We start from the raw sequence: 72089 nt of genomic DNA on the forward strand, positions 1-72089 counted from the left end.
AATGATTTTTCATTTTGAGGCTGAAATTGCTTAGGACCCTTGTTTGGTTTAGGACCATTCTTTTTAGGATACAAATTCTTAGGATTCTTTGGATTTGGTTGCTGCTGTGCGGCTAACGCTTTCTTAGAAGAGTTTCCAAGATGAAGAAGACCAAGGTGTAAGAGTTTTTCTTGTTCTCTTATTAAAGAATCACAAAAGGAATCAAAGGAAGGGGACTTGTAGGTTTGTCCTTGAGAAATGAAGGCTTCTCTTGTAGAATGGAAGGTGGAAAAAAACATAGAATAGGCTGGTCCAAACTTAGTAAGAATGGAGTAGATAAGGCTACTATCTTCTTTCTTAACCTTAACACCTTCCAAGAGAAGTCTAAGGGTCTTGAACTTGGAAAAAAAATCTTCAATGCAAGAAAAATTATTGGGGTCCAATGTAAGCAATTCATTTTCAAGTTGATGGGCTTTAAGTTCATTTTTAATTCCAAAGACTTTAGTAATCTGTTTCATTGCTTCATAAGGAGTATCAAGTTCTGCAATATGGAATCTAAGATCTAGAGAAATAGACATCCCTATCAACCCACGTGCTTGGTCTTGCCTATTTTCCCATTTAGCTACCTTGTCTTCATCTTTCGGTTTGGTCTCTTGGCCTGTGGCTATTCTGTAAAGACCTTTACTTCTAAGCAAATCCACAATGTAGGACCACCATTGAAAGTAGTTGGTGCTGTCAAGAATAACTTGTCATGTACTTTACATTTTAAAAAAAAATTGAAGCTATAGATGCTGAAACTAAGTGTTTCAATGGAAAGATCTCGAAAAATTAGGCTGTTTAAAAAAAACGGTTCTGGAAACGGCTTCCGGATGAAGAAGTTATGGCTTTTTGAAGAAAATTTGATGAAGTTGCCGACGAAGTGTGGGAATGTCTAGAAATGAAAAATCCGACCCCACAAAATGGAGACTTGAACCCAAGACCTATACTCTCATAAAAAAGCTTTGCACCAAGTGAGCTATACAAAAAGTTTGAGAGAGAGAGGGGGGGGGGGGGGGGGGGGGGGGGGGGGGATGCTTTGGGTTGCATGCTTGCTTTGAGAAAGCTCTTTTTCCCTACAAAACAAAAAACACAAAACCCAACACGGACATACAAAAAAAGCGAACCTTGCGGCTCGAAGTTAGCTTTATTCAGAAACTAAATATTTTCAAAAATAAACCTTGCGGATCGAAGTTAGCTTTAGCCAGAAACTAAATATTTTCCTCAATATTTCTGATTTTCAGAGATCACACTAAGGCGCAGCAGAAAAGAGCATACACATGAGAAAAATCCTTCCTTTCTGTTTCTGATTTCCCCAGATCTCACAGAGTTGCAGGGCAAGGAGCATACGCAAAAATGAAAGGTATAGATCTGGTAATAAAAGGAAACTAAGTAAACCAAAAACCGAAATAAACAGAGAGAAAATAACTGTAAACTGCAAAAAACATTGTATACCTCCAGATCTTAAAAATGACGCAGCTAGGGCTACTGGAAACCTTTTCGCATGAAACGAAAGGGGTTCCTCATTGGAACAGATGCTCCCAACACAACAGAGCATTCCTCTCGGCTCAAAAGCAGTCAGAAATAGTAGATCTAGGAAACAGTAGTCGGATGCAGTTCTACTGGCTTCAGATTTGGATCACCAACGGACGTGGCCCTCAAATAGCTCTGATACCATGTAGGAATTTACATGGTAAGTTCCTCAGATAGAACACCAAAGGACACCACTCACAAATAGATCACAGATCAATACACCAGTATTTTGACGTGGTTAAAACCCTCAAAGAGGGAAACAGTCCACGGCCTGAGCCAACGCAGCCACTTCAGGCAATTTATTAATAAAAGAATGAAAATTTACATATGCTTCTGTCATAGACGAATTACCCTACAAATGACCCTCCATGCTCTTTAAATAGAGGTCATGGACCAATTAGGTGTTAAGCCACGGATCAAGTGTCGGTAATACCGAGGAGAGAATGAACCGTCAGATCACTACATATCGTGACCGTCAGATTGTAAGTTACAAAATGTACATAGTAAAAAAACAAACTTTACCTAACTCCATACCTAACTCTATACTAGACCAAGTTGTACTTAACTATTTCCTATGTGTCAGAATATCCTAACAATAATTACAACCACTGATGCCATATCCTATTCTTTAATACCTATTTTTCGCATACAGGAAGTGGATCATTAATCCAGATAATTAAACCCTGCCTGAGGCACTTTACTACACGATATCATATTTATATTGGCCAGACTTCGTTAGCTTCCAACTTCTGACTATGGGACATCTTATTGTACCACATTCAAACATTACTTGTTTGTCCAAATTACAATAATATATACCCATGATCTGTATCTCTATACTGTAAAATCTAGATAGGCGTGTGGATCAAGATATATCGTGGTGATTGGAGCTCTGTGAGACTCTAGAACACTTGGGGCCTTGCTCTATTTTGGTTGTTATCTCAGAAGTCTTGTTTCTGACATATCGACAAATAGAATCAGACAGAGGATGATAGAAAGCATTGATGACTAGAGCATGCTCTTCATTTGAATGTATGGATAACTAGTTGTTACAGGGAAAAGTGTCTATACAGAACTGCTAGTCCCACTAAGGCTGGTAGCTACCTTAGAAACAAACAAAGTAAAACTACTTTCATTTTCCTTTATGAAAGATAGATGAGAGAAGAATAAAGGAGACCAACCTCTGTCTTGCGCTTGGTTCCTTGCTTGATTCCTCTCTCTTCTGATAGTCCTTTGCTACTTGCTTTCTCATATACCCAGCTTCAGAGAGTACCTGTAGAATCAAAGTAGCATAACACTATACAAGAACATGGATCTATTATCATAAACAATCTAGGATCATATGTAAATTGACCATACAAATGCATGAAACATAAATTACACAAGGGTATGGAGGAAAAATTGAATAGCTTTATTGATAATCAAGAAAGAGCTAAGAGAGTTACAACCAGTTGTTCTGACCCAGCATCATCCTCTTGGCAAGTAAGCCCTTCTTCACCTCATAGAAAGCTTAGATCACCCAACATTATGATGTTGCCTCAAGAAACCAACAACAATTCCCGCCTCTGGATCTCTGGGATGAGGGATCCATATATAGATGCCTGTAAGGGAGATGAGTCAGCTTGTGATTTGATTAGTGTCTTCCCTCTGATAGTTCTTGCTTCCACTTGGAGATTAATGATCTATTACTCATCCTTGGTCGAATTCAGAGAGGCAAGTGTCACAGGAGAAGTTTCTGGAAGATTCCATAATTCTCCACCTCGCGGATTGACACTGCCATTTGTCTCTTCTCGCCCATCGCACCCCATAGAAGGGCTTTTTGAAATGCAACGCACCCACTGTGTGTACTTAGGTGAGATTCAACGCACTTTGCCTATGAAGCAGGTGAAATGATCCAGTTTTGACCAGTTCTGAGTAGTTTTTCATGGAGAACTTCTGGGAGAAGCTGCAATCAGTTGACCTTGTTCATTTAGAGGTTGGAAGAACACTTTTAGGGACTTAGGAGCCCCTAGTTTATGGACATTTTATGCTTGGGGTTGTAGTGCCCAAAAATGTCTATAACACTAGTACCTATATTCTTGTAGATGTTGCCTTAGATAATATTTTAGTTGGTTGCCCTCCTTTGCAACCTGGCGAGTTACTTGTGATTCAACTGCTGTAGTGCCTAGTGAAGGCTACCTAATTAACCAAAGGAAATACCAATATCAGAGTCATCCATATGAGAAGAAAATTTTAGGAAACAAAAAGGAACTTCAGTAATCATTGAAGGACTAAAAAATCTCTACCATCAATAAAATACAGGCCAAGTTTTTCCAATTTAATGAAATTACGAGATGGCCACAAATTGTCAATTTCAGGACCATTATTCTCAAACGGAAGGCCTGTTTAGGGACCATGTATAGTGAAGCCTGAGTAATAGTTTATGGGATAGTTATATGAGTACCTTTCATCTCCCTTGATGATATTTGACTCTTCTATGAATGAATCTGATCTTTGAGATCTTCTATCACAAAGTGCAGTAGGAAAATACATTTGTATAGGTCCATTTATATTTCAGAGTAGCCGCCAAATTATATTCGAATAGGTAGTAAAATATTATAAAGCAATATCTATGGTCGCTTAGGTTTTCATTAATTTTTATTTTTATTTGAGCAAAAGGAGGTCATATCACATAGAAGTTATATCTAATGATGTTGAAGATAAGTAATAATGTTAGTCTAATTAGAGTATCAATAAAAACTATATGAGTTCTCTCTAGTATAAGTATGTTGATATGAGGAGGGAAAATGGACATGAGCTTTACACATAATGGAAATATCTATTAATTTTTAAGGAGGTGAAAAATGTGAAAAATATGTTTAAATCTGTAAATAATGTTATCAATCAACTTAAATAGTTATAGGTAGCCCATTATTTTTTAGGAAGTTCATTTAGAGCTTAAAAATACCCTATTAGAAGCTATCCATAGCTTAGAAGGCCTTCACATGTGTTGTTAAGAGAGACATGGGATAAATTTTGACTAAAGGAAATAAGGGGTACAATAAAATCAATGTATAGCACCTACTCAAATCACCAAGAATATACCCAAACCATCAAGATGACACACTTCTCTGAGAAAAATTATGAAACACCATGGAACAACTCAGATTAAAACTTATAGCCAAAGCATCAAGAGTTAGAACAAAGTGTTTATGTTAGGTCCCTGTAATACTAGTGATTCCCCCATTACTATTCTCATTGTAGCCCTTATTGTTATTGTTGTGCCCTTATTGTCCCCATATTGTTATTATTGTGCCCCATAGAAGCCCACTATTGTTATTGCAATTGTGCCCTTATATTATTATTATTATGTCGGCTTTGATTATATTGTGACCCCTTAGACTCCTATATATAGAAAGGAAGTTTTGTCATTTGTATCATCCAAGAATTGTTCATTTGTGTAATGTAAAGGAGGTTGCCCCCTCGAAGACGCTGATTTTGAAGGCATTCATCTATCTTTTCTTCTATTTTGTGAGTTGGTTGCATAACAATTTAAGTCAACACAATAAAAATTGTACACATTGGACATAATATCATATACACCTGGATCATACATATCCAGCTAAATGTGGTAGCTAGAGGAACCTCTTTCTACACCTAGTGTCCTAAATGGCTAAGGCAATGTGTGATCAAACTAGTGATACATCCATGAATTACATATAGATTCGTAAACCATAGATGGAAAATGATCAATGTGATAGGAATCGTAGGGGTTGAGATGACAATCTGTTAATTTTAGTTAATAATGGTATGTTATGTGCTTAGCATAATTGCTTCAATGTTCCTTAAGCAACCCAATAGTAATTTCAATTTAGATTTATAGTAGTTGTTAGCACCTAAATCTACCTGAGGTTGAAGGAAGGCAAAAATTGGGGTAACCACAAACCACGCTCAGTCTGGTACCTAGCCCTACCAGAGCAGGAGAGGGCTCTCTCCAATTCACGCTCAGTGAATAGATAATCGAAAATGGTCTGAGATGACTTACAATGCAATATTTACCTTAGGCTAGTAAGTGAAAAGGGATTCTGGAAACAATTTTCATGAATGATCGAGCTTCTGGGATGTTATGGGACCGATGCTCAGCAAAGAACAAAGAATTTAATACAAAAGCACAGATTATTCTGTGAGGCAAGGTAGGCAGAAGATGTAACAATTTAGTTTGAGGTACCGCGACATGAATAGATTGCTAAAGAAAGTGAAAAGGGCATAGTGACATGAACCCTTTTCAACAGAATAATAACAGTGAACGTGAAATTTTCCCACAGGCAGAGCAATAAAATTGAATTCTACCTAATCTCACTCAGAAAATTTCACTGGAAATGAACATGAATTGAATTATGAAACATAACAAAATACATATGAAAATGTAAGAGACACATTTGCTACACTCACAACCACAAGAATCTCATGAAACAAAGCCGCTGTCTTTCACTAATTCTCTGTCAAAAATACACAGTGAAGAAACAAAGTTTCTTTCCCACAGTCTCCCAGAAGTTACAAGCCAACCAACCCATTGCAAATGAAATACATACAATATATAGAAAGTGTAGAGAAGAGATGGAATGCCCAGGGGTTGGGTAGTTACTCAAATCATTTCGAAATGGAGATGGAGAGCCAACCATCAGCTATAGGTGCAGCACTCTCAAGCATGACATTTGGTTGTGGTGACCCTTTGCATTCTTCGCCACTTGGATAGATGCCCACCTGGAGAGAAAACTCTTTAAAAGCTGCCTTTGGTGCCAAAAAACCAAAGAGTGGATGACTGGGCCCACTTGGAGAAGTCGCGACCCGAAATTTCGCAAAACGGGAGCAAACTGGGCACAATTTCCTCTGTGCACCGCGTGCTTTTCTCTGTGCGTTGCGCTAATTTGGGGCCTATTTTGGGGCACTTTCAGGTGTCCAAAATTTTCCCAAGTGGTCTTGTTGGAAAGCTTGTCCTATAGAATTTCTAACCCCACTGAAATTTCTCAATTTGGTGCTCATTTGCCCCTTCAAATCTTCATTCTCCCAAGACTTCTTTCTGTGTGTCCAAAAAGTGGCAGAGAGGTCATTTTTGAGTGTTTTTTGACCTTTAGGAGACCCAAAACTTGTCAAAATTTCTTGTCCAGACACCAATAGACGTATTTTCTAATGTTGAATCCAAATATGCAAACATTTTCTCGATTGGAGTGCTAGAATTTTATCGCGGTGCATAAGGCGAAAATCCTTGTTTTTCGCCCAAAATATTTCCCTGTGACCAAAATTTTCCCAAACTTTTTGAGATTTGGGCTGGGAGTTCTCTATGGGGTGCTTTGCCAAGCCAAGGAAGCCTCAGCCAAGATTTTGAGCCTATCTTGCTCTTTTTCCCTTTTGTCCCTTTTTGTGGCTTTCCTCAGTTTTTCTTTCAAACTCCTTATTCGGGCTCTCAAACTCAAGTTCTGTGCCCTGTAATGACGAGCCATGTGTCTCAGCAGTGCGTTGTCTTCGTCGGCCTTGTTCAACATGTTGTCCAGGTGCATGTTGACTCTCTTGAGAACAGAATCACGATCATCAATAACCTATCGCTCTAATGAAGTGAATTCAATCCTCCTCTGTTAGGCAGTTAGGTGATCCTCACGGATGTTCTGCAGCTCCGTGATCACATGCTGGTCTTCCAGTTGTTTGTTCCTCTGCTCCAAATACCTGATGTTCCATTTGGCCATCTCCAACTTGAGTTTCAAGGAGTGAATCTCTGTCTCTTGCTCCTGGAACATCTCTTTCAGCTGTGCATTTTGTGGACGTGTATCTGTATCATCATCATCATGAAGGAGAATGAGTCTGGTCTTTCGTTCACCTGGTGGCACACCTGAAGGCCCCTCCTCATGGTTGGGCTTCTTGCCCTTGTCCTGTACCTATGTTGCTGATGTAGGAAGTGAGGCCCCTTCCACCCCGGTTGGAGATAACACTCGCTTTACTGCTGCAAACAAAGGCCTGGTACCTTTCGGATAGCCTCTCTGATATGTGATGGAAAATGGCACCACAATGGTCTCATGGCGCTCATGCTAATGAGAAGGACCGCCTACCTCATGCTTTGCCTCTGATACTACCTGTGGAGCACTGAAGAAGTCAGGGAGATGAATTCCTCCCAAGCAATGCCCTGCAATCCCAACTGATGGTCCACCAAAATCTGGATAAGAGCAAAGTGATAAACACTATTGAGCCGCTGCCGAGGGCTCTTGTGCTGTATGAACTTTCTCATCCTCTCTGTTTTCCCATAAATGAAAAATGGGAGGTTCATCATACGCACCCTGGTAAAGTGCATGAGCAACCTGATGTGATATGCATAAAGGCGATAAAACCTTCCTTCACAACTGAAGTATTTCATGATCAATTTCATGAGCGAATCATACTCATCTCTCAGAAACCTGAATGGGAAAACCCTAGTAAGATGACTCAAACAACTGGCCTTAATGTAAGGCTCATAAAGTTCCCTCTCCACATTCATCTTCTTGTGCCACTGTTCTCCAACATTCGGTATGCCTTTTGCCACTGATATGGTTTCGGGTGTCAATGTGAAAGTGACCCCTGCCAAGATAGACTGTCCTCCATGTAGATGAAGTGCAAAAAGATGGGCCAACTCATGATGAATTTTGACATTTGCCACCCTCTGACAAAATTCGAAATGTGCCAAGTGCTAGAAACAAAACATAGCGAGAGGGCATGCCTGCAACTCAGTGAGGGTGTTTGGTTCATCCCTGACATGTCTACCACTCCTAGGTCTCTAGGGAGCCTGTTCTCCTGAAGCTGTATCATTGTGATTTTCCCCCTCACAATCTGATGAAATTTCCGATGCCATTACTGCTGTTTATACCCTAAATTTCTTCGCTGCCCTCTGAACCCACTGAACTGATAGATGCCCTGCAAATCTGTCACCAAGGGGACAATAAAATAGGGAGTATCAGGAGGGGAATGATGAAATAGGGATAGGGTTTTAGAGGGAAAATTTATCAGGGATTTGGGAGTGTTTGGGGCGTGGTTTTGATGAGGTAGGATTAAGAACATTTTGAGCTATAGGAGTAAAGGGGACAAAGGGATATGTTTACAATGCAGCTAGGGTGACTATTAGAAAAACTTGCCCCAGGAAAATTTAGCAGATAGAGATAGGATAGGAGCATATCAAGCCATCATGTTACTGTAGCAAAACCCTAGTTCTTTGTCCCTCTTTGTGTCATTTTTTGTTTGCTTAATAAAAAATTCCTTTTGATTTCATGGCCATCAAAACATGTTTTTTCTTTGGGTTTAGGATCAATGGTGAAAATATTTATGGGCATTTTGCTATGATGAGATCAAATTTAAAAAAAATTGGGAGATTCGGTGCTTTTTTAGGCTCACAGGCCTGTGCGCCACGTGCTTTACCCAATGCGCTGCACCAGTGTATTGTTAACACTGTGGCCATGCTCCCAGTGCGTCGCGCACCCTGAGTGCACCGTACCAGTTTGTGTGTGTGCCGCGTGCGATAAAATGACACCATTTTTGGTTGAAAAATAGGGGAGGGGGTTTTAAGGAGATTTTAGGGTGTTTTCTTTAGGAATCATGATGGAATGGAGGTGAAAATGATGCAGAGTGAGGGGACAAGGGGAGGGAGAAAAACCTTGGTGATATCAATGCAAACTTGCAACCCCGTCCATTGTTTTACTTGGTGAATTTTTATGGTTGGCCATTGTGCTTTGGATATCATTCAACCTCTTCACAAATAGCATATTCTTGACAAAAATTTGATGGGCGGGGATGTCACAAGGCCTACCTATCGATTTGATCGCTTTTCCCAACTATTGAAGTGTTTTGGCACCGTTTTTAGGCCGCTGGACTGTGTGCGCCGCATGCTCTTCCCAATGTGTCATGCGCCTTATATGTACCATGCATGTGTATTCATTCAACGGCGGGCTGGCTGTATATGCATCGCGCACGATGAGTGCGTCATGCTCCTGCTTGTGTGCGTCGCGCTTCCCAAATCACCTCCCAACTCACTCAAACGCTCACCATTCTCGCTCTCCCACCTTCTGCAATGTCTTTCCAAGTCTTCAATGGCACAATGTCTTTGCTTTGGGCCACAATATGTATTTATAGGATTGAGACAAACTGGTTTGATTTTTTCCTCTTTAAAAAACCCACTTTCTGATGTTGAGTTTTGCACCTTTTTATTGACTTCTAAAGCACTCTGTTTTTTCATTTTTTTTCTTTGAAATTTTGGCTCTCTTGATGGAATTTTCGACACATCTTTGTAGGGACTGTATGACGGAGCTTCTGGCCATGAAATCCATGACTGCATCTGAAAATGTCAACTGGCGATTTCTGGAAAATTTTGTCATAGTTGACCTTACTTGACTTTTCTTCAAAACAGAGTTTTGAAGAAGAGTCGATGTCTCTTGCGGTGATGATGAAGCTTTTTGCACTGTAGGTGTGTAAGGTCTCCCTCTGGCCTGCATGGCTTGTTTCTAGACATGTTTTCAGAGACCAAACTGATGAATTTCTAGACCCAAACCATAAAAAATGACTTTGTCCTGTAACAGGACCAGACCTTCACTATCATGAATTTGATTGATTTTGTGCCAAGACCTAAACCAGCAGAGGCTAGACATGAGGGAAAATGAGTAGCATGACTTTCTTCGTCAGATCATGACATGTCCCTAAGGGAATGCAGCTGAGTGGATGAAGCGGGACACCTAAAATTGAAATGCACAAAGAGCTTTGATCTCTGACGGAGGGCTGACCAGACCGACTCTAACATTGGCTACAATGGGGGATGGTAGCTCGTTGGAGGTGCTAAGAATAGCAGATCTCTGGAGGAGCTAGAAAGTGCCTCTTTGTCCATTGGGCTATGGAGTCATCATTTTGATAAACAGCACAAGAATCTAACTTATTTACAAAATTGGAGTAACCAATAAATTGACTCAAACTTGACAAATTGGAATAACTCAAAAACTAACTGTACATACTGAAACCAAACTGAAATAAAAATGGTATTTACAATGATAGTGGAAGCAGCATTAATAGATTAACAATGATACTGCTTGAGCAACTGACCATTGATCGGCCCTCCAGGACAGTCTTCCCCATTCATTTCCTTCAGAAGAAACGCATTTTGACCTCTATATGCTGTGACTTTGAAAGGACCCTTCCACAGATTTTCAAACTTTTTGTGCTTGCATTTCTCTTCATTCCTTGCATCCCACTTCAGCACCACATCATCCAACTGAAATTTGTCTGCTTTAGCTTTTCTGTCATAGATTTTCTTTATCTTCTCCTGCAACTTGGATGTGTTTTGGAAAACTTCTTCTCTTGTTTGCTACAAGTGGATCATTTGATTCAGCCTTCTCTGCACGGGATCTTCCTATCTGCCTTCCTCCTGAAGAAGTCTGACCACCGGGGCAGCAAGGGTGGCTGGGAATACTATGTCTACTCCATAAACCAGCTCAAACGGTGACATACCTATAGAATTTTTCTGACTAATTCATTCTGCCCAAAGTGCATGAACCAGCCTCTTGTTCCAGCTCTTCTTATTAATTTCCAGCAGCTTCTTGATGATTTTGACCAAAGATTTATTCGAAGATTCAACTAATCCATTTCCTTGCAGATGATAGGCAGTTTAATGACCCAAGATGATGTGATATTTGTGACAAAATTCTACCATCCTTTTTGATTTGAAAGCTGTTGCATTATCGGTGATTATTTTGTTTGGACAACCAAAGCAAGACAAGATGTTATTTTCAAGAAATGAGATGATTACCGTGTCCGTCACTTGTCTGGTAGGTGCTGCCTCAATCCATTTTGTGAAGTAGTTTGTGGCTGTAAGGATCCATCTATGTTGTCTGGAAGATGCGAGATGAATTTCCCCAATGAAATCCAACCCCCACTGCTGAAAAGGAGCGCTCACTTTGATAGGCTTGAGTGGCAAAGGCTGTAATTTCTGTTTCCCTTCGAAAATTTGACACTTATGACAACGTTTTACCATCTTATGCACATCAGCAAACAAAGTAGGCCAGTAGTACCTTGCTCTCAAAATTTTGTTAGCTGTTGATTTCCAAAAAAGATGGCCACCACACTCTCCTCCGTGGAAATATTCCATGGATTTCTTGGCCTCCTCTTCCACTAGACAGTTTAAAAAAATTCCACTAGGATCTTTCCAATACAATGTAGAATTCAAAATACAAAACTTGGGAGCTTTCAATTTAAGTGTTCTTGCTTTGTTTCTAGCCATGCCGGGTAGTGGCGATAGATTTTTCAGCACATATATTATATCAGAATACCATGGGGACAAAACAAACATTTCAGATACCTGAACTGAAGTTCCTTCCTCATTCTCATCGGACATGGCAGTGATCAGATTTATGTCTAATGCATGCAAGTTTGATTTAGCCATTAGTTTCTCCAACCCTTGTACTTTGACCAGCTTTGTAGGCTTTATCTCCACATCATATTCTAGCAAGGCTGCGATCCATTTGCCTCTTCTCCCTTCTGGATCAGTCTGCACCAAAACATATTTTACAGCAGTATTAGGAACATAGGCCAGAATATGAGAGTGTAGAATGTATACCTGGAAATCCTTCAATGCTTTCACCAATGCTAGAGCTTTCTTCTCAATGATGTTGTACTTTAACGCTACATCTCTTATAGCTTTGCTGAAGAATGCAATGGGTCTTTCATGATCATCTGTCTTCTGCAATATTACCGCTACCATAGTGTTCAGAAGCGAATGAGAACAATATGAAATCTTGAGTATAACCCAGGCTGACTAGAACTAGAGCTGAAGAGAGGGCCAATTTGACCAAGTTGAAATATTTTACAGCCTCATCCATCCATTTCACCTGGCTGTCCTTCTTAAGCATGTTGGTCATTTCTTTCAAGTGTTCCACAAGATTGGGCACAAAGTGACGCAGAAAATTCATCTTACTATTAAATGACTGTATCTCCTTTTTGTTCCTAGGCAGATCAATTTTCTGAATTGCTTGGACACGTGCTGGGTCTATGCGGATGCCATCTTTTGAAATGATATGGCCAAGTAATTTTCCTTCCTCCATGGCGAACAAGCTGTTCTTAGGATTCAACGATAAACCATATTTCCTGCATTTTTGAAAGACAATTTTTAGGTGATGCATGTGCTCTTCATCTGATTTTGAAAACACTGTCAAGTCATCCAAGTACACCACCAAAAACACATCCTTCTCATTTGCAAACACCAAGTCCATTGCACGCTGAAATGTGACACTTGCATTCTTCAAACCGAATAGCATTTTGGCATAGTGAAATGTTCCCCATGGAGTGGTGAACGCTATTTTGTCTCTATCATCTTCATGGATAGAAATTTGGTTATATCCGGAATAACCATCAAGCAGTGACATACGAGATGCTCCCACTACTCGCTAAATTATATGGTCCATCTTGGGCAGCGGATAGTTGTCCTTCAATGAGACCTTGTTTAGATTTCTGAAATCGATGCATAGGCGGATCTCACCGGTCTTCTTTCTTACGGGTACCAAATTAGAAATCCAATCTGAAAATCTGATGGGCACAATGATACCTGACTTGTACAACCTATTTACCTATTTTTCAATGGATGGCAGCAACTTTGGATTGATTCTTCTCAACTTTTGTCTAAATGGTTTTTGATTGGGCTTGATAGGTATGGTGTGCTGAATGATATTTGTATCATAGGTCTTCAAATCAGAATAATCCCAAGCAAATACATCTACAAATGAAGCCATCAAACTGATATATTTATCCTTGATTTTTGGCAGTAATTATTTGGACAATTTCACCAATTTTGGATTTGAAGCTGTACCGATGTTGACTTCTTCTACACCTTTCTCTGTGGGCTACAAAGTTGGCTTGCGGGCTACATCATCCTGATCGAAAATTTCTTCTAGGGGTATCAAGACTTTAGGAATGATGTTGTTCTTTAACTGCAATACGTCCATTTGATTGATTTGAACCTCTTCTATACCATTCCCTTTGCTTTCATCATTTTCCACATCAATTAAGGTTTCTTTGAACTTGCCTTGGTTGAGCAGAAAATCCTTAATCTCTTCATCATCTTGGAACACTTCCCAATGTCACTGATTGTCAGGAATGGTTTGGCGGTGCTTGACATGGATTTCAAATTTGTTGTTGGAGTTCATGGGGATCTTCAAGCTGCTCGCTGCCTTGGCAAGAGCATCAGCAATAATATTTTGGATTCTTGGCACACATGTCAAGGTGTATTCGGAAAATAGTTTCAAGATGTCCAAAACTGCATTTCGATAGGCCCACATCCTAGGATGTTTTGCTTCATATTTCCCTCTGACCTGTTTTATTACTAACTCAGAGTCGCCATATATTGAAATCCTCTTTTCATTCAGCTTTCTAAGAATTTTCAAGCCAGCAATCAGAGCTTCATATTCAGCCTCATTATTGGAACATTCGAAGGCTAGCTTGTAGGAGCAAACTCTCATGCTGCTAGGTACTTTGTTTGGGGCGGAGAAGGGACTGTGTACCCAAATGCCAATACCAGCTCCATCATTCCCTACTGCTCCATCAAAATCCATGGTCCATAAGCCCTCTTCTACTTCTTGCAAGTGCTAGAAATCCTTTTGTTGTCCATTGTTTGTTTGTTGTCCATTGTTTTCAACTGATTGCCCAATCTTTTGTTGCTTTTCTTGTATTTCTTTTTTCAAAATCTCTCTAAAATTTTCTATTATCTCTGGAATTTCATCTACTTCTACTATCTGACTATCTATTTCATTTAAACTATCTAAAAACAAAACAAAAGACTCTAAATCGGTATGTACATAGTTTACAGGATGATTGATTGGTTTCTCCTTGCTTGTGATCATGTACTTCATATTTTGTTCCCGATATAGTTTCCTCATTTGTCCAAACACCGAGATTGTTGCATAGGAGAAATCCAGTTGTAGTGTCTCCTTCGATTTCGCCACCCAAGACCTGGAATGAAGCATGCCAAACCTTAGAGGAATCTTTGCTACCACTACGTCCATCAGCAGATTTTTCATAGGAAGCTGATCCAAACTCACAACTAAGTCTTTGATAAGCCCTATGGACCTTACTCTGCTAGAATCGAATGAATAAAGATTGTGATATTGTTGGGTGATGTCTAGACCAAGCGTATCCATGATAGACTTGGGCATGAGATTGTGAGAGGCTCCCTAATCGAACATGGCATTGTGTAGCACAAAGTCATGCAAGCGTAAACTGATATAGAAGGGTGGAACTTCGCTCTCGGGAGACTCACCATTTGTCGTTGGCCCAAAAATCATTTCAGGCTGATCATCTTCCACATTTACCATGTCAGACGTTGGATCCAAGTTCAACATTTTGGAAATCTGTCCTCTATAGCTGCTATTTTTCATGATTTCAGTCAAAGGGATGGATACCTTTAGCTTAGAAATCTCATTCTCTAGGCTGAAAGCGAGATTTTTTTCTACCTCTTTGACCAAGATCTCTTTTATTTCCTTCTCTTTTGATGTGGCTAATGGCTGTGATTGTTCTGCTGATTTTGATTTGCTGCTCTCCGGGACCACTGCCTCCTTTCCCTTTCTTTGTGTAGTTGATGAATCATTCTTTTATGTCTCACCATCCTTCTTTTTCTGAATTGTTTTGACCGGCACATCTCTATTCCTCAGTGAATATCACTGTTGTTGGGCGGATAGAGCATTCATATAGCCTCTTTGGTACTCATCTGATTCTTCCTCCAAAACAGTGTCACTAGCTAGAATAAAATCAGTGTCTTGGTGTGCAGCTGAATTCACTGCACATTCTTCTTCTTCGGTAATGTAAGTAGGCAGCTCATCTGGAGTAAAAAGATGGTTCTCTTCACCTATTATGTTCCCTTCCTCATCTGATTCCAGTCCATGCACAAAATTCTGCTGCAAAGGTGTTTGTACCAGCTGTTGGGCTGCCTGCTCCTGAGTTCGCTGATCTCTTTGCCTTATCCTATATTGTGGCTACTGTTGGCCATGAAAGTTAGGATTCCTAACTTGTGGCTCTGGCTTGTCAAGTTTTACTCTCTCAAGCATCTGTTCTACATTTTCAGCAGTTGATCCATTGAAGAAGATTCTTCTTTCACCGTGGTTTTCTTCTCTGCTTTCACTCTTGCTCTTTTGGACAGCAGGTTAGCCTCAACGCTGACTGCAATTTTCTGCATATCTTCCATTGTAGCTGGTTCTCTCTCTCTCAATTGGTACGCCATATCAGCATTGAAACCATCCGGAAACTTCATCATTGCTAGTCCCACAGGTGGCTTTAGATGGTCTAGGATGTCATTGTAGACTGCATTAAATATAACACAATAATCTTGGACCGACTCACCTGCATTCCTTTTGATTTGCTCATACTTGGCTAGAATTTGAAGGGGGTTCTTTTTCACTTCCCACCTGTTCAAAAATTGTCTTTGTAGCTCAGCCAAGGTGGTGATACATGCAACCATCAAACCTCTGAACCATTTCCTCACATCACCTGCAAATGTTTGTACAAAGAGCCTCATTGACACATTCTCCGCATCAATCTCATGTTCATAGAAGTTTGCCATTTTGTCTACATGCTGTTGAGCTGTAACACCATTAGGAGTGCCATCAAAAAATGGAATTTTACTTTGATAATCATTTGGCATGTCATCTAGGACTTGGGGCAGAACAAGAGGAGCAAAAAGGGCAACCATCATTCTAGGTGGATTTGGCCTTGGAGGTGTTGGAGGAGACAGTTTGAAAGGGGCATGCAATTGGAGTTTGGGGCTGTGTGGCAATGTAATTATCAATTAATCTATTAGCTCTTTCTGTCTCAAGGTATACAAGAAATTGCGGATCGGGGATGGTGTAATCAACAACCCTTTCGGATTTAGATTCAAACAGTGATATCTCAAATTGTTCATCAAACTCAAGCTCTTCAGGATACTCAAAAATGTCGGGACATGAAGGGGATTTGAATACGGGAGTGAAGATGATTTCTTGACGAAGGATTTTTGGGATCAAATTGGCATTTTTGTAAATGTGAGGAGGATCTAGATCCGGATTCGCTCTGGTATATCGTCTTGAAGCCAGCGTGCTATTGAGAAGAATTACGGGAGACAACCAACTTACTCAGCCTTTCCAATCCTAAGCCCATCATCCGGGATCCTAGAATTCTTATGAAACAAGGGGATTTGATTTTCAACTTGTAGTCTCCAGTATGGTCGCCACCATTTTAGCACCTAAATCTGCCTGAGGTTGAAGGAAGGCAAAAATTAGGGTAACCACAAACCACGCTCAGTCTGGTAGCTAGCCCTACCAAAGCAGGAGAGGGTTCTCTCCAAGTCACGCTCAGTGAATAGATAATTGAAAACAGTCTAAGATGACTTAGAATGCAATATTTACCTCAGGCTAGTAAGTGAAAAGGGATTCTGGAAACAATTTTCATGAATGACTGAGCTTCTGGGATGTTATGGGACCGACGCTCAGCAAAGAACAAAGAATTTAATACAAAGGCACATGTTATTCCGTGAGGCAAGGTAGGCGGAAAATGTAACAATTTAGTTTGAGGTACCGTGGCATGAATAGATTGCTAAAGAAAGTGAAAAGGGAACAGTGACATGAATCCTTTTCAACAGAAGAATAATAGTGAACATGAAATTTTCCCATAGGCAGAGCAATAAAATTTAATTCTACCTAATCTCACTCAGAAAATTTCACTGGAAATGAACATGAATTGAATTATGAAACATAATGAAATACATATGAAAACATAAGAGACACATTTGCTACACTCACAACCACAAAACTCTCATGAAACAGAGCCGCTGTCTTTCATTAATTCAATACACAGTGAAGAAGCAAAGTTTCTTTCCCACATTCTCCTAGAAGTTACAAGCCAACCAAACCTTTGCAAATGAAATACATACAATATATAGAAAGTGTAGAGAAGATATGGAACGCCCAAGGGTTGGGCAGTTACTCATATCATTTCGAAATGGAGATGGAGAGCCAACCATCCGCTACAGGTGCAACACTCTCAAGCATGACATTTGGCTGTGGTGACCCTTTGCATTCTTCGCCACTTGGGTAGATGCCCACCTAGAGAGAAAACTCTTTAAAAGCTACCTTTGGTGCCAAAAAACTGAATATTGGATGACTGGGCCCACTTGGAGAAGTTGCGACTCGAAATTTCGTGAAACGAGAGCAAACTGGGCAAAATTTCCTCTGTGCACTGCGCGCTTTTCTCTGTGCATCGTGCTACTTTGGGGCCTATTTTGGGGCACTTGTATGTGTCCAAAATGTTCCCAATTGGGCTTGTTGGAAATCTTGGCCTGTCTGCTTTCTAACCCCACTGGAATTTCTCAATTTGGTGCTCATTTGCCCCTTCAAATCTTCATTCTCCCAAGACTGCTTTCTGTGTGTCCAAAAAGTGGCAGAGAGGCCATTTTTGAGTTTTTTTGACCTTTAGGAGACCCAAAAATTGTCAAAATTTCTTGCCCGGACACCAGTAGATGTATTTTCTGATGCTGAATCAAAATATGCAAACCTTTTCTCGATTGGAGTGCTAGAATTTTAGCGTCGCGCACACAGGGAGAAAACCCCTGTTTCTCGCCCAAAAAAATTCCCTGTGACCAAAATTTGCCCAAACTTTTTGAGATTTGGGCTGGGAGTTCTCTATGGGGTGCTTTGCTGAGCCAAGGAAGCCTCAGTGAAGATTTTGAGCCTATCTTTCTCTTTTGCCCTTTTTTCCCTTTTTGTGGCTTTCCTCAGTTTTGCTTTCAAACTCCTTATTCGGGCTCTCAAACTCAAGTTTTGTGCCTTGTAATGATGAGCCATGTGTCCTAGCAGTGTGTTGTCTTTGTCAGCCTTGTTCAACATGTTGTCCAGGTGCATGTTGACTCTCTCGAGAACAGACTCACGATCATCAATAACCTGTCACCCTAATGAAGTGAATTCAATCCTACTCTGTTGGGTAGTTAGGCGATCCTCACGGATGTTCTGCAGCTTCCTGATCACATGCCGGTCTTCTAGCTATTTGTTCCTCTACTCCAAATACATGATGTTCCATTTGGCCATCTCCAACTTGAGTTTCATGGAGTGAATCTCTGTCTCTTGCTCCTGGAAGATCTCTTTCAGCTGTGCATTTTGTCGACGTGTATCTATATCATCATCATCACGAAGGAGAATGAGTCTGGTCTTTCGTTCACCTGGTGGCACACCTGGAGGCCCCTCCTCATGCTTGGGCTTCTTGCCCTTGTCCTGTACCTGTATTTCCAATGTAGGAAGTAAGGCCCCTTCCACCCCGGGTGGAGATAACACTCACTTTGCTGCTGCAAACAAAGTCCTAGTGCCTTTCGGATAGCCTCTCTGATATGTGATGGAAAATGGCACCACAGTGGTCTCATGGCACTCGTGCTGATGAGAAGGACCACCTACCTCATGCTTTGCCTCTGATACTACCTGTTGAGCGCTGAAGAAGTCACGGGAGATGAAGTCCTCCCAAGCAATGCCCTGCAATCCCAACTGATCGTCCACCAAAATCTGGATAAGAGCAAAGTGATAAACACTGTTGAGCTGCTGCCGAGGGGTCTTGTGCTGCATGAACTTTCTCATCCTCTCTATGTTCCTACAAATGAAAAATGGGAGGTTCATCATACGCACCCTGGTAAAGTGCATGAGCAACCTGATGTGATATGCATAAAGGCGAGAAAATCTCCCCTCACAATTGAAGTATTTCATGATCAATTTCATGAGCGGACCATACTCATCTCTCAGAAACCTGAATGAGAAAACCCTAGTGAGATGACTCAAATAACTAGCCTTAATGTAAGGCTCATAAAGTTCCCTCTCCACCTTCATCTTCTTGTGCCACTGTTCTCCAACATTCGGTATGCCTGTTGCCATTGATATGGTTTCGGGTGTCAATGTGAAAGTGACCCCTGTCAAGATAGACTATCCTCCATGTAGGTGAAGTGAAAAAAGATGGGCCAACTCATGATGAATTCCGACATTTTCCACCCTCTGACAAAATTCGAAACATGCCAAGTGCTGGAAACAAGACATAGCGAGAGGGCATGCTTGCAACTCAGTGAGGGTGTTTGGTTCATCCCAGACATGTCTGCCACTCCTAGGTCTCCGAGGAGCCTGTTGTCTTGAAGTTGTATCACTATGAGTTTCCCCCTCATAATCTGATGAAATTTCTGATGCCATTACTGCTGTTTGTACCCTGAATTTCTTAGCTACCCTCTGAACCCACTGAACAGATAGATGCCCTGCAAATCTGTCACCAAGGGGAGAATAAAATAGGGAGTGTCAGGAGGTGAATGATGAAATAGGGATAGGGTTTTAGAGGCGAAATTTATCAAGGATTTGGGAGTGTTTGGGGTGTGGTTTTGATGAGGTAGGGTTAAGAACATTTTGAGCTATAGGAGTAAAGGGGACAAAGGGATATGTTTACAATGCAGCTAGGGTGACTATTAGGAAAACTTGCCTCAGGAAAATTTAGCAAATAGAGATAGGATAGGAGCATATCAAGCCATCATGTTACTGTAGCAAAACCCTAGTTATTTGTCCCTCTTTGTGTCATTTTTTGTTTGCTTAATAAAAATTTCCTTTTGATTTCATGGCCATCAAAACATGTTTTTTCTTTGGGTTTAAGATCAGTGGTGAAAATATTTATGGGCATTTTGCTATGATGTGAGCCAATTTACAAAAATTTGGGAGATTTGGTACTTTTTTAGGCTCACAGGCTTGTGCACAGCGCGCTTTGCCTAGTGTGTCGCACGCCGGGTATGCATCGCGCCAGTGTATTGTTAACACTGTGGTCGGGCTCCCAGTGTGCTGCGCACCCTGAGTGTGCCGCGCCACTTTGTGTGTGCACCACGCACGGTCAAATGACACCATTTTTTCTTGAAAAATAGGGGAGGGGGTTTTAAGGAGGTTTTAGGGTGTTTTCTTTAGGAATCATGATGGAATGGAGGTGAAAATGATGCGGAGTGAGGGGACAAGGGGAGGGGAGAAAAACCTTGGTGATATCAATGCAAACTTGCAACCCCATCCATTGTTTTACTTGGTGAATTTTTATGGTTGGCCATTGTGCTTTGGATATCATTCAACCTCTTCACAAATAGCATATTCTTGACAAAAATTTGATGGGTAGGGATGTCACAAGGCCTACCTGTCGATTTGATCGCTTTTCCCAACTGTTGAAGTGTTTTGGCACCGTTTTTGGGCCGCTGGACTATGTGCGCCGCGCGCTCTTCCCAGTGCACCGCGCACCTTATATGCGTCGTGCCTGTGTATTCGTTCAATGGCGGGCTGGCTGTGTATGCGTCGCGCGCGGTGAGTGCGCCGCGCTCCTGCCTGTGTGCGCCGCGCTTCCCAAATCACCTCCCAACTCACTCAAACGCTCACCAATCTCACTCTCCCACCTTCTGCAATGTCTTTCCAAGTCTTCAATGGCACAATGGCTTTGCTTTGGGCCACAATATGTATTTATAGGCTTGAGAGAAACTGGTTTTATTTTTTCCTCTTTAAAAGACCCACTTTCTAATGTTGAGTTTTGCACCTTTTTATTGACTTTTAAAGCACTCTGTTTTTTCATTTTTTTTCTTCGAAATTTTGGCTCTCTTGATGGAGTTCTCGGCACATCTTTGTAGGGACTGTATGACGGAGCATCTAGCCATGAAATCCATGACTGCATCTGAAAATGTCATCTGGTGATTTCTGGAAAATTTTGTCATAGTTAACCTTACTTGACTTTTCTTCAAAACAGAGTTTTGAAGAAGAGTCGATGTCTCTTGCGGTGATGATGAAGCTTTCTGCACTGTAGGTCTATAAGGTCTCCCTCTAGCCTGCATGGCTTGTTTCTGGACATGTTTTTAGAGACAAAACTAATGAATTTCTAGACCCAAACCATAAAAAATGACTTTGTCCTGTAACAGGACTAGACGTTGACTATCATGAATTTGATTGATTTTGGACCAAGACCTGAACCAGCAGAGGCTAGACATGAGGGAAAATGAGTAGCATGACTTTCTCTGTCAAATCATGACATGTCCCTAGCGAAATGCAACTGAGTGGATGAAGCGGGACACCTAAAATTGAAATTCACAAAGAGCTTTGATCTCTGACGGAGCGCTGATCAGATCGACTCTAACAGTAGTAATCACATTGATAGTAAAAGTACATACAACACAAAACAATATTTAGAAGACAAACCAAGACAAGAGGACACTAGATTTGGCAGATGCCAGGGAAAAATGCCAATCTTGGGAAAACCCTTTGATCAATACTTCCTATTATTATATTAAAATTTGAGCGGAGAGATAGAGAGAGAGAGTACAAAAGTAAAATTCACTTGTCCAATTCAAAGTCAAAACAATCCTATCAATTTATCTAGTCAAACTTCAGCCCTAACCAGAAAGTCAACATTGGTCAAATAAATAATAAATCATCCTCAAAATAGCTCGGTATTCCCCAATCAAACTCGATGAAAGGAGAGATAAAATTTGTTATAATTTTTTGTGTTCAAATTGTAGTCAGGCATGAATTCATTGCTGGTCAAATTGACCATATTCCCTTGATTTTTGTGCCCATAAATCCACCTAAATAGACAAAAAACATCCCCCAAAAATCACAGTCAAGGCTAGTCGATAAATCTTTTGCCAACATTGGTCAAACTTGGTCTGCTCTCTGAAATTTTGGTCCTGCAATTCAGCCTAGAAAAATCGTCCTTCTTTCCACACGTGTGAGAGAGACAAGTTTCCCAATAGTTTTACAAACCAATGAGAGAAGGAGAGAGAAGAATCTGTGAGTGATGATGATGCCAAATGAGGAGTTAGGTCATTTTTATTTATAACATTCACTATGGGTGAAGAGACACATCCATTAGGCTTCTTGAGCCTACATGTTGATGTAGCCGACCTGAACAATTTGTACAAGTGTGGGCATAAATTCAAAATCACACTTTTTCTTGTCTAAATGAGATGATATTTATATCAATTTTGGTCCTCTCGAAAAGAGGAATTTAATGAAATCATCATCTCCATCAAATGAGCTATCCCAAGGTGGAATTTGGCCCTATTTGTCAATTTTAACACAACCAAAATTTTAAAATATCCTCTAAAATCCCAAATAGAAAATCATGTAACGTATCCCATGACATCGAACTTGTGATCTATGGTTGGAAATCCTGAAATTATCTCTGAAGAAATATGTCTCATTGAGGTCAAGGTCAAGAAGAGGTATGATGCCTCATTAATTTGGTAGTTGAAGAAGTTTGAATCTTGGTTTGTCAATTTGGTCCTAAGTAGGCAAGGCAACATGGAAGGAGGTGATCCCCTTGGAAGTGTTTTATAGGGGAAGGACACATAAGGCTTTATATAAAGATCTAAATCAAAGGACCTCCCTCATAAAAATTTATAGACGTGTACTTATAGAATGTAGATAATGACCATTCAAATGTTGATAAAGACAATAGAACATCCCTTGAATCTCATAATAAATGGAGGCATCTACAGATGAGGTGATTCTTTAATTCTATCTCGTGTATATGGAAAAGCTAGCAGATGTTATTAAGAAGAGGAATGTCATTATGATTAGTTTCAAGTCGAAAATAATTTAAACCCACTTTGAACGCACCAAGGGGGATCCGAAGGGCAGCATCAAGTGCTCTTGTGCATATGTGGTTAAACAAAAAGGCCCTGTTTCATTTGCATGAAGTGTTCCTAGTACAAATCCATGTTAGAGTCAAGGCTCTGAAAAGATGAAGTATACATACATTGAATGTATTTTCTATAAATAACCTCTCTAAAAACCTGACAAAAACATAAAATGATGTCATTTACATTGGATGTGTAAATCACTTGAATTGTGTTACAACTTTAATCGCTCCCCAACAAAAATGTGTCATGCTTCCTTGTGATGATGATTCAACCATTGATCCAGGTGGATGTTGGTGGCCACCCACCTATCCCATTTGCACCCCCACAACTGTCTCTTTCAGTTTTTCAGTTTCCTAAATTGTACCACAGTTTACTATTTTTAGCAGTTTTTTGGGTCTTGAACTTCCGGAGCCGTTTTGAGGCCCTAAACGACGTTTTTTGGGAAATCTGGGGGCAACATGGGTCCATGGACTATTGTTTCCCTTCCCAAAGTTGTACTGATTGGATAGATATTTATAAAGAGCTATTATATGCGTTAAACGGAGATCGTATGCCAAAGTTACAACCCCGGGAAACTGATGTACCAATTTACCCAAACAAGACCCACAATTTTGTGTTTCATCTTCTAGGGTTAGGTTTTGGCATGTGAAGGGTTTTACATTGTTTCTCAACAATAAATAGGCCTTCGAGCCTCATTGTAACAGAGTTCAGAGGCATGTAGCTACCACATCTCTTCTCAGAGATAAGCTACCATCACCTTAGCTGGTTTCTTTCCATTTATGTTTCTAAGCATATTTCAGTATTTTTACAGTAATGAAATGAAGTATTATTTCCACTGCATATCTGTATTTATGGTTATCTATGTAATTTGTTGCATTCTTGTTTAAATCCAGGTCAGTGGTATCAAAGTGGTCTTCTTTTTCTCTATTTTTCTTTGCATGTCCCCAATGAGGTTGGGATATAAGGAGTTAGGGCTTGAACTGGTCAAACCTTTGCAAGACCAGCCTCGCAAATCCCGACGGCCTCCCATGGCGAATGAAAAGAAAGACAAGGGGGCAAGAGATCCTATCAAAAACTTGCTCGAAGAATCCCTCGAGTAGCAAAGGAACGCGATGATGGATAGCTTTGCGCAGATCCTTCAGCGGCTACCTAGAGGCGACGCAACGGCTTCCCACAGCTACTCTGGAAATGCCACACCGTTTAAGGTACAAGTTAATTTTGAAATCCCCATCTTCGAGGGTCAAATAAATGTAGATGCTGTAGGTAAATGGTTAAATCTGCTATATGGGTATTTTTTTTTCATGAATTTTCGAGTCGGCAAAAGATAGTTTTCACTCTTCTCAAAGCAACCCCCCACATCAAGGACTGGTGGGAAACCTACTGCGAACAAAAGGATGAAAGCACAAGCTTACTATTTTTAGTTGCACCCACTTGGGATTCATTTCAGGATGCCATCAAGGAGTAGTAGTACCCTGTCAAAAGCTACGAGGACAAATACATAAAGTGGACCACGTTGCGACAGGGAAGGGACCAAGATGTACCAGAGTTCACCAACATTTTTCATAACCTTTGCACAAAGTTGGGTATCAAAGATTCTGATCTGCATCTGGTAGTCAAATATGGTGGCTACCTACACAGATACATCTAGGAAGAGATGGATTTCCTGAACATCTCCTCACTTGGCATGATGTACCGATACGCTGTCAAAATTGAGAAAAAGTTCAAACAAAAGAAGAGAGAGTTTGGATCTTCAAATCTGAAGACCAAAGGACAAAGCCAAGACAGGGTGACCCAAGACAACCCATCGAAGCCGCAAGAAAATAACAACACCATGAAGTCGAAGAAGGACACAGGAAAGTGGTGTGAGTTCCACAAGAGCCCCACTGAAAACACAAGTGAGTGTCGGACCAAGAAGTCACTGGTGGCCGAGTTGAAGGCTTCTGAATCAGATGCATGTTCCGACCCTGAGTCAGAACCTAACAAGGGGAATGGCAAATGGAAGCAGATCATTGATGCAGATCCCAGTGCCACTATTGCCACCACTAAGATCCAGAAAAATAACCCCGGAGATCCAGAGGAGGGCGAACGTCTTTTCCACTCACAGATGTGGGTGAAGGATTCGCCACTGCAATTCATTATCGATAGTGGCAGCCAAAATAACCTTATTCTGATAGAGGTCATAAAGAGATTAGGTCTACCGAATACACCACACCTGCAACCTAACAGTATCGGGCGGCTTCATGAAGGACAATATCTCAAAATTTGCCAGCAGTGCAGTCTTCCCTATAGCATCAAGCCCTTCACAGATGAGGTATTGTGTGATGTTACACCTCTAGATGTTTGTGATGTACTATTAGGCTAGCCATACTTGTGGAGGCGACATGATATGTATGAGTCAAGGCCTCGCACTGTCATAATTTCTTTGAGTGATTCATTATACAGGATACCAGAGGTAGCCTCACATACCTCCACCTCTTGGATCACTGCTAAGAAAGGTAGCAAGCTCATCTCCAAGACTAGGAAATTCATCTGTCCTGTTTGTTCCCAAAGTAAGGGGAAGATCGTTGCCACATCCATGACCCTCACAAAGGGTTCCTCCACACAGTAGCAGCAGCAAAGGAATACGGTCATGACAGAACACAGAAAAAACTTCTCCTCACCCACAGGGGTACCACCCTAGCTTCAGGTGGGCAACAAAGTCTGGTTGCATCTGCAGAAATAATGCCTTACAAGAGCCCATCAAAGCTTCGACCACGCCGACATGGTCCTTACACCATTACTAAGGCTGTGGGAAATAATGCTTCGGAGCAAAAAATTCCTCCATTCCTTCGCCTACACCAAGTATTCAATGTGTATTGCCCTCGACCATGCTTCCCACCATTACTGGACACATCCAAGATTACAAAATAGCTCACCAGGGACCAAGTTTAGCAAACTCAATGCAATGGGGACCATTGCTTCATAAGGGGGGAGGAATGATCTAGGTGGATGTTGGTTGCCACCCACCAATCCCATTTGGACCCCCACAACTGTCTCTTTTGTTTTTTCAGTTTCCTAAATTGTACCACAGTTTACTATTTTTAGCAGTTTTTTGGGTCCTGAACTTTCGGAACCGTTTTGAGGCCCTAAAAGATATTTCTTTGGAAATATAGGGGCAACATGGGTCCATGGACCAATGTTTCCCTTCCTAAAGTTGTAGTGCTCGAATATATCTTTCTAACGAGCTATTATACGCGTCAAACAGAGATCGTATGCCAAAGTTACAACCTCGGGAAATTGATGTACCAATTTACCCAAACGGGGCCCACAATTTGGTGTTTCATCTTCTAAGGTTAGGTTTTGGGATGTAAAGGGTTTTAAATTGTTTCTCAACAATAAATAGGCCTTCGAGCCTCATTGTGATAGAGTTCAGAGGCATGTAGCCACCACATCTCTTCTTAGAGATAAGCTGCCATCGCCCTAACTGGTTTCTTTCCATTTCTGTTTGTAAGCATATTTCAGTATTTTACAATAATGAAATGAAGTATTATTTCCACTGCATATTTGTATTTATTGTTATCTCTGTAATTTTTTGAGTTCCTGTTTAAATCCAGATTAGTGGTATCAGAGCGGTTTGTGTTTTCTTTGTTTTTCTTTGCATGTCCTCAATGAGGTCGGGATATAAGGAGTTAGGGCTTGAACTGGTTGAACCTTTACAAGGCCAGCCTTGCAAATCCCGACGGCCTCCCATGGCGGATGAAAAGAAAGATGAGGGGGAAAATGAATGAGATGATGGATAGCTTTGCGCAGATCCTTCAGTGGCTACCCAGAGGTGACACATTGGCTTGCCATAGCTACCTTGGGAACACCACACCGTTTAAGGTACAAGTTAATTTTGAAATCCCCATCTTCGAGCATCAAATAGACGCAAATGTTGTAGATAAGTCGTTAAATTTTCTATATGGGTATTTTTCTGTTCATGAATTTTCGAGTCAGGAAAAGATTATTTTCGCTCTTCTCAAAGCATCCCCCCACGTCAAGGACTGGTGGGAAACCTACTGTGAGCAAAAGGATGAAAGCACAGGCTCACTATTTTCAGCCGCACCCACTTGGGATTCATTTTGGGACGCCATCAAGGAGCAGTACTACCCTGTCAAAAGCTACAAGGACAAATACATAAAGTGGACCACACTGTGATAGGGAAGGGACCAAGATGTGCTAGAGTTCACCAACATTTTTCATATCCTTCGCACACAGTTGGGTATCAAAGATTCTGATCTGCATCTGGTACTCAAATACCATGGCTACCTACACAGATACATCTAGGAAGAGATGGAGTTCCTGAACATCTCCTCACTCAGCACGGTGTACTGATATGCTGTCAAAATCGAGCAAAAGTTCAAACAAAAGAAGCAAGACTTGGATATTCAAATCTGAAGACCAAAGGACAAAGCCAAGGCGGGGTGACCCAAGGCAACCCGTCGAAGCCGTAAGAAAAGAACAACACCACGAAGTCAAAGAAGGACACAGGAAAGTGGTGTGAGTTCCACAAGAGCCCCACTGACAACATAAGTGAGTGTCGGACCAAGCAGTCACTAGTGGTCGAGTTGAAGGCTTCTGAATCAGATGCATGTTCTGACCCTGAGCCAGAACTCGACAAGGGGAATGGGAAAGGGAAGCAGATCATTGATGCAGATCCTAGTGCCACTATTACCACTACCAAGATCCAGAAAAATGAGCTTGAAGATCCAGAGGAGGGGGAACGTCTTTTCCACTCACAGATTTGGGTGAAGGGATCGCCACTGCAATTCATTGTTGACAGTGGTAGCCAAAAGAACCTTATTTCAATAAAGGTCATGAAGCGGTTGGGTCTACCGACTACACCACACACATAGCCGTATAGTATCAGGTGGCTTCATGAAGGATGAGATCTCAAAGTTCGCCAGTAGTGTCGCCTTCCCTACAGCATCAAGCCCTTCACAGACGAGGTATTGTGTGATGTTACACCTCTAGATGTTTGTGATGTACTATTAGGCCAACCATAATTGTGGAGGTGACATGTTGTGTATGAGTCAAGGCCTAGCGTTGTCATCATTTCTTTGTGTGATTCATTACACAGGATACCAGAGGTAGCCCCACATACCACCACCTCTTTGATCACTGCTAAGAAAAGCAGCAAGCTCATCTCCCAAACTAGGAAATTCATCTGTCTGGTTCGCTCCCAAAGTAAGGGGAAGATCGTTGCCACATCCATTACCCCTAAAAAGGGTTCCTCCACCCAGTAGCAGCATCAAAGGAATATGGTCATGAAAAAACATAGGAACAACTTCTCCTCACCCAGAGGGGTACCACAGAAGCTTCAGGTGGGCAACAAAATCTTGTTGCATCTGCAGAAAGAACGCCTTACAAGAGCCCATCAAAAGCTTTGACCACGCCGAAATGGTCCTTACACCATTACTAAGGCTGTGGGAAATAATGCTTTGGAGCATATAATTCCTCCATTCCTTCGCCTGCACCAAGTATTCAATGTGTATTTGCCTCGACCATGCTTCCCACCATTATTGAACACATCCGAGATTGCAAAACAGCTCACTAGGGACCAAGTTCAGCAAACTCAATGCAATGGGGACCATTGCTTCCGAAGGGGGGAGGAATGATCCAGGTGGATGTTGGTGGTCACCCACCTATCCAATTTGGACCCCCACAACTATCTCTTTTAGTTTTTCAGTTTCCTAAATTGTACCACAGTTTACTATTTTTAGCAGTTTTTCGGGTCCTGAAATTCGGAGCTGTTTTGAGGCCCTAAACGACGTTTTTTGTGAAATCTGGGGGCAATATGGGCCCATGGACCGATGTTTCCTTTCCCAAAGTTTTAGTGCTCGAATAGATCTTTCTAACGAGCTATTATATGCATCAAACGGAGATTGTATGCCAAAGTTACAACCCCGAGAAATTAATGTACCAATTTACCCAAACGGAGCCCACAATTTGGCATTTCATCTTCTAGGGCTAGGTTTTGGGATCTGAAGGGTTTTACATTGTTTCTCAACAATAAATAGGCCTTAGAGCCTCATTGTAACAGAGTTCAGAGGCATGTAGCCGCCACATCTCTTCTCATAGATAAGCTACCATCGCCCTAGCTCGTTTCTTTCCATTTCTGTTTGTAAGCATATTTCAGTATTTTACAGTGTTGAAATGAAGTATTATTTCTATTGCATATCAGTATTTATGGTTATCTCTGTATTTTTTTGCGTTCTTGTTTAAATCCGGATCAACCCTATTGGAGAACAACCTCACAATGTAAAAGGAATTTAAACATGATGTAACTTTAATAGTGCCCCACATTCACCCCCTAGCTCGCCACTCATGGCTAATTTAATGTTATTTCAAGCATTGATGTGGATAATATCAATGTATTTTCTCTTATGTATATTATTCTACATTGACACAATTGAGTTTATTGGTTAATGACTTAATATTTATGGGATTTAGGTGTTAGTGGTTAAGGGGTTAGAAGTTAAGGTGTTTGGGTGGTGAAGGGTTAGGGGTTAAGGCTGAGAGGTTAAGAGGATAAGGAGTTATGGCTTAGGAGGTTCATGGATTATATATTAGGTGTTAGTGTCTTAAGATTGAATGAGTCAAGGGGTTTATGAGTTATGAGTTGTGAGTGTAGGGGTTAAGGGATTATGGATTAGGGCTTAAGCGGATAGGGAATTTACTGGATATGGATTAAGGGCTTATGGTTTGTGATAATTGGACTCCTAATACCCTTATCACCACTGTTGGGGGTTCCCCTATCAATTTCTCTCGCTACCTTCCCTCTAGGTCCCATAGACCCTATGAAATTAAGTTCTAAGCCCCCTTCTTAGCTTGGGTTGAGTTACTAGTCTCGTAGGCATGGTTGGACAAATGCTCTAGAGCCATTGGTGGGTTGAGTTACTAGTCCTAGAGCCTTGGTTGGAAAAATGCTCAAGAGCCCTAGATGGATGGGATAGAGACCAATCTAATGATGTTTTTGATGTCCGACCATGGGGTGGAATCATTGTTTGATGGGTTGATGTGGATGGCCTCTGGAAGGCTTGGATTGTTTTTGATTGATGTGTTCTATGAGATCCCACATTAATGCTTGGAATATGGCATGGGGCTGAATGGTTGAAGAGAGATTTGGCTCATCCATTCTACGGTTGGGTGAAACGTGGCAATCCCATCACAAGATTGGATTTTGCATCATTAATGAAATGTTATTTCACCTTGTATTTTTATGATCATTTTGATGGATTATATGCGGTCTATATGATTGTACTTTCATGAGTATTTTCTGTTGTTATTATGTTGGTTATGTATGTGTTTTATGACAACAGCCATGTGGCCCTCATCATGTTTTTACTTACAATTGAATGATCAATGTATCTATGACCTAATGGATAGAATGGTAGTTGATGTGTTGAGGCATCAATGGTTCTTAGCGATTCTCAGCTAAGTATGAGAACCCTATGCTCAGAACTGTGAATTACACCTGTAGATTACACAGTTGCAATATGTTTGATGAAATTCCTGTCATGGCTAGTAGGGGTCCAGTGAAGGTCTTCAAAAATTATTTTCTTTAGCACTATCATTTCCATGTTATTTTACTAATTTGCAGAGATGATTCAATTCTAGGCAATGACCTAGGCTCTGGGCCTGAAAAAAGTGGCTCAAATCCCGGAGTCATTGGCATAGCACTGACAATTTTGGTCTCTGGTCACTAGCAGGCAAGCCTGTGAGAGCGAATTTGGGTTTCTAGTCACCCTCATGCCTATATCATGTGAGCGATTGAGCCTTAAGTTGTCCAAAATTAGTTCAATGGGACCCCAAGGTAAGTTGTCTAAAGTATTGGATTGGTTCCTGAGGGTCTTGTAGCTAATGGTTAATGTCTACATGGTGTGTTTCCATCAGTTCCACTTCCTTAACATGACTTATGAGACTGAATCATATCATAGTGGCCTCTCGTCGCATTTTTACCCCAGTTGGTCGGTTTCTTGGGTAGATGTGGGAGGAGGGTGTTACAAGGGAGTTCGATGAAACATAAGGGAGCACTAGTTTAAATGGCATGGAAATAAATGAATAAGAGTGTGTGATAGGGAGTGTTAGTGAGTTCCAAGTGTGCTAAGGAGGGACTAACAAGATATGCTAGGCAGTGCGAAGGCATGCTACATTGGTTGGGAAGCATGCCAAGATGTACCAAGTTCAAAGGTGTGCCATGTGTGCTGGGTATTAGCGAGTGATAGGGAAATACAAGGGAGCACTAGGTCAAATTTCATGGAAATGAATGAATGAGAGTGTGTGAAAGGGGGTGCAGTGAGTTCTATGTGTGTTAAGAAGGGAATGACATGGTATTCTAGATAGTGCTACGGAATGCTAGAGTGCCAGTGCAACATCTGACTAAGATGTGTTAGGTGTCAAGGTGTGCCAACACGTGCTAGGAAGTGCTACAAAGTTCCATGGAAGCACAGTGGACCACTAAGTCAAAATAATGCATGGAAATTAATGATCAAGATTTTGTGGTAGGAAGTGTCAGTGAATTCCAAGTGTGCTAAGGGAGTTACAATATATTCATTACAACGCTATGGCATGCTAGAGCCCAAGGCAATGATATGGCAAGATGTGCCAAGTGCTAGGGTGTGTCAATGCATGTCAGGGAGTGTTAGGGAGTTCCATGGAAACACAAGGGAGAGCTAGTTTCAAATGCATGGAAATGAATGAATAAGGGCATGTGACAGGAAGTGTTAGTGAGTTCTAGGTGTGTTAAGGAGGGAGTGACAAGGTATGCTAGATAGTTCCATGGAATGCTACAGTGCTAGGGCGACATGCCAAGATGTTCTAGGTGCCATGGAGTGTTATGGAGTGCCATGGAAACACAAGGGAGAACTAGATCAAAATGCATGGAAATGAATGAATAAGAGTGTGTGATAGGGAGTGTCAGTGAGTTTCAGGTATGTTAAGGAGGGAGTGATAAGGTTATATGCTAGGTAGTGCCAAGGCATGCTAGATTTCCAGGGCATGTCAGGGAGTGCCAAGGCGTGTCAAGGAATGTAGGGGGTGCTAACACATTCCACATAGTGCCAAGGGATTATTAGATGTGTGAGATTCTATGACATTTCAAGATGTAAAATATGTTCTTCAGTTATTTTATGGCCATGGTTGGACATGAGCCTTGTCATGGTAACTTGTAACTCATTAAGTTCAATAAGTTGAAATTATACATGAGTAGCCTAAGATGAGTTATAGTCAGTTCTTAGGTGAACAAGGCATAGTCTAGTTGTAGTAACTGTAACTTGGTCAAGTTGTTATAGTCGAGGCAAGACTTGGTTGGGTTCCTAAGTCCCAGAAAAGGTAAGGGTAGTTGTGAGGGCATTACAACTAAGGAGTGTCAAGGCATGTCAAAGAATCAAAAGGCATTCTAACACATGTTAGACATTGCCAATGCATGTTGAGGAATGTTAGGGATCGTTAGGGAATCACAAAACAGAACCAGGTCAAAATACATGGAAATGAACAAATAAGAGTGTGTGTCAAAGAGTGTCAATGAATTCCAGGTGTCTTAAGGACAAAGTGTGTTAGGAGAAGGTTAGAATAGGAATTTTAGGAGGCAAGCCTATGGTTACAATTATAAGGGGTTGGTCAAAGCAGTTTCATAAAAAGGGAGACTTTGGGTTGGGCACAACACTGTTTTGCCAATGAATTGGTTGGGTTTCGAAGTCACAAATATAGTAAAGCTATCTATGAGGGAATGACAATTAGGGAGTGATAAGCTGTGCTAGGGAATGTCAGGAAGTACTTACACATGTTAGATAGTTCCAAGGCATGTTAAGCATGCTAAGACAAGCCAACTGCTAGGGCATGCCAAGATGTGCCAAGTACCAGGGTGTGGCGTGAATGCATTCTAGGGAGTGTTTGGGACAAGTGACAAGGAAACACAAGGGAACACTAGTTTCAAATGCATGGAAATGAAGTGTCAACGAGTTCCAGGTGTGCTAAGGAGGGAGTGACAAGGTATGATATGTAGTGCCAAGGCATGCTAGAGTGATAGGGAACCATACCAAGATCATGTGCCAAGTGCCAAGGTGTGCCAATGCATGTTAAGGAGTGTTAGGGGGTGCCAAGGAAACATAAGGGAGAACTAGGTAAAAATGCATGGAAATGAATGAATAAGAGTGTGTGACAGGGAGTGTCAGTGAGTTCCAAGTGTGCTAAGGAGAGAGTGACATGGTACGCTAGGTTGCGCTAAGTCATGCTAGATTGCTAGGGCGACATGTGGCCAAGATGTGCTAGGTGATATGGTGTGTCAACATGTGTTAGGAAGTGTTAGGGTGTGCCAAGGAAACAAAAGAGAGCACTAGGTAAAATTAATACATGCAAATGAACAAATAAGATTATAGGAAGCATCAGTGAGTTACAGGTGTGCTGAGGGAGTAACAAGGTATGGTAGGCAGTGCTAAGGCATGCTAGAGACTAGGGCAACATGACTAGATGTGATAAGTGCTATGGTGTGCCAATGCATGTCATGAAGTGTTATGGAGTGCCAAGGAAACAATAGGGATCACTAGTTTCAAATACATGGAAATGAATGAATAGGAGTGTGTGACAAGGAGTGTTAGTGAGTTCTAGGTGTGGTAAGGAGGGAGTTACAACATATGTTAGGTAGTTCCAAGGAATGCTAGAGTGCTACTGAAACATGCCAAGATGTGCCAGGTGCCAGGGTGTGTCAATGCATGCGAGAAAGTGTTAGGGAGTGCCATAGAAACACAAGGGAGAACTAGTTCAAAATGCATGGAAATGAATAGATAAGAGTGTGTGATAGCGAGTGTCAGTGAGTTCCAAGTTTTCTAAGGAGGGAGTGACATGGTTATATGCTAGGAAGTTCCAAGGCATGCTAGAGGGCCAGGGCATGTCAGGGAGTTCTAGGGTGTGCTATGGAGTCAAAAACATGCCAACAAAAGCAGGGGATGCTAACACGTGCCACACAGTGCTAACGAATTGTTAGATGTGCCAGGTGCTATGGCATGTCAAGATGTAAACTGTGTTGCTTAGTTGTTTTATGGCCATGGTTGGATGTGAGCCTTGACTTGGTAACTTGTTAAGTGGGATGAGTTGAGATTGGAAATGAGTAGTCTAAGATTTGTTTTAGGTAGTGCTTAGGTGAACAAGGCATAGTCTAGTTGTAGTCATTATAACTTGGTTAAGTTGTTGTAGTCGAGGCAGGACTTGGTTGGGTTCCCAAGTCTCAAAAAACGTAAGGGTAGTTGTGAGGGCATGATAGCTAAGGAGTGTTGGGGCATGCCAAGGAATGAAAATGCATGCTAACACATGGTAGATAGTGTCAATGGATGCTGAGGAGTGTTAGGGAGTGTCAGGGGAACACAAGGGAGAAGTAAGTCAAAATTCTTAGAAATGAATGAATAAGAGTGCATGCCAAGGAGTGTCAGTGGATTCCAGGTGTCCTAAGGATGAAGTGTTTTAGGAGAATTTCAAGATAGGACTTGTAGAAGTCAAGCCTATGGTTGTGATAAGGCATGGAAAAAGAAATTCAGAGAAAGGGAGACTTTTGATTGGGCACAATATTTTTTTGTGAGAATAATTTCGGCAAAATTACATAAAAAATCATTTGTCAACGCGTTTCGAACCAACCAATGTGGTTCATCGTCAGGACAAGTTGAAGATCCAATCTGAGCGATATGTTAAACAGGGACAACAGACTATTCCAATAGCTATATTTGACCGAGCAATGGATAAACAAGACCTCTAACGGCTAGATTTGACCAAGGCCCAAGGGGAGGGGTCAAGGTTGTTAAAAAACTTTTAAATAAATTATTTATATTGTTAATAATATTATTAATATAAATTAATATTATTATTCTTATAAATAGTATAAATATTAGGGAATAATTCTATTAAGAATAATATATCAATATTAAAGATCTTAATCTTCTAATGAATTGGTTTTGTTCCCAAGTCGCAAAAAAAGTAAGCCTATCTATGAGGGCATGAAAACTAGGGAGTACCAAGGTGTTCTAAGGAATGTAAGGTTCCCAAGTCATGGAAAAAAGTAATTCTAGTTGTGAGGGCATGACTGCCAAGGTATGTTAGGGAACTCTAGGGCATGCTAACAAGTTTTAGATACTATGAAGGCATGTCAAACATGCTAAGATGTGCCAAGTGCTAAGGCATGCCAAGATGTGCAAGGGTGTGACAATGCATGCTAGGGACTGTCAATGAAACAAAAGGAAGAAACAAGTTAAACTACAAGGAAATGAATAGATAATAGGGTTAATAAGTCATCAATTTACCATTTCCATGAGGGGCATGTAACACACGCCAACACTAAGTGCCATGTGCCAAGTGTCAGTGCACGCTAAGTGCCAAATATTCCTCCATTTCTTCTCATCTACTTTCCAATAACTGATCTCAAATAACTTTAATATTAAACCATTCCGAAGCATACCAGGTAATCTCAATGCATGCCAAATACGCTAATACTTTCCCAGTGCCAACATGTGCAAGGTGCCAATGTGTGTCAGGGAGTGTGATGCATGCTATGAAGTGGCTAAACATGTCAAAGAGTGCTAAGGTGTGCTAGAGAGTGCAAATGCATGCTGAGGAGTGTTAGGAGTACAAGGACAACACAAGGGATCACTAGGACAAAATGAATGGAGGTAAATGAATATGAGTGTGTTTTAGGGAGTGTCAATGAGTGTTAACTATCATGCCAAGGAGGGAGTGACAAGGTATGCTAAGAACTGGTAAGGCAGGTCATGGAATACTAGGACATGTCAAGAAGTGCTAGAGTGTGCTAGGTAGTTCTATTGTGTTCGAACATGTGCCAAATAGTGCCAAGGCATGCCAAGACATGCCAGTTGCTATGACACGCTAGGATGTGCAGGGTGCTAGAGTATGCCAATATGCGTCAAGGAGTTTTAAGGAAATAAAAGGAATAACCAAGCTAAAATTCAAGGAATGAACACGTAAGAGGGTTAATGATTCAGAACTTTATTTTTTTCAAATGGGGCATGCTAGGCACACTAATAATATGTTCCAATACATGCCAAGACCCAATGTGTGCCAGGTGCTAATGTATGTCAATGCAATATTATGCCAAGGTGTTCTAGGGCATGCTAGGGACTATAGGGCATGCCAATGCATGTTAGGGGAGTGTTATGATATGCTAGGTCATGCCAACATGTGCTTGGGCATCCTACTCATGGAAAGATGTTCTAGGTACAAAGATGTTCCAAGACATGCGAAGTGCCAAGGAATGTTAGTGTGTGCCAAAGCATGTTAAGGCGTGCCATGAGTGTTGAGGAGTGCTAGGTCTCTCTCATTAATAGAATTGATAGATCTTGATTATGTATTAAATAATATAATTCCTACACACACTAGTGGAACTTTATCTAAAGGGAATTTGCTAGATAATAAACCTAATAGAGATGAATCATGTGTTGACTCATATGAAAACTATACTCTTATTACTTGAGGGAAATGATACACACTAATTACCTCTTAACAAATTGACTGACTCTAACCACTGTGGCCTTGGACACATAATAAAAATGACTCCACAAAAATGGTCTTAAATTGTTATCTTTTGACAAAAAATATAGTAACAAGTACACAGCATCATCAAAAACTCATTGGAATGATCAATGATGACGAACATTTTTTGACCATCACCAAAAGTTAACAAAAAGAGCCTTGGTGAGGGTCAATAAAAGATCGTTACTAGAAGTGTCACCAAAGAGAGAATTAGTGATGGGCCTTTAACAACCCTCACCAAAAGTGTTACCAAAGAGAGAATTAGTGACGGACCTTTAACGACTCTCACCAAAAGTGTCATTGAAAATGGCTTCGGTGACAAACCTTAAAGGACCATCACTATATACACTTAAAATAATGCTTTTTTAAGGACCATCACCATATGCGACATTGGTGACGGACCTTAAAGGTCCGTCACAGGCATGACCCTCACTAATGAACTTTTTTCTTGTAGTGATTGTTGAGATAATTTGACCAGGGTTGACAATGGTTGAACTTGTTAACCATGCTTTACTATAGTGACCATGTTTAATTATGGTTGATCAACTATGGTTGAAAATGGTTTGCATTGTGCATGTTGGCTATTGTAGACTTTGGTAGAGTAAGTATGATAATGACTACCCATTGTTGACGATGTTGACAATTTTTTTTTGGGTCAAACCATGGCACACCATGGTTGACCATTTGGTCGTGATTTACTATAATTATCCATTACTGATTATGGTTCAGCATGATTAACAAATTTTCCATGGTTAACCACTTAACCATGGTTTTTCACTCAACCATGGTTAACTACTTGATCATGTTGTTTAAGGTTAGTTATGGTTTAATATGGTTGTCTATGCATATCCATGCTTAACCATTTCTAACCCTATTGAAGTGGTTAACCATGGATAATTCATTGATCATATTTATCGATAGACAACCATGGTTAACTGTCATTATCTAAGTTAAACCATAGTTGAGCACTTGAGCATGGTTGACCACAGAGAATAATAGTCAACCATGTTTTTAAGGTCAAATGGTGGTTGACTATGGTTAACCAATCGACGATGGTTAACCATCATTATCCATTTAAACATGGTCCACAATAGTCATCATGGTTAACCATATACAATTCTTCAACCATGTTTACCCATGCCTAACCATGTTGGACCATATTTGACCATGGTTGAATGTGGTTGTCTAAGGTCAAACCATGGTTGACTACGGTTCTCCACTTGATCGTGGTTGAGCATGATTAGTATTTGTTACAAGGAAAAGTGTCTATACAGAACTGCTGTATCCCACTAAGGTGTGACAGCTGCCTTAGAAACAAACAGAGAAAAGCTACTTTTGTTTTTCCTTTATGAATTATAGATAGAGAGGAACAGAAATACCAACCTCTGTCTTGCGCTAATCTCCTTATTTGATTCCCCTCTTCTTTGATAGTCTTTAGCTACCTGCTCCCTTGCACGCCCAGCTTCACAAAGTACCTGTAAGATCACAGAAGCATAGCACTATACAAATACATGGATCTATAATCATAAACAATCTAGGATCAGATGTAAATTGACCATACAAATGTAGCAAGCATCAATGACACAAGAGCATGGAGGAAAACTTGAATAGCTTTTATTGATAAACAAGAAAGAGCCAAGAGGAGTTACAACCAGTTGTTCTGACCCAGAATCAACCTCCTAGCTAAAAAGCCCCTCTTCACCTCAAACAAATCTTAGATCACCCAACAATCTGATGTTTGTCTCAAGAAACCAACAACAATTCCTTACAATATGCAAACTTCCAGCCTCCAGATCTCTGGGATGAGGGATCCATATATAGATATCTGTAATGGAGATGAGTTAGCTCATGATTTGATTAGTGTCTTACCTCTGATAGTTCCTACTTCCACTTGGAGATTGATGATCTCTTACTCATCCTTGGTCGAATTCAGTGAGGCAAGTGTCACAGGAGAAGATTCTGGAAGCTTCCATTGCCTCTCCACTTCGCGGAATGACACTGCCATTTGTCATTTCTCGCCCATCGCACCCCATAGAAGGGATTTTTGAAATGCAACGCACCCACACAGTGTATTTAGGTGAGATGCAATGCACTTGGCTAGTGGAGCAGCTGAAATGATCCTATTTTGACCAATTCTGAGCAGTTTTTCATGGAGAACTTCTGGGAGAAGCTGTAATCTGTTGACCTTGTTCCTTTAGGAGTTAGAACAACACTTTTAGGGACTTAGGAGCCCTTGATTTATGGACATTCATGCTTGGGGTTGTAGGGCCCAAAAACGTCTATAACAGTTGCCCCCTAAAGCATGAGGTCGTTAATCTTTTGATGTCGGGTGAAATGCTTTATTATGAGGATCTGAAGTTCCTTCAAGCTGGGAGGAGACCTGTAATAAGATACAATACAATACATTATCTTCATGATATTTTCATGATCTAGCTGAGGCGGGCATTCCCATGCTCAGATTTATAAATTCATTTTCATGTACATAGGACAGACAATCGTCTGAGTGTAGACTGATGATTCTGATAGAGCCATCATCCTTTTGATTGGATGATTATCTGTGTGGCAATGATGTACATTTGATGTCTTTATTTCCCTGAATATATATCGTAGCTCGGATGGATGAAACTAGATTCAGGGTCTTCAATCTCGTTCGATCTTCACTCGAAGTACAAGTCGATCCATGTGAGGAATGTTCTAAAGTCGAACATGGAAAGACATCGCTTGATTACCAGCCAATGATGTAAACTGTTAACAAGCGCAAGAGGAATCACCGATAATGATAATGACCCTCAAGGTATTGTAGTACAATTCACATGGTGTGAATAAAGGACTTGGCATTGAACACCACGCAAAATCTTTCGGTCGAAGGCCATTGATGTAAACCTGTCGCCGGAAGTGAGAAACTTGCCATTGAGGCATGCAAGCTTCAAAGTACTGAATGGGGTGTTCCTAGATCAACTTCTTGGATAATGAGTTGATGTCGACAAGAAGTGATCTGTCACAGGAGGGCCTTAATGAATCCCACATCAATGACACAGAACGGAGCAAATGGAGGTGAAAACGATCTGGTGATATAAGGTTCAGGGTGGCGGTCATGAAAGAATGGAGTATAAATGTATGCTAGTGGGTGAGACACAAGTGAATTCTCTGAATGACTTCTCTTGAACATATCGGCGACACTGATGTGATGTATTGGTAGCATTAACCCCAAATGTGGATGGTATGATGGGACCATGGTGATGTGACCGGTGAATGAAACAACCCAGCCCGACTTGGACATGGAGTGGAAGTGTCATGTTCAAGAGCGACTTGCTACCAACAAAGTTTCTTCAAGTTTTCTTCCCAATTTTCCCTAGTCATTGCTGACCAGTACCTCTTTATTTTTGTCAAGCTTGAGGAGGATAACATATGCTTGTTCTATAATTTTCCCTTCGGACAAACCCATCGCTATGTTTTAACGAGCCTAGCGATAGTGAAACTCGTTCTCGTCTATAGACAAGTTTGTCGCTATTACACTTTTAACGAGTTTAACGACAAAGATAACCCGGTCCTTTTCAATTTTAGAGATTCTGAAAAGGAACGTAAAGGTGACTCCAAAATTCCTTTTTCGTCATCTAATCCCTTAAGTTCGAAAAAGTATAAAACAATATAGAAGGGATGAATTTTGGATACTTTTAACGAGCTGAACAAAACAAGCACTTGATCTTTTTGTGTAATAATCTCTCAGGTCCAGAAAGATTAAAATCTAGAGGAGAGATAGCACTTTTGGTCCCTTTAACGAGCTGGAGAGGCCAATGGCTCGGCAATCTTTTCATATTTTACAAGTCAGTTGAAAAGAGCTTAAAGGAGACTCTTCTTTTGAGGAACGAGTGATAAAATGGGTGGCAACTGATTCCAGGTAAGGTTTGGAATTTTCCAATCGCGGCAGTGTTACAAGGATGGCTAGTGAGATCACTCTTCGCAGCTGTTCCTCAAAATGGGTAAACAATCAAATGGAGGTGAATGATCGGCCAATGCAAAAGTGGAGGTGATGGTGCAAACACGACCAAGGCTTTAATCGCTGAAGTACTATATTCACGATGGTCATTTACTGGTGAATAGTTCATTTTTTAACAAGCTTAAATACGGGGGGAAACATTTGCTCATGTCTTATGTTTATTTTTTAACGAGCTTGAACTATGTGCTAAAACTGCTCTATGCGGGTTTATTTTTAACGAGCTTGAACCTTGCGATAACATTACTCGATTGAATGGTCCCTTTTTTGACTTTACCATAAATAGCTTTGTTCTTTCAAAGATTGTCTTGTATTTTCAAATGCTTCATCAAACTAGTCAGAAATGAACAATATATGCTTGAAAACGAGTTAGAACACTAATATTTTACTTTGAACTACGTAAAAAGTAATGAAAAAGTGTTTTTACCTCTCATTTTACCATTTCATTTGAACTTTGGTTTGTTGGAGCTTTGGAGGTGCTTTCCCCCTTTGATTTTCATCAGCTGATTTCTGGAGATTCTTTGGATGATTCTCGGGGCCGTCTGGACCAGGTAGGAGCTAAACCTGAGCTCTTTCATTTCATTTTTTCCATTTTACATTCTGAGCTTGATTCCTGGTTTTTCTGAGCCTCTGGGGTTTGAAAAACTCATTCTGCCTTCAGTGCACCCACTGTGTATCGAAAGGTGCGTTGGATGTTGGCTTGTCTAATGGACATCTGACATGCAATGCACCCAGAGCACTATTGTAGGTGCGATGGGCACAGAGAAGGAATTCTGTGCATAGTTTTTGGTGGAAATTTTGCCTGTTTCTTACCAAAATCATGATCTAACTCTTCTCTTGTTTGTTTTTCAGAGATCTTTGGAGTAACATGACCATTACATGGCAAGAACATGAACATGAAGAAGAGGACATGCTTGCCCTACATGATCTGGTTACAGTAAACGCACTGTGGAACTGTGGCTTGCTGAAGTTTTTCCGCATTTATAGCATGAGACAACAGATCAACTTATTGCAGTATTTGCTCGATGCTTGGGATCCTACCAACCAGGTTTTCCAGAACAGGGGTAAATCTATCCCCTTGACTGTAGTAGAGATCTATTTCTTGACTGGCTTGTCGAGGCGGGGTGCCCCCATCTCTTTATCAGGTTCGGCCCGAGGAGGTGACTCTGTGGGAGATTATGTTCGCCGGTACTACAGAGAAGGATCTCAGCCGAGTAAAGACGGCAAGATCATCATCTGTGATGTCACTGACAGGTCCCTTAGGACTATTCTGTTTACTTTTGGTAGGATGGCTGGTGGTGCGACTCTTCATGTAGCCAACTGATCTTATATGCAGTATGCCTTGGAATGCCTCCAACCGAAGGTGTTCAACTGGTGAGATGCAGTACTTCTTGTGATGAAAGAATAGTTGACCAAGATAAAGAGCGGGAGGTTGAAGAACTTTGGGTATGGTTCTATTTTGACCACCTTTGCCTTGGAGAAGATACCACTGATGCAGCCGTAGTATATTTCACTCGATTTACCTTCACCTCCTGAACCACGTATGCAGAGATGGGTTGACCATATGTCTAGGCATGTTGATCAGTCTCAGATTTCATTTTCTGATACCTTCTTCAGGTGGTTTGATTGTCAGGAGATGGTTTATTCCGAGTATCCATATGCTGGCATGGACTTCTGGGGTGATCCAGATTTAGTACTGCCAGATGGCGAACAGTGGGGCGCCATTGGTAAAATCTTTGACCATATTCCTGTTTATCGTTTTTCGTTTATAGTGTCCTTGTGCTTTATTCTATCAAGAATTTAATCAAACTCATGTGTACATGCAGATGTTGTTCCTGTTCATCCAGTAGCTCACCTAAGAGTGCCAGCTACCGCCCCAGCATGAGAGGCTGTGGGAAGGGCTATCCTTCGCGACCTTGATGTGGCCGAGACTCTCACAGCATTACAGGAGCAAGTTGAGGGCCTTACTCTTGGTATTCCAGATGTGAGGACTGATGAGCTGCCCTTGAGGTTGCAGCGACATACTACTAGTGTGCCAAGACGATGGACTCGTCTCTTACGCATGATCACACAAGCTATGACTTGCTATCACGAGCATCATTAGACTAGGGTGCTCCCTAGCATTTTGAGTTTTTTGTTCATTTGACCAATTTTTTCTTGGTTATAGAACATTATGTGTAAACCACAAACAGTTATATATGTTTTTTATTTTCGGACTTTTATTTTGGTTAAGTTACATGATCCAAATGCAAACATTGATGGTATGTTTCTTTTTATAAATGTTGCAAATGTCTATCTAACACATAATTTGCCAATGAGTCAGTTAATGTGTTTAAGTTTCTGGAAATATGTTGATATTGAATAAAATCAAATTGTCTTTCTAAAATATTAACCCTTAGGAACATGCGATAAATAGCTGGATTTCGGACAGAATAGATACCAGTGAGTTGTAGTATTACGAGTTGTGAGTCTAGCCTGACAATTAGTCAGCATATACCATGTGTGATGGCATTAGAGAGAAGTTCTATCAACGCGCTATATTCAACGATGTTATTTGTTGATCGACCAATACATACCCCTCTGAAACTTACTAACTCGCCGCTTGGATCAAAAATAGCCTAGGCTGCAGAAGATAGGTTCCGCGAACTACGACTTGCTCCGTCGGCATATCCAACACATGACTCCAATAGGTTTGACATCTGTAACAAATGTAAAAAGTGGATTACTTGACCAAAATAAACACTTTAGCGAAAAGAAAAACATAACAAAAGCATACAGGTTACCATTACACATAGTAACGGTTGAGGTACAACCCGTTACGAGGTTGCGCCAGTGGAATTCCGTCATAATCATTAACTCGTAGGCTCCATTTGCTAACACTCATTTAACAATATAGGGGCCCATCCATAAAGACTTAAACTTACCAGCTCCTAATTTATCGAATTCTTCGTCATAAAGCAAGACCAAGTCACCTTCTGAGAAGTCACGGGGTTTGACATTTTTGTCGAACTGCGCCTTGACTCGTTTCTTATGGGCTTCGTTAGCCAAAGTGGCATCATGACGAGTTTCATCCAATTGGATTAATTCCAGGAAACGAGCTTCTTCTTTTGAAGTTCCGGGGAGGAGATCAATTGCCAGTTTGAGAGATGAGATTTCGCTCTGGATTAGTAAGACTGCTTCCAGGCCATATACCAGTTGGAAAGGTGTAAACCCGGTTGCATTCCTTACTGATGTTCGGTAAGCCCACAAAGCTAAGTGCAGGATTAGGTGCCATCTTCTCTTGTGAACTCCAATCATCCTTTGCAGCATGCATTTCAGGACCTTGTTGATTGCTTCAACTTGTCCGTTGGCTTGCGGATAATATGGAGTAGAGCTGTCGTGAGACAACCCTAGTTTGGCAGCTAATTCGACCATCATGTGATTGCGAAAATGCGATCCATGATCTGTGACTATAGCCTATGGTACGCTGAATCTGGCGACTACATGATTGAAAAAGAAGAGGGCAGCTGTTTCACCGGTATTATCTAATGTAGGCATCGACTCGGCCCATTTGTTAAAATAGTCAACTACGACTATGATATAACCATGCCCCTCGGTCGAGGTGGGGTTACATGTCATGAAATCGATGCCCCATTTGGCAAATGGCCCAACAGCAACTATTGGCTGCAGAGGTGCGGGTGGTCTTCTAGTCTTGCTATCAAAAATTTGACAAGCATGGCAACTTCTGACTGTGGTTATGCAATCTTTGAACATTGTTGGCCAGAAGTATCATGCTCGTAAGATTTTTTGCACTGTAGCATAACCGGATTGATGCCCCCCACACATGCCCAAATGACAATCATTCAGGACCTTTTCGGCTTCCTCATGGGTGAGGCACCTTCTCAGAACTGTATCGATACCACGACGGTAAAGTGTATCACCGATTATCATGTAGTCTTTTGCTTGGTATTGAATACATTTTTGTTCAGAGTGAGAGGTATTTGGCCTATATTTTTGGGTTTGGAGATAAATGATTATATCCCCATACCACTGATTACTTGAAGATATCAGAAACAAACTTTCGTCCACGATTGTTTCATCAGATGTTTCATTTTTGGATGATAATGGGAGATCGCATAATAATTCTGCGAAAACCAGAGCTTTCTTTGACTTGGATCTTACAAATTCCAGATCAAAATCTTGCAGGATTGCTATCCATTTTGAATATTTGCCCCCAGCAACTGTCGCGACAATATATAAATCATGGGGTTGCAATATGACAGAATGGTAGTTTTTCGAAAGAGGACATAGTGTCGAAATCTCTGTATCGCTTGAACAGATGCGAGTGCTGGCTTTTCAACGTAAGAATATTTTCTTTCTGTATCATTTACGTTTTTACTTAAATAATATATAGGATGTTCGATTCCGTTGTCTTCTTGAACTAAAACCATTGCGATGGTCGTATCTGCTGCAACCAAATACAGGTTAAAATATTTTTGATAATCAGGAGCGTACATTAATGATGCTTTCATTAGGGATTCTTTTAAATCATCAAAGGAAGCTTGCGCAACCTGATCCCAGACAAAGGGTACTTCTTTTTTCAAAAGACGTGTATAACCTTTAGCAAGTTTGGTGTAATTTGGAATGAACCTCCTCAGAAAGTTTGCTTTCCCTTGGAGTTTCTAAATCTGAAGCAAATTCGAAGGTGGAGGAAAATTTATGATTGCCTGGACCTTACATGGGTCGAGATGAATCCCGTCCTTTGATACTACAAAGCGAATCAAACGACCAGAACTGACGCAAAATACACATTTGTGTGGATTGAGTCGTATCTTGTAGTGTCGGCAATGTAGAAATATTGCTCTTAAATGCTGCGGGTGATCAGTCTGCTTTCGCGAATGAGCTAGAAGGTCGTTAAGGTATGGTTGAACGATGTTTTTGATGTCATGGAAAGCATAATTCATTGCCCTCTGAAAGGTCACCCCTGCGTTATTTAATCCAAAGGGTAATTTTCGATATGCGAATGTGCCCCATGGATAAATAAATGCAGTCTTTGACTGGTCCTGTGGGCGGATATTTATTTGATTATACCCGGAAAATCCATCCATGAATGAAAATATTTCGCATCCGGCGCATTCGTCAATTTTCTGGTTGATAAGGGGTGTAGGGTAGTTGTCTTTTGGACAAGCTTGATTTACATCCCTATAATTGACGCACACTCTAATTGTTCCTTGTTTTTTCATAACAGGGACAATATTCGATACCCAATCGGTTAGAGGAATCGGGTAGATGAAACCAGCATGGAGAAGTTTCTCAACTTCTTCCTTAATGGCAGCGGCTTTCTTGGGGTGCACCTGCCATAGCCATTGTCGTACTGGTTTGACATCTGGATACATCTTAATTTTGTGTTCAACGATACTCGAGTCAATGCCTGGCATTTCACTATATGACCAAGCAAAGACATCTCTGAATTTGCGAAAAAGAGCGTCATATATCTCCAGTTCTGAAGGAGAACAACATTTGCTAACATAAATATTCTCTACAACATCTTTTTTGGTTGAGATATTTATGGCGATAGTTTCTTCAATGTTGGACAAGTTTCGCTCGAAATCCACCGTGTTTACAGTATTTGATAGAAAATCAAAAACTGAAGGATGATAAAGGTTATCAAGAGGATCTTCTCCACAATCTGGAAGAAGGGAACGATGGTGGGAATCATTCCATGGTGCCCCTTCAATTACCATTGATTGGACAATTCCTTCGTCGGTGACATGCACTTGCGACCAAGGATCTGAAGGGGTACCATATTCCTTAGACCTATCTATCCAAATGCTTGATGAGCATTGATTTGGGTTTACCTCCCATGCTAGGAACATTGATTGCTATAATATTTTTGTTGGGCTTGGAGGCAAAACCATTGCACGATCCATGTCGATATCGTTTTCTGAGATCTTTTTAGAAGATATCATATTGCAGGTTCCTATCGACGCTACTTCTGCCAGAACGATTGGAGGTGGAAGGGTGAAAGTTCGCATTAATATAGGGTCTTTTAGTAGGCCTACTTCGATATTTTGAAGTGAATGTGGGCTTCCATGGATCATAGGAATGCTTCTTGTAACTTGAGAACCATTGGGGAGGAAGTTTTGTTGATCGACAATTGTAATCCCTCCTTGAAAAGGAAATGCAATCTTCCTAAAATAGGTCGACACAATAGAAGCCATAGCATATATCCATGGTCTTCCTAGTAGGATGTTGTAATCAAGATTCCCATCGATTACTTCAACATCTATTTCTACTGTTTTCCCTCCTAGTTCAACTTTCAAGTTACTTAGAATACCATATGGGGTATATGTCCTTCCGTCGAATGCTTTTAATGTCGTCGAAGATCACGACAAGGTTGGAGATCCTAAATTTTTCCAGCAACTCATCGACATAATGCATGTAGATGCTCCCTCATCAATAATTGTTCGATGAGCAGTTTTGTTGAGGGCCTTCACTTGAATAAGGAAAGATAGTTGAGCTGGTAATTGAGGATCGTATCCTTTATGATCGAAGGATACAAGATTGGAATCCTTTGGGTCTATCCCACCAATTGCTGATAATAAAGCCTGCTTTTGGGATGGGCAATTTTGTAGTACTTCAAGAGTTGACATAGCGGATGGCGATTGGGCCAAATCTTCCACTATATTATAATGTTGTGCCACTCTAGCACGGGGATTAAACGTCGACTTGTGTACTACTCCCTTCGGCGGTTTTATTGTTAATTCATGAATGATGGGCGGCGCAACTTCTGTCGAAGTTGTTGTCGAACTACTAGGTTGATATTTATCCTTGTTGTTCGACAGCTGTGGATTCCCATAATCTTTGTTCCTTGTCGATATCGAAGCATCATTTTGCTGTTTTGAAACCGACAACATTAGCACTTGAGACGGGGAAGCATTTCCACTTTCAACCAGATTTGTTCCTGGATTTGGAAATGGATCGGTTAACACTGCGGAGGTTTTTGAATTCTTGAAGAATTTCTTAAGCTCAGCTATGTGTGGACAATTTGCGGTCCAATGATCCTCATCGCATATAAAGCATGGATTTTTTGGTTTCCTATCTCCAGGAGGGTTTGAAGAAGATTTTTCAGGTGATGATTCCTCTTCTTTCTTCTTCTTCCCTTTGCCTTTCTTCTTGCCCCCTGGTTGTTTGGTTTCTTTTCCTTTATCTGTCGATACGGCATTTACTTCCGAGGCAAGAAGTTCATCTTTTGCATTTTGACCTGAAATCTTACGGGCTTTTTTGGATGTAGCCTTTGTCGATTTCGTGTCTGTTGTGCCAATCACGCCATCACCGGCATGAGAGTCATTGTTTGGTTTAGGAGGAGGAGGAACTGAGAATTCCAGTCTAGGGGCGTCAGGTATTTTATCGTAGAGCGTGCCGGACTGAGTGTAAATCAAGTCCAAATATTGTGCATGAGCGATAACTTGCTCTTCTGTTACGACTCCCCCCTTTGCCACATCTTCCGTGATGGAAGGTAGTAATGACTTGATAAACCATTCAGCTAAGAGCTAATCGGGAACATACATTTTTACCATTCTACGATGACGTCGCCATTCATGTATATGATCAGATATGTGAGAGGCTGTCATCTGTTTGAAGTTGGTAAGGAGTTCCGTTCCCATTTCATACCTTATTGGTAATTGAAAATGGGTTAAAAAGGTTGTGGCTAAGGTACTGAAGTTGTCTAATGAAGCTCTAGGAAATTCGATGTACCATTTTGTCGCTGGACCAGTTAACGTCCTCTGAAAAAGGCGAAGCCTTATCGAATCATCATTCAGGGTATTTGATGAACACCACAGATGAAAGGTCATCACATGATTCGACAGATCTTCACCCGGATTCCATTAAATTTATGAATATCTGATGGAAGTTTATGTGGAATTTCTGGCCACCAAGGGGCGTAAGCGATTGGATCGTTTGTTAACCAATTTAAATCAGGTAACTCTAAAGTTGCCACGAAGGGTAACTGTTGATTCAGGTTAGGTGAAGCATACCCAGGATAAGATGGGATTGCCTGAGCAGTTGGTCTTTGCATACCGGCATAATGCATTTGATGCTGGTAACTTTGGTAAGGTTGGTGGGAATGACCATTGTAAAATGGTTGATTTTGACCGTTTTGAATATACGGTTGTCCACTATTTGCAAAGATTTGTTGCTCAGAACCTTGGTATACTTGTTGGAATTGCGGTTGCTGGTATTGTACTAGCCATGGTTGTGAATCCATGTGCTGTTGCCCGATACTAACAGTTTGGCCAAGATGAGGGGTAAATGTACCCGTCTGAACCTGTGCCATTCCACCAGTCGGCGATTGTGGTTGATTTGCAGCGTCAAGGGGCTATTGCATTATAACCTGTGAAACCTGAGGTTGGCATACAACAGGCAGCGCTTGAACTTGCGACACCGTCACAATAGCTAGCGTAGTTGGTATATTTGACATAGGTAAGCATTGTTGCATCGAGTATACAACTCTTGGTTGTTGAGGTAGTATTGGTACCCAACCGCTTGAGGTAATTCCAGTATAACTCGAATGTTGTTGTGAACTCCCGTATGGATATCCTCCCGGAGGGGATAATGAAAGGGTATACTGCCCCCCATATGGTGGTAATCCATAACTCAAGGGAATGGTTTGCCCTTGAGGGCCAGACTGCCCAAATTGTCCTCCAGATGGATCAATTTGTTGAGACTCAACATAAGAGTTTCCGAATATGATTCCGGATGAACAAACAGGAATAGACCATACTGTCGAAATGGCCCCTGAGTGGGCTCCTTCTAGCGGTTGAGAGCTAGTTGGGACAGATGGTATACCAGCGAACATTGTTGGAGTGATAGCAGGGAGTTTTGTCGTCACTGTGTCAGATGACACAGTCCTAGATGTTGACGGTTGTTCAAACATTTCTAGTCTATCCAAAATATTACCTAGCAATTCTACAAGAGCTTCCACTGGTGGTAGAATAACTTCTGATGAAGAAGGATATAGATTGATCCCGACTCCAAATTGCGATGGAGTACTAGTTGGAGGATCTTCCACAATCTCTTCTATGGCAATCAGACCAGGTGGAAGGGGAAGACCGTCAAGTCCGTAGAATATTTCTGGTGCTGAAGAAGGTATGGAATCGACAGCGACAGATGTTTGAAGAGCAAGACTCTCCGAACCAGTTGTAAATGGAACTGGTTCGGTAACACAAGTGTTTGCTCTTAGAGTAGGATTAGTACTACTGTCCTTCTGTGGCTGTTGAACTTCTTCTGTAGAGGCAGGAATTCCAGAAATGTTTGGAGTAACTGGAGACTCTGATGTTGTTGGAACACTTGTTCTAACTTTAATAGGAGATTTGGAACCGATTAAATGAGTTCGCTTTGTCCGTACTAGCTTCGATTTCAGAGACAAACACGGTTGACTCGTAAGCCTCCACGAACGACGGGGTTTCAATTGACTTTCTTCCACGATTGCGGATTACTCGATCAGCTAAAAATAAAGGGGAAGTATGTTTCCAAATTAAATGAATTTTAGACGCTTTGACACAACTTGTTTTTTCAATTTTAAGAGTCGAGAAAAAACAAAAGATGACTCTAGTCTCTTTCAATTTTTAATGAGCTTGAAGTGACAAGTGCTCAGATGGACCTTTTCTGTTAAGGAGTCTGAAAAGGAATGAAAGGGAATACTCTGGAAATCTAGGTAGAGGGATTACCAAACCAGTCGCAAAACTGCAGAATACTTTTTATGGTACGACAGTCAATCTTCCCGAATGCTGTGTTCAGTGCATTGCGATCGATAGGGCGGTAGACACAGCTTCCTATGGATAAAGGATTAAGCCTATTGGGGTCTCCCAAAATATACTCGATGGTACGTGGGAGCACATGTCCGTACTGGCACTTATCGTCTCAAAGTGGAGGAATCACCCAACCATCAGTGAGAACAACAATTACCAGGCTTTACGACGTCGGAATACGTCTCTAGCCTAGACTTCTAAATGTTGTGCGTTAAGTTCCAAAGCATTGTTAGATTCATTGAATTTATTTTAAGTTGATCTTGTTTATGAAGTTTTCCTTTCAGGTTCACCACGAGATGTAGATGTAATTCCTAAAATGCAATCTAAGATGATAAACAAACTTTTTATCTTCTTTGTGCAATGAAAATCCTAGCTACTAAGGAAAAGAAAGACAGAATCTTTTCACAAAGAGCAAAGAGCACACTCTAAATGCACTTTCCTAAATCAAGCCAATCAGACTGTCTATATGCAAATGCACATGCATGTATTTGTTTTCGACTTTCTTAGTATATGAATGCTAAAAAGAAAGTTGATGCACAAATCTGAATTTCTTTTCAAGCGACAAATATCAACAAGTTTCTTTTCGAAATAAAAAATGGAGACGATCACAACACCTTACGATTTTGAAATGAATACTTGTTCTTGACACTAGAAAATTACAAATTCATACCAAAAGCAATAGTAACAGGATAATCGACCATCAACAGCAATCAAACTCTTTCCTATGATTGAAATCGACACTTGCGACAGTTTCAAATCAAAGGACGACAGTACGATTATGCTACTTTTTGCAAAGGAGAACTGAAAATGACTCAACAAACACACAAAAACATCTACAGTTCTTTTGTACAAAGGAGGCAGAATAACAGCAAGGAAAAGGGGTTTCAAACAGACATATACTGATCACAGGTAGCAAAATTCAGGAATAGAACTGGAAAGAATGAATCACAGAAACCAAAACTTCACAGAGCCTAGTCTGATCAGCGCACCTGTAACACAGAGAATTTGAAATGCAGCGCACCTTGTCCACTCGGGAAGTGTGCTGAAGTTCAGATTCTCTGAACAGTACCTGCGCTGGGCTAGAAACGAGACTCTGTTTGGGTTCTGGGTCACAGTTTGCAGTTCATTTCTTGGGTTTTGGCCGAGAAAAAAGCAATCAGTAATGCAACAATCAGGGGTAGATCTAAGGAGGATCTAAGAGTTATCACAAGGGCAATCAGATAATTTGTGAATCAGTTGTTTACATCATAAACAGATTCAATAGATGGATTGAAGTAGCAGTTATCTACTTTGCATTTGTTATGGCAAATGCAGTTCGAATGCTACCTGTAAGTTTATGAAACAGACAACAAAGAATGATAAACAAACAAACTAATTATCTCCCTAATGGAGTCACCATTTTGTTACAGGGAAAAGTGTCTATGTAGAACTGCTCTATCCCACTAAGGTGTGACAGCTGCCTTAGAAACAAATAGAGAAAAGCTACTTTCATTTTTCCTTTATGAATTATAGATAGAGAGGAATAGAAAGACCAACCTCCGTCTTGCGCTAATCTCCTGATTTGATTCCCCTCTTCTTTGATAGTCTTTAGCTACCTGCTCCCTTGCACGCCCAGCTTCACAAAGTACCTGTAAGATCACAGAAGCATAGCACTATACAAATACATGGATCTATAATCATAAACAATCTAGGATCAGATGTAAATTGACCATACAAATGTAGCAAGCATCAATGAAACAAGAGCATGGAGGAAAACTTGAATAGCTTTTATTGATAAACAAGAAAGAGCCAAGAGGAGTTACAACCAGTTGTTCTAACCCAGCATCAACCTCCCAGCTAAAAAGCCCCTCTTCACCTCAAACAAAGCTTAGATCACCCAACAATCTGATGTTTGTCTCAAGAAACCAACAGAAATTCCTTACAATATGCAAACTTCCAACCTCCGGATCTCTGGGATGAGGGATCCATATATAGATATCTGTAATGGAGATGAGTCAGCTCATGATTTGATTAGTGTCTTCCCTTTGATAGTTCTTGCTTCCACTTGGAGATTGATGATCTCTTACTCATCCTTGGTCGAATTCAGTGAGGAAAGTGTCACAGGAGAAGATTCTGGAAGCTTCCATTGCCTCTCCACTTCGCGGAATGACACTGCCATTTGTCATTTCTTGCCCATCGCACCCCATAGAAGGGATTTTTGAAATGCAACGCACCCACATAGTGCATTTAGGTGAGATGCAACGCACTTGGCCAGTGGAGCAACTGAAATGATCCTGTTTTGACCAATTCTGAGCAGTTTTTCATGGAGAACTTCTGGGAGAAGCTGTAATCTGTTGACCTTGTTCCTTTAGGGGTTAGAACAACACTTTTAGGGACTTAGGAGCCCTTGATTTATGGACATTTCATGCTTGGGGTTGTAGGGCCCAAAAATGTCTATAACAGTATTAGTCAACCATGTTTTGTAAATCAAACCATGGTTGACAATAGTTTGCCACTTGACCGTAGTCAACCAAATAACCATGGGTGACAATGGTTAACAATAGTTGGAAGGGTTAAGCACTCACACATGCTTGAAAACCTATCCTTGGTTGACTACTCAACCATAGTCAATTATATTTTGTGACTGTTGAGAGCTTAACCATGCTTTACCACTTGAACTTAGTTGACCACTCGACCATGATTGACCATGTGAGAATGCTTGACCATGGTCGACTAGGTTAATAATGGTTAACCATGGTCAACCATGGTAGACCATGTTGACCATGGTTGAACAATTATTTTCTTTTGACCATGAAGATAACGTATGACCATGCTTGAGTATGGTTAACTATGTTTACCTATGGTTACCAATGAAATACCATAGTTGACTATTTTTTACAATGTTTGACCATGGTTAACAATGTTGTGCATGCTAGCCAAATTAGACTTTGGATAGCAAGGATGAAAAAGGTGACCCATGGTTGACCATGATTGCCTATGGTTGAGTATATTTTCCCATGATTGACCATGTTTACTCACGGTTGACCATAGATGACCATGTTCAATCATTTTTAATCTTGTTGAACATGGTCGACCATGTTGCCTAAGGGAAAGCCATGGCCATTGTTAGAAAATTATATATTATGGAGCAATGGAACACATAAAATATTGCAGAAATATAAACACAGAAAGCGCATAAAACAAGAGAGACACAGATATACATGGTTCACCCAGTTTTGGCTACGTCCACCCCAAATAGCCAGTCCTTCCTTTCTATTATCCAGCAAAATGAAGAGACACAACCTACAGCAGATCCGCTGTAATATCCTCTGTTTTCTCTCACAGTCTCACCTCTCTATTTCCCACTCACAGAATACACATCTATCACACAACCTCAAATACAATGCCCTCATACAAAGAGAGGGGTTGCCTTCTAGGGCAAAAAACCCTAAACTAAACATAAGTTTTAACGCAAGATCATCCGCCTAATGAACGGCCCAGATTGGCTAGAAATTACTATACTTTTACAAGGCAATTTTACAGCTGTTTTTAGCTTCGGGGGCGTTGCCCCTGAAACCCCCCACCAAGGGGGTGCTCCCAAAGGTCGCAGCCGCCCCCTCCCAGACCCCCCCTGCAGCGAATATTTTACGGGCGGTGTTGCCGCCCCCATTTCAAACTGGGGTCTAATGTGGCGATACCTTTGAATATAGAAGATAATCAGGCTCCACAACCAATAGCCATCCACTTAACCATGTTTGACCACTTATCCATGGTTGAGTATGGTTACCCACTATTGATCATGGTTGAGCATGATCATTAAATTGTCCATGGCAAACCACTTGAACATAGTTGACCATTATTGACTATCGTCAAGCTTTTGACCATGGAAAATCCATTAACCAAGTTTAACCATGTATGACCATGTTCATTATGGTTAACCATATTATTTATTAACATAACAAGATTATTTGTTAATATTAATATCAATATTAACAACATTTATAATAACATTATTAAAGTTAATAAATTTAATAAAATCAATAATAGCATGTTCATATTAACATTAATGTTAATAAAAATAATAAATATTAGTATTAACATTAAACATTGAAAACATGAATAAATGGAAGTTAACAATAATAATAATAATTTTAAACACATTCATATTATGAATCACATAAAAAATTCTTAATTCTAACATTATTATTTACATGGTTAGCACTAATATTATTAATAACATTAAATCATGGTTAACATTAATATTATTAATAATATTTTTATTATTGATAACATTTTTTTACATAATATTGACATTAACATGTGAACCATGGGAAATATATCGACCATATTTTCCCATAGTTGATAATATTGAACATGATTGGCCTTGTTCGATAGCCATCTTTATCCCAATTAATTGAGTTAAGTTTAGTGATGTTCAATATGGTTGAGAATCATTGAATTTGATTGATCATGTTTGACCATGTTGTCCATGTTTGATCATGTTGACTATGCACATTAGGCATGTCCTCTTTTGACCATGTTCGACCATGGTCAATGAATTCCATGATTGACATCTTAATCATAGTTGACCATGTTGTTCAAGGTTAATTATGCTTGACTATGGTTAACCATGCATGACAATGTTTGACCATGGTTGGCCATGTTGTTCCATTACTATCCATGATTGATGAAAACTATGGTGAACTATGGTTGATTGTGGTTGACCATATTTGAGAATGTTGTATATGGTTGACCATGTTGCTTGAAAATGGTTATGATGAGCACATTATGATGTCATATTATTTTTGTCAATTGCAACAATGGGTTATGTTTGACATATTGCAATGTTGGATTGGGTTGGTAACATTGCAACATTGCTATATGTTCATCATGTTATGATGTTGGGAATTTTTATGTGACATTGTAATAAGGTTTTGTATGACACACATGTTTGTGATGTTAGGTCATGTTCATCACATTGTAACATTTAGATATGTTTGTTCAATTATGATGCGGGGTTACCTTGGATTACAATGCAATGTGAGGTTATCGAAGGGGTATATTCAAATGTGATGTGTGGATATGTTGATCATAATGTGATATATGGTAATGTTTGTCCCATTGTGACGTCTTGTTTCTTCATCACATTGCAATATTAAGTTATTCCATTAGATTTTTAATATTAATGTTATTAATAACATTATTATTGTATGATACTATAAAAAGATGAATGATCACATATAATAAATATTATTACTTTATTACTTTTTTGTTATTATTAACATTAATATTATTAATAATAAATTTAAGTTATTAATATAATATTGTTAATCTTATTAGTGATGTTACTAACAATAATAATAATAATAATAATAATAATAATAATAATAATAATATTATTATTATTATTATTATTATTATTATTATTATTATTATTATTATTATTATTATTTTGTGTGTTTTTGTGTAAGATTTATGTTGTATTAGATTATCAAAAAGAGAGACATCATTACATATAAGAATTTTGTCCTAAAATACTACCTATTTCCTTATAGTTTTTGTGATTAGAAACATAACCATTTATGAAATACAAGCAAAATATTATTCATATATCCATCTAAAGACCTATAAAGAGAAGCTATTACCAAGGTAGATAATATAACAAAATTGGACCTACTCGGAATGGAAACTAGACAAATATTTCTATCATAACAAGCATGCCTGAAGAAACTAAAGAAAGTGTAGATATAAAACTTTGGAAAATATAGCAGGGAGGTAAGTTCTCATCACAGTGCTCTAACTCATAAAAAGGATCAATGAAAGAGTCATTGGAGGTTCGTGGCACCTACATAATTATTTCCCTCTATGTTTTTTGACAACCCAAGAAATAAGGGTAATAAGGAACTTGTTTTGTTGTTCAACCATATCCATTATCTTGTAGATTCCTTTCTTTTTTTCCTCCTAGAATGATAGTGCCTAAGTGATGAATCCCTTAGTGTCTGAGTATAGCTCTCATGTCCACTCTAACTTGGTGTCCTTGGTACATGAGGTACTCAAATATTTCATGAACTCAACGATTTCAACTTTCTATTTTGTTGTTAATATTAATGTTGATGGTATTATTAAAAACTATTATTTACATTAATATTACCCTTATTATTAATAAATTAATATAATTTATTATTAATATTAATGTTAGTTTTATTAATAATATTAATAATAATAACAAGAATATTAATGTTATTAACATTAAAAAAGGGCCTAAAGGTTTAGAACATGTGCTTCCGTGTAACACGTGACAGGTTCAAATCCAAAGGGGGGTAGAGTATGTACACCTTGGTATAATTTAGTAGTCAGATATGTTCATAGAGATTGGTCCCTTGTCCAACAAACTATTGAATTTTAAGCACAATCACAAGATCTAAGTGTAAAAATATACTAGACTAGCTACTTGTAAATCAAGAAAGGAGAATAAAGTTGTTGAGAAGTTTATTAATGAACCAAGGAGACAATTTGAATTACTCATAAAATCTAATGATATTTATTACTGAACATGAATACAATATATAAACTATCCAAAATTCCATATGATTCAAATTATGTAGGGGTTCCAGGTACATGCACTTAGTATAACTCAAAGCACTTTTTCTAATTGGAAAATAAGTCAAAATTTGACTAGGAGAGCTAAAATTAGAAAAATATCAAAAAATGGAGTGAAATGGAAGTAAGTGGAGTTAGAAATTAGTTATAACAAGTAAATAACTCTTACGTGCAAAATACTAACTAGTTAAACTCAATTAGACTCCAAAATAAGACTAAATTTCACTAACACATAGAGGCAAGAGAGAAATGGTGATTAACTACTGGTGTGTACTCATTCTAGGAAGGCCTATGATTGAGCTAGTTTGAATTAATGGAGTGGAGTTATCCATTTTATCCTCCAACCAATGTCTAGATAGTGGCACATGTTATCCTAGTTGGCACCTGTGTTAAAAATATTCTTACTAAAAATAGGAAACCCTAAAAATAAAAAATGTGCCAAAGGATTGGGAATTTCTAATATTGAATGGAAAATGGTCATATGTGCCCCTAATAACATATGTAAGAAGGTGACTTGGCACTTGGAATTCTTACAAGTCGGCTTGTATATGACTTGGATTTCTCAATTTGATAAAGATTCTACAAGGAGAAGATTGTTGGGTTTTCCCCTTCTGGGTTTTTCCCTGGCCTCTAACTTAATTTATAGTGTCTCTTATCTTTTTTAGAATTTTACTTGTATAATTGTTTGTTAACCTTATGAATGAAGTAAATGGTAAATGGGATTGATTATTTTCTGAACGGAGGAGGTCGGCACGCGAATATCTAGAGTTATAGGCTTTTGCAAAGGTTGTTCTCCATGGAAGGACGCAAAGGAGGGAGCTCCACTCCCTCCTTCAAGTAGGTTGTGGCCAACAGGGGTAAAAAACCAATAGAAAATTATAGAGGTTCTTCAGAAGGAAGGAAAAGGAATAGTGAAGAGGAGCAAGATAGTACCAAATCAAGGGAGAATAATAGAACTAAGGAAAATGAGGAAGAAGACAAGGAACAGGGAACAAAAGACAAAGCACAAAAGGGACCATGTAAACCTAGAGCTGCGATCACACCCAGAGTAGTTTTAAATGATCCTGCTCTCTAGGCACATAGGGACCACATGCAAACATATGCAATCATTTGTAAGTTCATGGGTTTATGGCCCACTGAAAAAGCTTTACAAATTAAGTACGGCTAGAAACCAAAGGAAGTATAGACCTACATCTTGGGTCAAAGGGATTCTTCACTGTAGTCTTTCCAAATATTGAAGATAAGGAAAGATTGCTTGAAGGAGGGCCCTACTTTTATGTAGCAGAAGGCCTCTATATGCGACCATGGATTATGAATTTTGTCCTAAAGCATGATACTTTTACTTCAGTCCTGGTTTGGATAAGACTCTATTCTCTACCTCTTGATTACTAGCAAACGGACTACTTATCAACCATAAGAAATAAGTTAGGACATTTTGTCAAATATTCTAAGGCCACTAGAAGGGGAAAATACACTTCCTTTGCAAGAATATGTGTGGAGATGGATCTCTCTGGAGCTCTACCGGATGAGGTAATCTTGGAAGTGTTTGATGAAGAATGGGTGAAAACAGAAGATTATGAACATATTGCATTCAGATGTCGCAAATTCCATGAGCATGGGCACCTATTCAGAGACTTCCCTCTCAGTAAAACAGAGTACAAAGTCTACCCCTTTGGAGGTAAGTAGGTGCCCATGCTCAAAGAAACAATGAAAGGCAGGGCAGCGAAGGGGTGAAAACTATGAAAACCACACCAGGATTAACACCTAGAAACCCAGGAAAGAAAAGAGGTAGGAAAAATCAAAACAAGATATTGATGGAATGTGGAAAGCTAATGATAGATTCAAGTAAGATGAAAGACCTAACTAGCTACTCCTTTAAAAATCTTTAATAATGAAGTTCAGTTCTTGGACTATCAGGGGTCTAGGTAGCAAAAGAAAACAAAGATTACTTAGTAATAGAATGAAACAAGCAACTCAGTTGTGATCTTCATCCAGGAAACTAAATGTTCCATTCAAAAAATAAAAGAAATTCATAGCAAATGGCTTAATCGATTTGAGTTTCTAGAAGTCAAAGAAGAGAATACGGCAGGAGGCATAATCACTCTTTGGAACCCCAAAAGCATTGGCATAATAGATGTTGAGGCATCTGGGGATTATTTATCAGTGGTCATTCAACCTGTAGGAGATAAGGAAACCAACCTGGTCACAAATGTATATGGTCCCCAAAGAATGGAGGATAAACTCAGGTTTCTAGATTCCTTGGAGGATCTCAGAGATAGACATGCAGGAATACCATGGATCTTGGGGGGTGATTTCAACATGATCAAATCACTTTCGGAGAAAAAAGGGGGAACCAGAATTCTAAGCAAGGACTCTTTAGCATTTCAAACCTTTATAGATAATTTGGAGCTAGTGGACATTGTAACGAGTAATGGTCTCTTTACTTGGAACAATAAAATAGGAGGAGAATCTCAGGTTGCCTCAAAATTAGAAAAATTCATAATCTCAACGGACCTTATGCTCATTGACAAGGAAATGATATCAAATTTTCTCCACTTCGGAGGTTCAGATCACTGGCCAGTTCAACTGGAGGTTCAGGCATTGGTACCCCCAGGAATAGAGCTTTTAGATTTGAAAATATCTGGCTCTCCCACCTAGATTTCATCAGAAACATTGCCAAATGGTGGTTAGAAGATTTGAATATTCAGGGCTCAAGAATGTTCCTTCTTCAAAAAAATACTAAAACACATCAAGCACAGGCTCAAACACTGGAACAAGAATGAATATGGCAATATATTTGAAGCAAAAAAAGTTGTTGAACGTAACATGTAGGAACTCAACCAAGTCCTTATCATTGACGGCTTTGATAAAGTCAGAAGTGTTCAAGTAACCAAATATCATCAAGACTGGGAGAATTTATGTAAACAGGAGGAAATATTTTAGAAACAAAAATCTAGAGTTCAATGGCTAAAAGAAGGAAAGTGAAACACTAAATTTTTCCATAGATCCACTATGGCGAGTAGAGCTCATAACATGATTTCTTCGATCAAGGACGAGGGAGGTAATCTTATCAATTCTCATGACGAAATAGAATGTGTACTTGTTCAGCACTTTCAAGGAATAACAAAGGAAACCATTTCAGATAGAGAACATTCCATCAGGGACTTAACAAGACATATACCTAGGGTGGTGTCTAGAGAGGACAATTTCAACCTTAATAGGCCAGTAACTGAAGATGAGGTTATTGAGGTCCTCAAAGAAATGCAGAATGATAAGGCACCAGGCCCTGATGGTTTCAATGTATATTTCTTTAAATCTTGCTGGAATATAGTCAAACAGGATATTTTGAATGTAGTAGAAGATTCCAAGATGAATAGAACTATTTTGAAGGTGCTTAATACCTCCTTTATCTCCCTGATCCCTAAACAGGACTTGGCCCAAACTCCTGATAGGTTTAGACCCATAGCTTTGTGCAATGTGGTTTACACGATAATATCCAAGGTTGTGGCCAATAGACTCAAACCTCCTCTTCCTACACTATTTTCTATGGAACAATCTGGATATGCAGAAGGTAGAGAAATTCTCAATAACATCATTCAAGTGCATGAGGTGGTGCACTCTCTGATTAGCAATAGGAAGGTTGGAATGATCATGCAATTGGACATAGCCAAAGCTTATGATAAGATGAATTAGACCTATATCAGGAAAGTTCTTATTGCTTTTGGGTTTGATCAAAATTAGGTTAGATGGGTCATGGCCATAGTTACTTCTTCCACCTTTTCAATTTTGGTTAATGGTTCTCCCTCGAAGACTTTTATAACTTCAAGAGGACTCAGGAAAGGAGACCCACTCTCTCCCTTCCTCTTCATCCTCATGATGGAAGGACTAGGTCGTTCTATCATGCATGCAAAAGAAGTTGGTAAGATTAAAGGTCTCCAACTTTCTGACAATGGACAGCCCTTGACTCATCAACAATTTTTTGATGATACCATGCTACAAGGAATCCCCATGGTCAAATAAGCTCTTGCGTATAAACAAATCCTGAGTGACTTTGCCATGGCTTTAGGTATGGAAGTTAATCTCTCAAAATCTAAGATTTTTTTATTTAATACTAATATTTCTATTCAGAGGAATATCTCCAGACTTCTGGGCTTTCAAAGGGATATCCTCCCGTCAAAATATTTGGGAGTTCCTCTAACTACCAAACCTTGCACAAGAGCATTTGGGAGCTAGTGATTAATAAGATGTATGATAAAATCAAGAAATGGGCTATTAGATCTTTAAACATGGCCGGTAGGTTGGTTCTCACAAAGGCTGTTCTTCAATCAATACCAATCTTCATGCTATCAGCTCTCCCAGCACCAAAAGGAGTCTTGCAACAATTCAGATCCATACAAAGAGACTTTCTTTGGGGTAAGCAGGAGGAAATAAAGAAATGGGCCTTGGTTGCCTCAGATAAAATCTGCAAACCTAAAAACCATTGGGGACTTGGATTGGATGATCCGAAGATTCTTAGCAAGGTTTTAGTGGCAAAATTATGGTGGCATTGGGTCAAAGATCCAAAGGCTCAGTGGGCTAGTATCTGGAAAGAAAAATATGCCAGCACTTGGAAAAATAGTGATCACATAAGAATGTCTGGAAGTATAAAGGGCTCATACATCTGGACTAAGGCCTGGGAGAACAGAGGATTAGTACAAAAAAACAGCTTTTAGGAAATCAGAGAAGGAAATCTGGCTTTATTTTGGGAGGATAAATGGCAGCAAGAACCTATACTATTAACAAAAGACTTTTTGAATCTCAAGAATGAGACAAAAACCAAAGGGCTATCTAAGGTAAAAGATTTTTGGGATCAAACCAACAGTGCAGGAAAATGGAGAACCTGTAGGAACATTGATTATAGGGATGACAACCCCTTGAAAGAAAAAGCAAATAAGCTTATGAAATTGTTGGAACAAAGGAATATAATAGTGACAAGACGGCATGACCAACTTAGATGGGACAACAATAATGAGGTTTCCTTTAATCTTAAGGAGGCAAAACGCTCACTCCTTGAGCTAGATTCCCATGTTCCGAACAGGATTTGGACAAATCTATGGAGGCATCAAGGCTGGATGAAGATCAAAATTTTTACGTGGCTAGTTTATCATAAGAAAATTTTGACTTGGGATAACATAAGAAAGAGGGGTGTTCTGGGGCCTTCCAGATGCTAGCTCTGTGAAGCCCAAGAGGGAACAATGGAGCACCTTCTCAATAATTTCAGTTTCACCTCCTAGTTGTGGGACACTTTTGCTTCTATTTTCCAACATACCGATAGGGACCAAGTGAGCATTATCAATACCCTAACTAGTTGGAGACATAACTTTTAAGATTATGAATTTCTGGGCATTGCTTGGGCTCCTACGCCAGCCTTCATTATATGGAATGTCTAGAAAGAAAGGAACAAAAGAATCTTTAAGAACGAAAAAAGTCCCTCCCAATGCCTTTTTTAGCAGATCGAAAAACAACTTCAGGAGACGGTTGGTACCACAGTGCGTTATCCCACTAAGAATCCACCCTCAGAAGCTGAAATGATAATTCCTAGTCAATTGGGTATGCACGGGCTTATTCCTTAAGGCCTAGATAGCAAAGCAGTGAAAATGGATACTGAGAAGGATTTCTGGCATCCTCCCCCTCAGGGTTTTTTGAAATACAACATTGATGGGGCTTCAAAAGAAAACCTAGGAACTGCTGACTTTGCACGGGTCTTAAGGGATGAAGAAGGAAGTATTCTCTTCATCTTTCATTGCCATTTAGGGAGAGAAACTAACAACATGGTAGAATTAATGGCTTTGTAGCAACGCTTAGATTTTCTGAAGCATGATAACTGCCTAAATGTGATTATAGAAGCTGATTCTAAGCTAATCATTAACTCGGTCAAGAGAATTAGTTGTGGAATGGAACTGAAAAAAGTCTCAAAACATTGGAGGCTGATCCAGGTTTTCTAAAGAATTCAGAGTCATCTCCAAGGCCTTCACACAATAATTTTTAACCATGTGCACAGAATGTCCAATAAACTGGTCGATATTCTGGCCAATCAGGGAGTTTGTTGTACTGAATGCAAGGTTTCAATGGGTTGGCAAGAGTTGCCTCAGAGCAGACTAAAGGCACATTGTTACGACCAGACGGATGAAGACAGGGAGGTGTTTCGAAACAGATCCATGGCGGCTAGTTCTAAATGACTTGATTTCATCATGATTTGCTATTTTTTCACAGTCTGGTCTTTGATCGGACGACCTCAACAGCACTGGTAAATACAAACTTAGAAACCCATGGTAGAGGCTGCTCGGATGTCTCAGTTTATCAATTAGTCGACCAGAGGGAAGGAACAAAACCTTCCATGGGTTCATGTATAGGCGTAGAAGAGATGGTTTGAGGGGCCAGAATCCAGGCTTTCCCGGCGTCCATAATACCCCTGATTTTCTTTTTCGGGAGGCAAAACCACTCCCTTGGTGGTATTTGGTTTATCGCAAGCCTCTCAAGCAGGAAGTGGTTTTCACGAATTGGCAGCGATTCCACTCATTTACCTACACATGGCATGTGGGTGGGACTGAATAGCACCCTCATCACGCCCTAATGTTCGAGGATTTTTGCCTATGCGATATTATCCTCAGTCGTCAGATTTTGCTGGTCGGATCTATGGTCAGGAGTGATCATGCATGTTGGTGGGTCCTATTCATTAAGTGACGAGCATCTTTGCATTGCGATATCTTCCTCTATTGTTGGATCGAGCGAGGAGAATGGACGGTAGGGATTAAAGATGCAAATCCGGTGGTTCAGATGCGCTGGAGGAATCATGGTTTTTCGCATGTTCTTCTGACCGTGCAGCCCAAGCATTGTCTATCTTCCGAGGGTTTTGAGGTTATGTTTGTAAGGTTGGAGGTTCATTCCTTTGGCAGTTAGAGTTTAGATTTTCTTTGGTCCACAGTTCCTTGTGCACGGCTGTGCTTTATGTAAATTATTTCCTGTTTTATTGAAATAGAAGGAACAACTCTTGCTTCGGGAAAACAAGAAGTAAATGATAAATGGAAAAAAAAATATATATATATATATATATATATATATATATATATATATATATATATATATATATATATATATATATATATATATATATCAATCTATCTATCTATCTATCTACCTATCTATCTATATATATATATATATATATATATATATATATATATATACATTCATTCATAAGTAATTATCATGATTATAAATTCTTGTTTATAACCAAATTTCCAATGTGCTATCAGAGCTAGTTTCAAGAAAGCTGCCTAAAATTAAGTATATTAAGGTTTGAATTATTTTTGTAATTCATTTCTGGATCCTTATATGGCTCACATTGAAATATATGGTATGCTTATGTTTTATAGCCATTGAAGAAAAATATTCAAGGCCTATTCCTCCTATAAAAGAAGTATGAACGTTTGGCTTTGTCCAAGTTTGGAAGCCATTCAAGATATGGTCATTAGGTCACATTCTAGAGGAGTATAACGAGTTCTATTTATGTGATCATAGGCTTATAATTGGTCAAAATTATGAGTTGTTACAAGCTTGCAACTATGCCAAAGTATTAAGCTTCCTCAGGTTAGTAATCTTGACCAAATTCTTAAGTCCAAGCCTCAGAAATGCAAACATGTGAGCCTAGACCTATGTGATGGTAAGAGGATCAGAAATATGACCCAGGTTCCTATACAAAGTAATGATGATCCAATTTCCTAATGGTGATATGAGTTCTTTCTGCTTTTTTGGGCCAAGTTCCTGGTTGGACTCCGTTTTTGTCTCTGCTCATACACTTTTGATACTATTTTTTGCCCTATTTTAAGCTACAGTTGAACACTTTTCATGTCATTTTGACCTCCTTATGCCTGGACTATACCAAATTCCCATCCAAGGTAAAATCATTACATATGGTGTTGTTTTATCTATTTTGATGATCAATATTAGGTAGTTGAATGTGTGCTTGTTTGTTTACTAATAATTATGGGTGATAGATGTGAAGATTGTTCTGACAGGGACCCAAGACTTCTGCATCAAAAGAGAAATTTGCACTCAAAGAAGGTACTGTACTTAAGGTAGAAATCCAAAATTGCGCTCTAGGAAATTACACTTGAAGATTTGTAGTTAAGGATGAGCAAGATGGTCAACGTGACCTCGTCGTATTAAACGAGGAAGATCGATGCTTGTTATGCATAGCCAGATTTCAGGTTCCAAAATAGAATTTTATTTTATCATTTAAACCTTGTATAGCAAATTGTTGGTTGCTAAGCCTTGATTAGAATGGAAATTAGATTGGCATATCCATGATTTGATTTTTACTAATTGTAATATGTAAACTGGATTATAAATCCTCTAGCAAATAATGTGGAAAGGAGGATGATTTCCATTTCATTTTTCTATCAAACCTGAAGATTGTAAACTTTGTTATTCAGTAATTAAGCTCAGTTATGTGATTCAACATGGCGAGTCACTGATTTGATTTCAGATCAATTATCAACTCATTGAGTCTCTGAATTGAATGCATTGAAGTTTAGTTCTTTCCTGTAAGCTTCCAAGCTAACTCTAAGTGTGGCAAAGGCCCACCATAATTCAGATCCAGCTTATGTAATTATATGCATAGGTAATCTTTGTGTATGTTTTAGTTAATTCCTAAATTTTGATTTAAATTTGTTCCTAAACAATTAATTTAAGTTTGATTTTGATAAGCTCTCACAAAGCAATTCGATACTGTGTGTGTTAATGTTGTTTCCATTCATAGTCTCTACAATTTGAGTTTGAAGTGTCTTTTCCTCATTAGACTCTACAACATTAGATCGATCAACTAGTTGTGATTTGATTGAACTCTTACGTGTGAATTTCATTAGCATTGTGGGTTAAAATGTTAGTGTCCAGCTTGAGGTGATTTCTATTAGCATTGCCTTAGTACAATGTGTGCTTGTTAGATTTCGAAGTAGTTAAGGTTGCAATCAACAGTGTGATTTACCTATTTCATTAAGAAGACAGAGTGTTGGTTTGTTGAAGTCTTAAGTAGGTTTGCTTGAGCTTAGTTTTATATTTGATTCATGTTAAATGCAACTGTAGCATAGCCTCTCAAGTACAATTTTGTGTCCCTTATAGCAATTCATAGTTGTCTTGTTTTTCTTTTCATCCTTGAAAACAGAATTAGGGTTTGATATTTGAGCTTGTTCCTAAGGTTATTATAGATAAGGTAATATGTATGTAGATTAGTTGAGTGTGAGAGATCAAGCTTGCTTGGTTAAGTATATGAGACAAAGTATTCATATTAGTTCCTAACATAATTATCTTTTGCTTGTTGTCAAGGCAATGGAATTAATGTGAAGCCTTTCTCATTCTATGGTTTGAATGAAAGAACAATTATTGAGTGCATGTTATGAAACCAGCTCACAAAAAGATAGAAAAGAGAGATCCACGCCTTAGAATTCAGCCTCTTCGAGGGGGCAACCTCCTTTACATTACATAAATGAACAATTCTTGGATGATACAAATGAAAATACCTCCTTTCTATATATAGGAGTCTAAGTGGTCCCAATACAATCAAAGCCTACATAACAATAATATTGTAGGGCACAACAATAACAATAGTGGGCTTCTATGTGGCACAATAGTAACAATATGGGCACTACATGGGTACATCAATATAATAAGTGGGTTATACTAATAACAATAAGGGGTTACACTAGTAGTATAGGGGCCTAACATGCCCCTCTCCTTCAAAAAGCGTTGTCCTCAACGCTTGAGTAGTTCTTGATGCTTCTATATAAAATTCTTGTCCTCCCATGTGGAATATTCAGCGGGTAAGTTCTTCCACTTGATGAGATACTCTGAAATTGATCGATTTCGTAGTTGTCGCGTTCTTGTTTCTGTGACTGTTCCAGGTTCCAATATGATTTTTCCTTCCTCTTCAATTTCTGGCAATATTGCTTGAATTGGGATCTTTTGCAACTTTTGAATAAGTGGCCATACTTCTTCGTTCTTCTTCCATTCATCCGTTGCTTCGTTTATCCAATTTGGTTGGATAATATAAATAGCACAAAACAATGCTTCCACATCCTCATCCTTGAAGCGTCTTCCCATTCGGTAAGGTCGCCATGTTTTAAGTGCATGTAGTATTGCCAACATTTCCTTCTCATAAATAGCTTGCTTGAGATGTAGCAGTAAAAATACCCAATCACTTACATCAAAACATTTTTCACTACGATGTTGATCTACCTGTTGTTTCATTTGATTTTGCACCGAAGTGGCGTTATCCTTTAAAAGTTGGAGAACTTGCTGTTGATGCTCGATATGATCTTTCTCTGCTTGAACCTTTTTCTTCTTGATATGTCCTTCTATCTTTTGAGGAGTGGTAATTTCTTCCAGTCCTTTACAAGATATGGTCGGATTCATTTCTTGATGCTCGATGTGATCTTTCACTTCTTGAACATTTTTCTTCTTGATGTGTCCTTCTATCTTGATAGTTTGAGGAGTGGTAATTTCATCCATTGAATTACAAGATATGGTTGGATTCATTTCTTCTTTCTCGATCTGATCTTTCACTTCTTGCACCTTTTTCTTCTTGATATGTCCTTCTATCTTGAGAGTTTGAGGAGTGGTAATTCTTGCCAATGCTTTACAAGATATGGTCTGATTCATTTCTTCTTTCTCTGGGGTGGTGTCCTGACGTATATCCTCTTCTTTTGATGTTTCTTGATCCTTTTCTTCCTCCTCTTCATATTCTATGTAAAAGAATTTCTTCTCAGCACACCTATGACCTTTAGTGCATTTGCTATCACAATTGTAACAAAGCCCTTTTTCTCTTTTTTCTTCCAATTGTTGTGGTGTAACCCTTGTAGGTTGTGGAAGGCTGGGAGAAACAACACTTCCATCTTTATAGTTGTGAGGGGTATGCTTCCTGGTTTCCATAATTTTGCTTTCCATTATGTCACAAATCCCTTTTACTCTTTCCAATTGTTGTGGTGTTGCTCTAAAGAAGGTGTTTCTCTTTGTATCCTCATAATGTGCTATCATTTCCTCCGTGAAAATTGACCACGTAACAAGTTTTTTACGAGAACAAAGCCCTTTGTACCATAAAAATGGATCTGGTTCTAAATATGAAGATGCAATACATACCTTTTGTAACAGTTGTACACCATGTATATCAAAATATTGCTCCATCTGAAGTATCCAATTTACCGGATCCTTGCCATCAAACTTCCTCATCTTGCTTTTTCTTGATTTTAGGAGCTCTACCTTCAAATGACTCTAACTCTGTACCTTTAGATCTTTAAGTTCTAAAATTGTGACCTGTAGTAGCCCTCTATGTCCTCTTTCCAATGCCACAAGTCTGATCCAAATTGGATTCTCCAAGGAAGAGTTATGCCCAATCTACCGCAGTGACCTGATTATAGACTAGTTCAGTAGAGCGAACTTGTACGAAGTGCCACGTGTCACTATTTCAACCTTTGACTCTGAAAAATATATAAACAGAAACTACAGTTCGTCTTCTTTCTGCACCTTCTTACGAAATTTCAATCCGATGCTCAGAAAGAAAGTTATGACGATTTTCCCCAGGTCACCTATTTTTAGTGTAATTCAGGAGTCTGCAAAAAGACCAACTTCCGCAGATGATATCTCCGAAAATATTGCGCGAAAAGATCTGAAATTCGGACCCAAGGTTCAGAGCCAATGCTTCTCAAATGGGTTTTTTTTGCGACTTCTGAAATGTCACAAGAAAAAAGTTATAGCGAAAATTCCACGATGACCTATTTGGAGCAGCGAAACCCTAGAATCCAAAGCTCTGATACCAAATGTTATGAAACCAGCTCACAAAAAGATAGAAAAGAGAGATCCACGCCTTAGAATTCAGCCTCTTCGAGGGGGCAACCTCCTTTACATTACATAAATGAACAATTCTTGGATGATACAAATGAAAATACCTCCTTTCTATATATAGGAGTCTAAGTGGTCCCAATACAATCAAAGCCTACATAACAATAATATTGTAGGGCACAACAATAACAATAGTGGGCTTCTATGTGGCACAATAGTAACAATATGGGCACTACATGGGTACATCAATATAATAAGTGGGTTATACTAATAACAATAAGGGGTTACACTAGTAGTATAGGGGCCTAACAGTGCAAGATTGATTGCTTAGTTTAAAATTGAATTACCATTGCAAGTAGATTAGATCTTTGAATTCTTTCAAATGTAAATTGTAAAATCCATAAATTAGGGTTTGGATTTTGAATCTAACTTTAAACTGTTGCATTGATGTGTGGAGTCTATTTAATTAGGAATTTTCTTTCATAGTTTGTCAAAGTAGGATCTGTGGTAAAGAATTACACTTTCACTTGAGTCCAGATTCCAATCCAAGAACATAATAGGTTAAGGTTATAGAGATTTCAAGTCTTTAAGTTGAATTTGATTATTGATTCCACTTGCGTTAGCAAGATTTCCTTTTTGAAGTTATGTGTTTATGAGCATTTGTGTGTTCCATTACTTAGTTGATCATTATAAAGGAAACATTAAAGCTCTGAGCTACAAAATAGATCAAGAAGTGCAGTGCAGATCGTGTTTACAAGCCCGGGTTGACATATAAATATTGGATGATTAATTCATTAATATAAACTCTCAAAATTTTTGGCATCGTTGCCAGGGAGTTATAATTTTTGATAGGTAACTATTATCAGAGTTTCAGGACATTGTAGGGATATCAGAGGGTGGAGAGTGTATGGTAAGACATAAGTGCAGAGCCAAGCATCCACTTTTGTGGGGTTGCTCCATAGTCTGGCCGATTACTACTTGTTCTTGAGTTTTTATTTCCTTTTTATTTAAGCATAGAAGTAAAGGTAGACCTAGGGATAGTAAAGATAGATTCATTTCCACTACTATTTTTCTTGCAATTAGTAGTTTTTAATTCAAAATTTGAATGACAAAACATTTTTGGGGTGCTGTAAGAAACCCCCTCATTTTGTACTAATCCATGTTGCGAGACAGGGATCATTGACCAGCAGGAGAAATTCAAGAATGATCGAGAGATTGATGAATGTCCCTCGAAATACTTTCTCAAACCCTAGTAGTAGTTGGGATATATTCCTCTCAAGAAGAGTTAATCTTCACCACATTCAAGAAATTATCTGCTTCTCCACAATTAGGAAAGGATTTGGAAGCCTCCCTTGATTCCTCTTGCCTATCTACCAAGGAGATCGACGAATCATATACAAAATATGATAGGGAGCATCCAGCTAAACTTGAGATCGAAGAACTTTCACCATGTCCGGTAGCAAGCCTTGTATGCATTCTAGAGACCAATTATTCAAGTTTTCCTAGCACAACCGTGGAGGACTTTCAGAGTGGTCCAAATGAAGAAATGAGCCAATACCACCAGGATTACATCGATCATTGGCTCCAAGTTATAATCTAGTCGAAGCACCACTCTCATCTTCAAATAATCTTTGCATCATATCTTTCAAAGTTGTTGATAGTTCATGCTCATGTACCATCTATAGTTTATATGTTAAATCTAGGCATGATTATATCTTTTTATCTGATCCATACATGGCTTCACTGGAAGTTCTCTTTCACTTGAAGAAGGACATATTCTCTCTAGTATAGTAGTAAAGTTAGTATTGTAAGTAAATAAATGAAATAATAAAGAGAAAAATAAGTCCTTTTGTGAAAACTAGCTTATCTGATGCAACTAGTCAGGGACTTTGCTTGAAAACTAGGTAACTCGCAAGCAATGTTCCCAATAATGTTTGTAAATTTGTATGAGTTCTTAAAATCATGTATATTTCAAATCATTATGTCTTGTACTCGTGTTGGTTGATGTGGGATCCCTTAAGGCCTACCTGCCGACAAGCTTTGTTCCATCGACATCAAAAAATTATCTGGGACCAAGGCTAGGGTTAGATCAGGTACTTAGGAACCTGCATTCCTTAATGGTAGGTATCCTTGTCATCTACCAAGGGAATACATCAATGTTTCTTGGTGGATGAATTCTATAGTCCATTCGACTTCGAAAAATCTATTCATGGCTAATAGAATGTACCTAGTGCCTTGATTCCCATTGACATCAAAGGTGGGATATATCACATTGTCTAACAACTTCCTAAATGGTCAGTAATCCAATGATTGTTTCTTATGTTCAACATTGACACAATTTATTCACATAAGTAGGATTGCACATGGTGTGTAGCGGTTGAAGACTATATGGTTTTGTGATCTCAATATAGATTTGGAGCAGTGTGGACATTTGTAACAACATTTCCTTTTCCTATAGTAGTCATATTGTTTCAATAAAGGTTTCCATATAGAAACTTGATCATCATTTGCAACAATCATCTTCCTCCTTTGTTTGGGGACATACAACTCCTCAGGCATGGGGGAGACGGGGACCTTCATTTTTTAGCCTCCTTTACTATCTCGAGTTCAGCCTTTTTTAGCAGATTTGATGCCAATTCGTCAAAAGAATTACAGATCTATGTACTATTCCCTATGTTTAACTAGTTTTGTTCTCAAGTACTTAATGTTGGGCTAGAGTTTTCCTAAGAATCAGTTTTTTCAAGATTCCAAAATATTTGTAATGATATGAATGTTTAGGTGCTAATCCTGACAACGGCACCATCAGTCTCTTAAAAACATATAAATCTCTCAAAAATATGTAAACTATGTTTCTAAAGCACCAAGAAGTCTTCTCAGATGTTGGATCTCTCAGTTCACGGTAAAAATCATTTTTCTCTGCACAGTGAGGAAACATGTTTCAACTAATGGACCTGGAAGGCGTTCACACTATCTTCTATACCCAAGATCATTACAGTAACATAGGTATTGCACTTAACTTACTTAAGTTGGTCTTGGATAGTTCTAATGCTTACCAAATGTAATTGTATTTTACATAATTTCCTAAAAATATGGTCTT

The sequence above is a fragment of the Pinus tabuliformis genome, chromosome 9, assembly GCF_031772625.1.
Source record: "Pinus tabuliformis cultivar Carrire ecotype Pingquan chromosome 9, CPIR1, whole genome shotgun sequence".
NCBI classification, from domain to species: domain Eukaryota; kingdom Viridiplantae; phylum Streptophyta; class Pinopsida; order Pinales; family Pinaceae; genus Pinus; species Pinus tabuliformis.